The sequence below is a fragment of the Sparus aurata genome, chromosome 21 (genome assembly GCF_900880675.1).
Source record: "Sparus aurata chromosome 21, fSpaAur1.1, whole genome shotgun sequence".
NCBI classification, from domain to species: Eukaryota; Metazoa; Chordata; class Actinopteri; order Spariformes; family Sparidae; genus Sparus; species Sparus aurata.
The window spans coordinates 31445052-31517140 of NC_044207.1; the positions used below are offsets into that span (position 1 = coordinate 31445052).

The 72089-nt window shown below is 41.3% G+C and overlaps 4 gene segments (V, D, J or C); all 4 read left to right on the forward strand.

Moving 5' to 3' along the window:
- Positions 1–37936: 37936 nt before the first annotated feature.
- Positions 37937–38725, forward strand: LOC115572171 (T-cell receptor alpha chain V region CTL-F3-like; the record flags this gene model as incomplete). The annotated part of the segment is given in 2 exon segments: positions 37937–38119; positions 38415–38725. Coding segments are annotated over 2 exon segments (354 nt in total), but the record flags the coding sequence as incomplete, so codon positions are not given.
- Positions 38726–44550: 5825 nt separating this feature from the next.
- Positions 44551–45326, forward strand: LOC115572829 (T cell receptor alpha variable 14/delta variable 4-like). The segment is given in 3 exon segments: positions 44551–44599; positions 44688–44984; positions 45274–45326. Coding segments are annotated over 3 exon segments (396 nt in total).
- Positions 45327–55267: 9941 nt separating this feature from the next.
- LOC115572169 (T cell receptor alpha variable 12-3-like) lies at positions 55268–55861 on the forward strand (the record flags this gene model as incomplete). The annotated part of the segment is given in 2 exon segments: positions 55268–55370; positions 55575–55861. Coding segments are annotated over 2 exon segments (384 nt in total), but the record flags the coding sequence as incomplete, so codon positions are not given.
- An 8901-nt stretch (positions 55862–64762) lies between these two features.
- The window catches only part of LOC115572830 (T cell receptor alpha variable 14/delta variable 4-like), an 11883-nt gene continuing 4556 nt past the window's right edge, over positions 64763–72089 (forward strand). The window contains 2 exon segments of the V gene segment in view: positions 64763–64811; positions 64900–65212. Coding sequence covers positions 64766–64811; positions 64900–65212 — 359 coding nt within the window.

The window sequence follows — 72089 nt, forward strand, 5'->3', positions numbered from 1 at the left end:
ATAAATCCAAAGACATGTTGCTTTACTTCTTTTTACTCTTCTGTCACTTTACAGGTGAGTTTTGGAACACAACAGGAATTTAAGTGTTGTTGAACCTGCTGCATTAACCACATATACACAACCTGGATTTCATTACTTTTCTCATGTCTTTGCTCTGACAGAGTCAATGCTCCTCATGTTTTCATCAGATTGACAAAATGGATGTTCATTGAATGATATTGTTTGTATGTGACTGTGAAGGAGCACAGAGTAACACTGTACACTTGATATTTTCCACTGTCTTCTCCTCTCAGCCTCATGAACGATGTTAGTCTAATGGCTTCATTTTCTACACTTTTTCCAGGACTAATAGCTGGAGACAGCATCTCTCCTGTAGAAGCTGAAGTCAGTGGAACAGAAGGACAATCTGTGAAACTCATATGTCAATATGAAACAACTTATTCGAACTCCTGACCTTTACTGGTACAGACATCATTCTGACCTTCAGGCTCCTCAGTTTATACTCTGGAAAGGAGCCAAAGGGAGTTCAGCTGAATATATTCCTGATAACCGATATCAGTCTCAAACAACACCAACATCAACTACACTGACCATTAGAGAGCTAACCCTGGCAGACGCAGCTCTCTACTACTGTGCTCTAGAAACACAGTGATACAAAGTGTAGAAGAGGCTGTACAAAAACCTGAACACAGATATCTGACTACTCTTCAAAGAGGAGGGAAGTGGTATTCAAACCACAGCTTCATATCAGATGGATTCTGCTAATTCCTGTTTTATCACAGTCACTGTGGTTACAGCTGTTAACACAGTGACTCCAAACCAACGATGAATTGTTTTACCTCTCTGGATGATGAGGACACACCTGCTGTCATTGAGTTATACTGCTAGTCATATATCACATTAAATAATACAAATTATAACTTTGGATTCATTTCAGTAGAGTTCATGTCATGTGACCCACTGATGCAAAATCAAACCAAATTATATGATTACTATGACAAATTAGCATTTTTTGTCATGTGACCTGGAAATAAATGATAAAACATGCTGAATCAAAGACAATATTAACATCATAAATAATACATTTTAAAAGAAAATATGACATGAACATTTTCATCCATAATAATAATAAGGTCAAGCCAGCAGGAAGGTATTGAAAATAACATGATCTTTGTTTCAGTCAGACAGTAATTTATTGATGGACCCTGAGTGAAACCTCTGTGTTTCAGAGGTCAGCTAACGTCCTCTGACTGCCAACACCGGGACAAACTGACGCCGCTGGATCCAGAGACAATGTCTGTCCAACATCCAACCTGAAACTAACTTCACTGTGGGTGGAATATATAAGATCCAGTTTATAAATTAAAGTATTTGTAACACATACATAGCACATGAAACAACTGACCAACAAAATCAGACTGATTGATGAACAATAATGATCAACCATGAGACTTTAGAAGAGACAGTCTGACAGATGGAAACAATCTTTCTGGTTGGAGCTCAAAATCAACTTTGTAGGTGATTTATGTTTGTACAGGACTCTCATGATTTGACTGGTCCTCACATGGGACACAATAATGTGAACAGTATTGTTTGAGACAAGTTTCCAATCAGTCATTAATATGGTTGTCATGTGGAAGTGAAGGGGAGCACATTGTCAGATTAAAGACTGAGCCGAGTCAGGACCTTCACATGTGCTGTCAGGTGTAAATCAGTGTTACCTCATCAGCTGCTTCTTACCAGATGGAAATGATGGAAGTTAGTGAATAACAGCAGCACAGCAGTGACAAACACACTATCTGTCAGAGCTGTGAGAGGAAGGAGGGAGGGATTAAGGGAGGAGAGAAACTGAGACTCAAGTTCAGAAAAGACAAACTCTCACAGTGGAGTTTCATACAAAAACAGATTGCCTTCATCTTTAAGATGCTGTCAGTGAACTTCAGTCTGTCTGTCACTTTGTTTTTGCTCACAATAACAGGTAGGTGACATAATTCACTTTACAAGAGCTTCAGTGATGAAATATTTACATCAGGAAGTTACAGAGTTATTTCTTCCTTTATGTGTCAGCTGTGAAGAACTCAGTCTGGACAAGAATGAAGAGTCCAGTTTAGAAGACAGCACTGTTACTCTGTCCTACACATACTCCAAACTAGCTGATGGCAATGATAATTTCTTCTGGTATCGACAATATCCAGGAAAACCACCAGAGTTTTTGTTCTACATCTCAGGGCTGAATGATACAAGACCGGCAGAGTCTCTAACATCAGACACAAAGTTCTCGACTAAACTGTCTGAAGAAAAACGTGGTGTGATTCTGCAGATCTCCTCTGCTGCAGTGACAGACTCTGCTGTGTACTACTGTGCTGTGAGGCCCACAGTGACAGGAAACACCAAAACTCTGTACAAAAACCTTTGGAGAAAAGACAACACAATACTCCACAACATCCACTAGAGGAAGTAACACACTGTTAAACTGGTTTAAATCCTGGTTTGATGTGTGTGAAACAACATCCACTGCATGAAAAGTGGGATTTTCGTCAGTATGCAGCACTGTAGATTGACGTGGAATTTCAGGTTTGCGGCAATTTGCAGGCAACACTGAAAACTGCCGTGAATTGTCGGAAATTGACGTGGGCCTTGCTTGGCAGTTGTCCCCCCATGACCCCCCTCCCCCTGATTCTAGAGGAGGCTTTAACATGTAAATGAAAATGCTGTGAGCTATACAAATGCAAATCAGGGTAGCAGGGGGAGTTCTACCCCAGGTGATCTTTTTCTGAAAGGTGTTAACTTCATTTTAAGAAAATCTCTTGTATAAATAGATGAGGCTCAGTATTGCCTAATTATAGACCCTTATATTTTAGCTTGAATGGATTTATTTAATGAAAGTATGCTAGATTAATTACTGTGTATGTCATTAGCAATGGCCAATGTTATGTAAAAAAGGTTATTTATTCTTTTCTCTCTCTCTCTCTCTCTCTCTCTCTCTCTCTCCTGGGAACAAGTTAAAGATAAAACACCAGTTGTTAAGAAGTTAAAATTTGCATGAAATATTTTGAGATAACCAAGATATTAAAATATATTTAAAAAAAAAAAAAGCATTTCTATAATTTCATGGGTTCTGAATGTTTTAAAAGCAGTTGAAAAGTAATTCTTATTGCGTGTGAGAGTTCATGACCTGTAAGAGTTTTACACTTCCGGATAGACCGGAGCGTGAGTGACGAGGAAGAAGGAGCGGAGAGTTAATGGCGTCGAGCCGCTGACAGTGGACTGTGTGTGTCGTCAGTGTCGTGTTTTATCACTAACAGACTGTGAACTGTTGTCTGACGACGTGCTGTGAGTGTGTGAGTTGGACTCTCCATCGCAGTCGAAGTGTTTGTGTTTTAATGGGCACGAAGCAAGTTCGGCTAAGCTAGCTAGCAGGAGCTAAGCTAGCTAGCGGCCCGGCCATTGTCGAGAGGAGGCCTGCGCGGACGGGAGGAGCTTTGCCGGGTCGCCACGAAGAATGTTGCCGACGGACGGAGCTTCGCTGCCGCAGAGGGACACGGAGGTTTATCGCTGCGGGCATTTTGTTTTCACAGACTAACCTCGCCTCATGACAAGGCCGCGACCTCCTGTTAGCTCGGAGCCACGTCTGCAAGTCCAGATTTACATGATGCCGATAATGACGCCATTGTGTGTAAGTAACTGTTACTGTTTTCTCCCTCGTTTAATTTTACTGTGACTTACGTTTATTTATTCATACCACTCTTTTTAATTGTTTTCCAGCTGCCTGTAAGACATTACGAGACAGTACGCAGGACAACAAACAACCAGATCTTGCATCGCAGGCGGACGCTGTGAGGAGTTCAGCTCGGAGTCGATCGAGGACAAGAGGGTAAGATTTATTAGATTGGATCCGTTTTTGTTCAATGTGACTATTATTCTATTAAATAATAGATGTGTTGTATCCATACGCAGTGCATCGCGCAGTACTGATCGTCTTTATTGTTTTTACAGCTGCTGGAAGCGAGACAGTGTGCTAGCTGAGGATGAGGTGGACCTTTGGAAGTGCGCCGCCATGGACCTGATGTCTGAGGAGGAAGACGGCACAAGATGGCGGGTGTCTGGATGAATTGTGCGACCTCCGTCCTTTCGCAGCCGGGAGCTCACCGAGCTCTGCGCCACACTGCAGTCACATGAGAGGCGATTCCGGAGCACAGAGCAGCACCACAGACGTCTGCAAAAACAGACACTTCGCGGTGCTGTAGGATTTTGGGCCTCTTGTGAGCTTCCCGTTTGTTGTGTGGGCAGATTATGCTCTGTACATGCTGTGTGTTTGTGCTAATAAAACTCTTTGAATAAACAACTCCTTCCTGGCAAATGTTCCTTTCCTCAGTACATTCATTCATGTCATTGATGATATCATAAATATAAATGAATGAATAAATCATATATATATATATATATATATATATATATATATATATATATATATATATATATATATATATATATATATATATATATATATTCCCACCGGGGTTTACATTTATAATGACCCAGGGTGACCAATCACGAGTGATTTTGCTTGTTTATTAGTAGTGGTTTCATCCAATACTGAGTGAGGATATTCAAGCCAGCCCACACATTCTCTGGCCAGGCGTGGTTTCGCTGCTATTCATATGCAAATTAGAGGCGTTCGCACCTCCGGGAGCTCCGCTGACGTCATGGTTCGTTTCCGACAATTTTCGGCACAGACAAACGCCACGTTCACAGCCTGTAAATTGTCGTTAACTGCCGAAAATTAGGGAGATTTTCGGGTGTTTACGGGGCCGAAAATCCCACTTTTCATGCAGTGATCACAATGAATCAAACGATGGTTTCAAAAACACAAAAAGGGGAATACGTAGCAAAAATCATCTAAGAACGAACATTTTAGATGTCAATATTATATCACCAAATCCTGGTTGGATGTTTGTTAAACATTTGTTTTCACCGAAAATATGAAATGTGATGTTTTACCAGAGTTTAGAAGGAGAACTAAAGTATATCTTCTTTGTAAAGCAGCTGGTCTCACTTCTTCAGGATGATGAGTCCAGGCTCAGACAAGGTCTATCTGAGTCCACAGAGGAGACACACAGCATGTGTTCTCTGGTCTTGTTGTGTTCAGACAGGCTGCAGAGTTTGAATGCATGGAGCCAAAAAGTCTTCAAAAGTCAATGTTAACATCATAAAAATAAGGAGGATTAGAAAATGAATGATGATTCATCAAGCAAGCCTTTGCTTCTGGCTTTTAGGAATATTTGCAGTTGTTGTTAGCAGCATGTAGAAGACGGAGGGCTTCACCACCGAGAGCCTTAAAAGTGTGATGAGCAAAAGCCAAAAGTCAGAACAAGAGGACGAGCTGAAAAGTGACAAGAAACCATAAGATGGCATGTGTTAAAAGTTATAACCAGAATTTATCAGACAGCAGAGTGGAATCCTGTAAATTAACACAACACAGGCACAAAGAGTCTTTTGATTAAACCATCAAAATGTTGATGAAAGATTTTAGTTACTTTGTATATTCCTGTGTTCTGTCCGCTACAATCATCATGAAGAACATTTGAGCTGCACAGATGAAATGTAAATGAGATGTAAATGCAGAGAGTTCCTCAACAGATGATACAGATGAAGCACCAATGATGTGAAGGCCCAGATCCATCAGAGTATCAATGTTCTTCCTCTCTCTCCTCCCCTCTCACTGCAGACATAAAACACTGGCTAAGAAACATCCTGATTCTGACTCTCTGGCTAGGTAACTCTTTAAACCTACTGATTGTTCTCCTTTAATCAATCATCTTTATTGATTCATCTCTTCCTCTGCATGTTCTCTTCTTCCTCAGAGTGTAAAGGAGCAGACAGAGTGATCCAACCAACACGAGATGTCATTGCTGCTGAAGGAGACACAGTTACACTGGACTGCACATTTGAGACCAGTGCCCCAAGTTATTATCTCTTCTGGTACAAACAGGATGGAAACAACAGCCCCAAATTCATACTGAGCTGCCCTCAGTTTGGTACGGGGAACACAGAGAAGGAATATGAGGACAGATTTTCATCCAAAGTGAATTCTACCTCAAACTAAGTTCCTCTGAAGATCCAGAAGCTTCAGCTGTCTGACTCTGCTGTGTACTACTGTGCTCTGCAGCCCACAGTGGCAGGAAACACCAAAGCTCTGTACAAAAACCTTTGGAGCAAAGACAACACAACACTCCACAACATCCACTAGAGGGAGTCACACACTGTTCACCTTCAGTAGGATGTTACTTTGACGTCTATTATTTTTGGACTCACAAAGTCACAAACACAAAAGAGTGGAACTGATGAGTTCTATGTGTGACATCATTGCACTACATGACCGTTTAGTTCTGAAAACCAATAGGAGGATAAAATGATCACTCATTACTTAACAGGTCCAACATTGTACTGTTTTTCATCAATTTCACACAGCTGTCAGAGGACCAACAACACTGAATACAAAATTTATTGCCCAAAACCCATCCGTGGTCCTGAATTTCAGCTATCTAAAAGTCGCTCTACTGAGAGCAGACGGTTTCTGTGCCTGCACCTTTAAATGCAAATGAGCTCCTTCTGTCAACACTAGTGTTGTGACGTTCACGAACGAACCGATTCTATTGAACGGCTCGTTAACATGAACGATGGGATCCGAGTCGCAGCTGGGAACCGTTCATTTTTATTTATTATTTATATCACTGTGCTCTCCTCCTTTGCTCCTGCCCCTGAGTGGGACAGAGAAGTTACATGGGGAGGAGCGCAGCCCAGCTGCACGGTGCTTATTAGATATGCAAATGTAGCGTGACGCCACCTGAGTTGTGCACGCTGCCTTTACGCAAAACCCCCCCTCAAAAAAACAGAAACAGTGACTGCCCTGCCTCGGACAGCAGAGCAGCTGCAGCGGTCTTAATTAGGAGGAGGACAGTTTTGTTCCAAATCTCACCCCATCATACCTCCCAGTGATCATTTCCAAGATAAAATTAGTTACCACCAGGCTGGCTTCTTAAAACTTAATACATTTAAAAATCTGTCAAATGAGCCAGTTTTTTGAACGGCTCTTTGAAAGGAACGGCTCACCAAGATCCGGCTCCCCTCAAAGAGCCATAAATCCCATCTCTAGTCAACACCTGCCTTGCCTGCTATAGCTCCTCTCAGTGAGAGGATGCCGCTTATGCTAGCAGTAGCATGCGCTAATGTTTACAGTGGATGTATTGCTATGGCTCGCCAAGGTGCTGTTGTCCAACCATATCAGTTTATATGATGTCGACTGCAGCATCAGTGTTATTTCAGAGTTGAGGGTAGATGAATTGTAACGGAAAGGAGAGAAAATACAGATCTGAGGGCTGTGTGATCTGAGGGATGAATGGTGTTAAAAGCACTAGAGAAATCAAAGAATGTGCTTCTGACAGTGCTGCCACCACCATCCAGGTGCGTATGGGCGTGTTGCAGCAGGTACTGAGGAGAGGAGATGGAGAGAAATGTTATCACTCATTTTTAATAATCCTCCCTGATAATCATTAATTATTAGTGTCTGCCAAATGTAACCCGAAACTCCCTATTAATGTTCCCTCCCTAGTAAATATATATGGTGCCCCGGGTGAGGCACACAATATATCTCTGAATGTTACCAGTAACACAATAAAATTTGTACAGTGATGACATAATTTTGTCTCCACTTCAGAAATATAGAATAAGTCCCTCTTTTCTATGCAATGCCAGAAAAGATGATCCATCCTTGAAACAACAAAAACGTCCCAGCTCCAGCTGTTACAAACTGCTGCCTTCAGTCTGTTAACCAGGAGGAAGAAGAAGAGGTGAAAATACAGATCTAAGAGGAGACGGAGAGATTCAGGGAGGAGCTGAGCTGTTACTGAACTATAGAAGAGAGAGGAACTTCCATATTCAGCAGAGTTCAATACACAAACCAGAAACATTACCTTTATTCAACATGCTGTCACTGGACTATTTTGGGCTGTCTCTGATGTTTCTCACTATTATAACAGGTATGTTACATCATGCTTTTATTCTGTCAAGTTGAATTCTAATGTTTTCTGAGGGCAGTTCATTTCTTTAGGTTTTTCACATAATATAAAACAGGTTTCTCTTCCTTTAGGTGTCAGCTGTGAAGAACTCAGTCCAGTCAAGAATGAAGAGACAAGTTTAGAAGACAGCACTGTTACTCTGTCCTACACATACTCCAAACAAGCTGATGGCAGTGATAATTTCTTCTGGTATCGACAATATCCAGGAAAACCACCAGAGTTCCTTATTTCTCACTTAGGAACAGGAGAAATATTTAAAAAATCAAGACACTAGAATGTCTGCTGAAGTGAGTGAGGATAAAACCAAAATGCATCTGCTGATCTCCTCTGCTGCAGTGACAGACTCTGCTGTGTACTACTGTGCTGTGAGGCCCACAGTGACAGGAAACACCAAAACTCTGTACAAAAACCTTTGGAGCAAAGACAACACAATACTCCACAACATCCACTAGAGGGAGTCACACACTGTTAAACTTGAGCAGGATGTGATGATACAGTCTGGGATGACAATGAGATGTAAAGCTTTAGAATTAAAACCATTGACAACATATTCACTCTGAACATTGAAGTACATTTCACCAGGGTAGCACGGGCAGCACTGAAAACACTTTTGATGTTGAAATCAGATCTCAAACACTTTGACAAGATTAATCTATAAAGCATCATAGATAAATCTAATTTGTTGTTCGTCCAGATTCCTCCAGATTTCAATATTGACTCAACAAGTTGTTGTTTGATGTTTGTCAATCTACATTTGTTTTCACACACAAAATCTTTAATATGATGAAAAATGAAATATATCTTGTGTGTAAGGTTCTAATCACATATATGAGATATTATTAAGTAGTTGGAAGAAGGGGCACCACCTCCATTGATTAATTAATGCCTTGATGGACAATGATGCGGACTTCCCAGAAAGCATCGAGAATGGCGAAAAGACTCTGTGATCCACTGTCGTCAGGACACAGTCAGATGATGACGTAGTCGGTTCAGTGAAGCAGCTGGTCTCACTTCTTCAGGATGATGAGTCCAGGCTCCAACAAGGTTTATCTGAGTCCACAGAGGAGACACACAGCATGTGTTCTCTGGTCTTGTTGTGTTGGACACCATCAGGCCTCAAAGACTACCGACCAGTGGCCCTCACATCTTACGTCACGAAGGTGCTGGAGAGACTGGTCTTGGCCCACCAGAGACCGCAGGTGAGAGCCCTGCTAGACCCTCTGCAATTTTCTTACTAGCCCCACTTGGGAGTTGATGACGCTGTCATCTACCTGCTGCAACACGCCCATACGCACCTGGATGGTGGTGGCAGCACTGTTAGAATCACATTCTTTGATTTCTCTAGTGCTTTTAACACCATTCAGCCACTGCTACTGGGGGAGAAGCTGCGGGTGATGGGTGTAGACCACACAATGATCTTCTGGATTACTGACTACCTGACAGGCAGGCCACAGTTTGTCCGTATGTGCAGTGTTCTGTGTGTGTTCTGTGTGTGTGTGTGAAATGTGAGTGATAAAAAGAATTTCCCAATTTGGGATTAAAATAGTATATAAAATAAATAAATACAATTAAAAATCAGAAACATGGTGATAGATTTTAGGAAGCACAGGAGGACGGCTTCCCAACCTCTGTGCATTCTGGGAAGGGATGTGGAGGCGGTGGAGGATTATAAGTGCCTGGGTGTTACCATCAACCACAGACTGGACTGGAGATCTAACACTGAAGCTGTTTACAAGAAGGGGATGAGCAGACTTTACTTCCTGAGGAAGCTGAGATCCTTCAACGTGTGCAGCAAGATGTTGGAGATCTTTTATCAGTCTGTGGCGGCCAGTGTACTTTTTTTTGCAGTGGTTTGTTGGGGAAGCAGCATCGGAGCCAGTAACACCAACAAACTCAATAAACTCATTAGGGAGGCTCTGCTCTGTGATTGGCTCTGTGCGGCGTGAAAATATTCCAGCACCTTGCGAGCTCCGCTGCACACTGTGTTTCTGCGCCCTTCACTAGTTTTGGGTCTGGTGAAAATTGGCATACGTGTGCGTTCGCCAGTGTCGGCTACGACTCTCATCCTAGGGAATGATCTGGCCGGAAAAAGAGTTTTTCCCACACCTGAGGTTGTAGAAACTCCTGCGCTTGAGTTAAGTCCGACTGTGTCCGCTGCTGTCAGTCCTGTGTTCCCTGCCTGTGTTGTGACGCGCGCTCAGTCACGCAAATTTTGAGATGTGTTGAATCTGGTAGATTCATTTTTGTCCGAACCAGAGAAGCCAGTGAAGGCAGAGTGCCATGACGTTAAGTCCGAATTCACGGTGAGAGATAGTTTGCTGCCTGTCACAGCAGAGATGAATGTTGTGGTCGACAGAAAAGCATTCGTTAAGGCCCAACAGAGTGATCCGACTCTGGCTGTGTGCTGTGCCGCAGCACTTAACACAGACTCTGACTCTGATATGTACAGTATTGTGGATGACATCCTGATGTGCAAGTGGCATCCCTCTGCCGCTGGTGATTTAGGGTGGAATTCCCTCCAGCAGGTAGTGGTACCCCAGAGTTTTTCGCTCCCAAGTTGTCTGGCAATTTAGGAGTCAGGAAAACGTACCACTGCATCCTGCAATATTTCTTTTGGCCAGGGTTGAAAGCCGATGTGCGCCGTGGAAAACCGAGCCAGGTTATTCCTCCTGCTCCATTGCAACCCGTCCCGGTGCTTGGAGAACCTTTTGAGCACATTATATTAGACTTCCGCTTCCAAAAACGAAGTCCGGCCATCAGTATCTGCTGGCGTTAGTGTGCACAGCTACTTGTTATCCTGAGGCCATCCCACTGCGCATGTTGAAAGCAAAGGCAGTGGTTAAAGTCCTAGTCAATTTTTTTTCTACTTACCAAAATACATCCAGACAGATCAGGGATCAAATTTCATGCCCAAACTTTTTGCACAGGTACTAGCGTCACTGTCCATCACGAACAGAAATGCAAGCGCCTACCATCCTCAGTCCCAGGGCGTGCTGGAGCACTTCCATCAGATGCTAAAGTCCATGCTAAAAAAATACTGCCTGGAAAGTGGAAAAGACTAGGACGAGGGTCTGCCTTTCCTGATGTTAGCAGTGAGAGAAAGTGTGCAGGAATCCACTGGTTTCAGCCCGGCTGAGCTGGTGTTTGGACACACCGTGCACGGTCCTCTTCGGTTGCTCCGGGAGCAGTTTCTGTCTGAAACCGCGCGTCCAGTAGTGAATGTCTTAGACTATGTGAGCACTTTCAGAGAGAGGCTACATGATGCCCGTGTGAAGGCTTGCAGCACGATGGCTGCCTCTCAGAAAAAAATGAAAATGAAATTTGATAAAAGATCTGTTATGAGAGAGTTTCAGGTGGGTTATCAAGTGCTTGTGCTCCTCCCACTGCCCAGCTCCTCTGTTCAGGCGAAGTTTTGTGGTCCGTATGTGATCGAGAAGCAGCTGAGTGAGATGGATTATGTTGTTGGTACCCCCAAACGCAGACGAAAAAACAGAGTCTGCCATGTAAACATTTTGAAGCCCTATTTCACCCGCAGTGATGACAATACTCCTCAGTCCGTCAGCCCTGCTACTGTAGTGGCCGTCACAGCTGTCACTCCTGCGCTGTACTCCCCGGAGAATGATGGCTTGAGTGTGGATAATTCTCCCTGCCCACGACTAAAAAATTCCCAAATCCTTGCAGATTTGCCAGGCCATCTGCAGCATCTGGATGTGAGTGCACAAGCAGACATCACTCATCTGATCAAAACCCATCCCACTCTGTTCAGTGACACCCCAACCCGCACCACTGTCCTCTCTCATGATATTGATGTGGGTGATCACCTGCCCATTAAGCAACATGCTTATCGTGTCAACCCGACCAAACGCATTCTATGTAAAAGAGAGGTTGATTACATGCTTGAAAATGAATTGGCTGTTCCCAGCTCCAGTGCCTGGAGTTCTCCTTGCATGCTAGTGCCCAAGCAAGACCAGATCCCACGTTTCTGCACTGACTTCAGAAAAGTGAATAATGTCACAAAGCCTAATTCCTACATGTTACCACGAATGGAGGATTGTGTGGACCGGGTAGGATCAGCTAAATATGTCATAAAACTTGATTTGTTAAAAGGTTATTGGCAGGTCCCATTAACTCCTCGTGCCTCCGAAATCTCTGCTTTTGTCACCCCTGTTTTCTGCAGTACACCGTCATGCCTTTTGGCCTCCAAAATGCACCTGCCATTTTCCAGCGGTTGATGCATCTTGATGATGTTGCTGCCTATAAAAATACTTGGTCCCAGCACCTGAAAACTCTGAAAAAAATATTTGAAAGGTTAAGAGAAGCAAACCTCACCCTGAATTTGGCTAAGTGTGAGTTTGGTAGAGCCACTGTCACATACCTCGGGAAACAAGTAGGTCAGGGTCAGGTGCGTCCAGTTCACGCGAAAATCCAAGCCATAGTTGACTATCCTGTGCCCCGTACCCGACGTGAGCTCCGCCACTTTCTGGGGATGGTGGTGTATTACCATGGTTTTTTTATTACCATGGCGCAATTTTGCTGACGTGGTTGCTCCTCTCACTAGCCTCACGAGTGAGAAGACCCCTTTCTCCTGGTCTCCTGAGTGCCAGAAAGCTTTTGAGTCCTGCAAAGCCCTGCTCTGCAGTACACCGGTCCTGGTGACTCCTGACTTCGCTCGACCATTCAAAATGGAGGTCGATGCCAGTGCTTAGCAGGGCAGATGCGGTGCTACTGCAAGAGGACAATCATGGTATTGACCACCCCGTTAGCTATTTCTAAAAAAAGTTCATTGCTGCACAGAGACCGAGCGTAACAGGACGCACTACTGCTGTAACAAAATAATTTCCCAGACTGGGATCAATAAAGTAATTCTATTCTATTCTATTTTATTCTATTCTATTCAGTGACCGGCTGCAGAGTTGAGATGCATGGAGCCAAAAAGTCTTCAAAAGTCAAAGTTAAATAGATATAAAATAAGGAGGATTACAAAATGAATAATGATTCATCAAGCAAGCATTTGCTTCCGGCTTTTAGAAATCTTTGCAGTCATTTTTCTTAGTTGAGAGTTCATTCTGGAGCTTTGCCTTGTTCTCAGTAAAAAGTGAAAAACAGAAGCCCACATCCCTAAATGCTTGTCAGCAGTATGTCCAGGAGGGTTTCAACACGGAGAGCCCAAAAAGGTTCATGAGCAAAGGCCAAGAGTAAGGACAAGAGGATGAGTTTAAAAGAGAAAAGTAACCGTAAGACAGCGTGTCTTGTAAAGTTTTACATTCTAGGGCTGTATCAAGTCATAAGTAAATCATACTGGCTAACATCAAATACACTCATGTGGTGCTGACATTTCATTATATCACTGTGTTAAAAGTTATGACCAGAACTCATCAGACAGCAGAGTGGAATCCTGTAAATCCTCTTGAGTGAGAGGGGAAGTAACCCAACACATCCATGTATATTTTATGTATGTAGAGTCAACAATGAGGAAATTACTGCAATTTAGAAAGTGGGGACCATCTGCTGTTTAAGTTGATGTTATACAGAGCTGTGACATCATAACCATGTCAGCAGTGTTGGGCAAGTTACTGAAAATTAGTAATTAGTTACAGTTACTAGTTACTTCTTTTAAAAGTGAGTGAATTACTTTACCAAATACTGTATATCAAATGTAATTAGTTACCAGGGAAAGTAACTTTTAAGTTACTTTTTTGTCTGCTTTTTAAAAGTAAACATGAACAGTACCGAACAGTCAAACACAATAAACATCATTTTTAGACCCATTTATTGTAACCAACAGGGCAACAGGCCTTCAAATCAAGCAGTAGTACAAAGTCTCTTGTATCAGTCATTTAACATTGCTATTCTTTGATGTGGATAGGTTCTTTACACCTGCACATAAATGACAACAATCAGCACTACATTTTTGTCTTTTTTAATGACAAGTGAAAAATAATGTCCATACTTCCAGGAGAGAAAGCTCATTCTATCTGCACTGTCGGCCATGCTGTGGCTTAATGCTATTTGATTGATTTGATTGGTGTATCATTGCGTCACCATAAGGTCCTGCGACATTAGATCAGAAGTAGCTAAAGTAGGCCTGTCTGTTGTTGTAAGAGTGGCGTAGCCCCTTTCATGAATAGGGTGGTGCATAAGGTGTGGGCGAGCGAGAGAGAGGGAGCTTGCATGCGTGCAGTAGGTGAATGAATGGGAGAGGAAGGAAAGCAAAGCAGGTAACAATAGTAGATCGAGCAGTTAATGTACAGTATAGTCTGCAGCTTGGCTGTGAATAAAGGCAACGGCTCCTCCAGATACAGCAAAGCTCCCTGGTATTATTTCCCGACCAGCTTAATACATGAAGGGGTTCAATCATCTCTCCTGTGCTTCCCGACCACGGTCCGGGAGCTGAACAGGAATGGTGTAACACTGTCTTCTTGTCTGCAAGCGTTAATTTTTTACAAAAGAGAATAACGTGAGTAACAAACTCATTTAAATTTCAGTAATTGTAATTGCGTGACTTGATTAAAAAAATATTTTGTTACATGCTTGTTACCGTTAAAAGTAGTGGAATTACAATAACGCGTTACTTTGGAGTGCGTTACTCCCAACACTGCATGTCAGTATATACAGGATAAACAAAGTGTTGGATTATCCCATGCAAATGTGCCAATAGTTCGAATTCTGTACAGTATGCAATTCATCAGACAGTTGTTTCTCTCAAGATTGATTTAAGTGAATTTTCTGCAGATTCCTCCTTCAGTGTGACCTTCTTGGATGATGATGACTCAGCATCACTGTCATTTCTACAGCTTCCATCAGCCTGAATGTAAACAGACCACAGCAAGAGGAGGAGCTACACAACTGAATATGAAAGGCTTCATTTTAGAAGTGAAGAGCTGCTGTGTTCTCTCTGTTCTTCATTCACTACAACTGAAGATAATGCAGCTCTTTTTAATCTGGATGATGATCTTCCTGTTTCATGCTGGTAAGTCAACTTTAATCAAGTTTTTCTTTGACTATTCTCACTGTAAAGAAATACAAATGTCACAGTGAAATATATGTTTGTTCTTTCAGGATCCTCTGAGGATTTAGTGAAACCATTTAAAGATGTAATGCTGGCTGTGGAAGGAGACACTGTGACTCTCTCCTGCAACTATTCAGGCTCTGCCTACAGTCTCTACTGGTATCAACAGAAGTCCAGTTCATCTCCACAGTTTCTCATCGGAGACTTTTCAGACAAGACAGAGCAGTTGTCCTTTGCACATGATGAAAAAACAAAGGAGTTTCATCTGCAGATCTCCTCTGCTGCAGTGACAGACTCTGCTGTGTACTACTGTGCTCTGCAGCCCACAGTGACAGGAAACACCAAAACTCTGTACAAAAACCTTTGGAGCAAAGACAACACAATACTCCACAACATCCACTAGAGGGAGTCACACACTGTTAAACTGCAGCAGGATGTGATGACACAGTCTGGGATCATGATGAGATGTAAAGCTTTAGAATTTGAACCATTGACAACTTATTCACTCTGAACATTAAATCACGTTTCACCAGTGTTACCAGCAATGAAAACACTGATGATGTTGAAATCAGATCTCAAAGGTTTTGACAAGAATCATCTACAAAACATCATGATTAATCTAATTTGTTGTTAGTCCTGATTTCTCTAGATTTTAATATTAAGTCAAATTCTTGTTTGATGTTTGTTAAACAACATTTGTTTTCACAGAAAAACATCTTTAATATGATAAAAACTAAAAACATATACTGCCTGGCCAAAAAAATGAAGTCACCACCTGGATTTAACTAAGCAAACAGGTAAGAGCCTCCTATTGGGTAATTACTGCATGGGTGATTATCTTTCAGCTGGCAACAAGTTATTTAACCCTAACTGATGCAATGAGTAGCTTCACATCTTTTAAACAACCATATGGAAAGACACATCCTGTGATTGTGGAAAAGATGTCAGTCTGTTTGTGAAGGGTCAAATCATTGGCATGCATCAAGCAGAGAAAACATCTAAGGAGATTGCAGAAACTACTAATATTGGGTTAAGAACTGTCCAACGCATTATTTTAAAACTGGAAGGATAGAGGGGAACCATCGTCTTCCAGGAATTAATGTAGTTGGAAATAAATCCCGATTGATCGTGATCAGTAATCACTTAAACATTTGGTGAAATCAAATGGTAGAAAAACAACAGTAGAACTCAAGGCAGTGTTTAATAGTGAAAGTAAGAGCATTTCCACACGCACAATGTGAAGGGAACTCAAGGGACTGAACAGCTGTGCAGCGGTAAGAAAACCACTAATCAGTGAGGCTAATCGGAAAAAAGGCTTCAATTTGCTCAGGAGCATAAAGATTGGGCTCTGGATCGATGGAAGAAGGTCATGTTGTCTGATGAGTCCAGATTGACCCTGTTCCAGAGTGATGGTGCATCAGGATAAGAAGAGAGGCAGATGAAGTGATCCCCCATCATGCCTTGTGCCTCCTGTACCAGCCTGTGGGGCGGTGCTGTGATCTGGGGTGGCTGCAGTTGGTCACGTCCAGGTTCAGCAACATGATGTGCCCAAAGAATCAGTCAGCTGACCACCTGAATATGATGAATGACCAGGTGTTTTAATCAATGGATTATTTTCTTCCTTGATGGCACGGGCATATTCAAGATGACAACACCAGGATTCATCGGGCTCAGAGAGCATGAGACATCATTTTCACACATGGATTGGCCACCACAGAATCCAGACCTGAACCCCAGTGAGAATCTTTGGAATGTGCTGGAGAAGGCTTTGATCAGTGGTCCAACTCTCCCATCATCAATACAGGATCTTGGTGAAAAATTAATGCTTATTGAATCAATGCCACAGTGAATAAGTGCGGTGATCAAAGCTAAAGGCGGTCCAATGAAATATTAGTGTGTGACGATTTATTTTGAAGGCAACTTTTGGCCAGGCAGTGTATCTTCTGTTTAACGTTCTCATCACATATATAAGATATTATCAAGCAGCTGTTAGAACGGGCACCACCTCCATTGATTAATTAATGTGGTGATGGACGGGCTGATGATGATGCAAATGTCCCGGAGAGCGTCGAGCATGGTGAGCAGACTCTGTGATCCCCAGCCACAAGGACACAGCCAGATAATGACCTCTGTACAGCAGGTTCAGTGAAGCAGCTGGTCTAACTTCTTCAGGATGATGAGTCCAGGCTCAGACAAGGTCTATCTGAGTCCACAGAGGAGACACACAGCATGTGTTCTCTGGTCTTGTTGTGTTCAGTGACAGGCTGCAGAGTTGGAATGCATGGAGCCAAAAAGTCTTCAAAACTCAAAGTTAACTATATAGAAAGAAAGAGAGGATATATAATCCTGTAAATTAACACAACACAGGCACAAAGAGATTATTGATTAAACCATGAAAATGTTGATGAAAGAACTTAGTTTCTTCGTATATTCCCCATGTTCGGTTCTCTACAATCATCATGAAGAACATTTGAGCTGAACAGATGAAATGTAAATGAGATGTAAATGTAGAGAGTTCCTCAACAGATGATACAGATGAAGGACCAATGATGTGAAGGCCCAGATCCATCAGAGTATCAATGTTCTTCCTCTCTCTCCTCCCCTCTCACTGCAGACATGAAACACTGGCTGAGAAACATCCTGATTCTGACTCTCTGGCTAGGTAACTCTTTAAACCTACTGATTGTTCTCCTTTAATCAATCATCTTTATTGATTCATCTCTTCCTCTGCATGTTCTCTTCTTCCTCAGAGTGTAAAGGAGCAGACAGAGTGATCCAGCCAACAGGAGATGTCATTGCTGCTGAAGAAGACACAGTTACACTGGACTGCACATTTGAGACCAGTGGAACAGGTCCAACTTTGTTCTGGTACAAACAGGATGGAAACAACAGCCCGAAATTCATAGTGAGCTGCTCTACATATAGTACAGTGAACACAGAGAAGGAATATGAGGAGAGATTTTCATCCAAAGTGAATTCTACCTCAAAATCAGTCCCTCTGAAGATCCAGAAACTTCAGCTGTCTGACTCTGCTGTGTACTACTGTGCTCTGCAGCCCACAGTGACAGGAAACACCAAAACTCTGTACAAAAACCTTTGGAGCAAAGACAACACAATACTCCACAACATCCACTAGAGGGAGTCACACACTGTTAAACTTCAGCTGGATGTGACGATGACGTCTACCATCTTTGGACTCACAAAGTCACAAACACAAAAGAGTGGAACTGATGAGTTCTATGTGTGAGATCATTGCACTACACGACAGTTTGGTCCAGAAGACAAATAGGAGGATAAAATGATCATTGATTACTTTAACTGACACGTGATGTGTTTCTCTGTATGTTGGCTGTGTTCATCAGTAACACATCATTGTTGATCTAATATTTAATAACCTTACTTCTAAAGGGAACAAAAACATTCATCAGTGGAAAGAATAACTTTTGTCAAACTCAGAGACATTATGTGTTATTGAAGTATGAGTAGAAACTAGAGCTGGCCTAAAGTCAGTATTCATACACTCAGTCTGTTTAAACTGAAGAAGAGCTGCTTGATATTCAGCTCTCCCTGCTGACACTTAAAGAAATCATGTTTGTAGAGACTGAACAGAAAATAGTCTGGAGAGAGAAATTCATGTTTCACAGCTCGGATTCTTTCATAAAGAAGCCTCCATTTTTAAAAGAAGTCGGATTAATTAGACCCAGCATGTGTTTCACATGTTTGACTCATCAACAACACACAAACACTTGTTTGTATCCAACATGAGTGAAACATGTTGAACTATCCCTTTAACACAACACAGGCACAAAGAGACTTTTGATTAAACCATCAAAATGTCGATGAAAGAATTTAGTTTCTTCGTATATTCCTGTGTTCAGTCCACTACAATCATCATGAAGAACATTTGAGCTGAACAGATGAAATGTACTCAAATGAAACTCAAAGTTAACTATAGGATAGAACTACTACAGGATGGAAACAACAACCCTAAATTCATACTGAGCCGCATTCAACGGGATGACGGGAACTCACCGGATGAGTTTAAGGAAAGATTTTCATCCACACTGGATTCCACCTCAAAATCAGGTCCATTGAAGATCCAGAAGCTTCAGCTGTCTGACTCTGCTGTGTACTACTGTGCTCTGCAGCCCACAGTGACAGGAAACACCAAAACTCTGTACAAAAACCTTTGGCGCAAAGACAACACAATACTCCATAACATCCACTAGAGGGAGTCACACACTGTTAAACTTCAGCTGGATGCACTGTTCAATATATCGCCTGAAAATGGAAAGAGTATGGCACAACTGCAAACCTACCAAGACATGGCCGTCTACCTAAACTGACAGGATGGCAAGGAGAGCATTGATCAGAGAAGCAGCCAAGAGGCCCATGATAACTCTGGAGGAGCTGCAGAGATCCACAGCTCAGGCGGGAGAATCTGTCAACAGGACAACTATTAATCATGCACTTCACAAATCGGGCCTTTATGGAAGAGTGGCAAGAAGAGAGCCGTTGTTGAAACAAAGCTATGCACTTTGCCACAAGCCATGTGGGGGGCACAACAAACATGTGGAGGAAGGTGCTCTGGTCAGATGAGACCAAAATTGATGTTTTTGACCTAAATGCAAAACACTGTGTGGCAGAAAACTCACACTGCACGTCACCCTGAACACACCATCCCCACCATGAAACATGGTGGTGGCAGCATCATGCTGTGGGGATGCTTTTCTTCAGCAGGGACAGGGATACTGGTCTGAGGTGATGGGAAGATGGATGGAGCCAAATACAGGACAATCTTGGGAGAAAACCTGTTAGATTCCACAAAAGACTTGAGACTGCGGTGGATTTTCACCTTCCAGCAGGACAACAAGCCTATACATCCAGAGCTACAATGGAATGGTTTAGATCAAAGCATATTCATGTGTTAGAATGGTGCAGTCAAAGTCCAGACCTAAATCCACTTGAGAGTCTCTGGCAAGACTTGAAAATTGCTGTTCACAGACACTCTCCATCCAATCAGACTACACTTGAGTTATCTTGCAAGGAAGAACGGGCAAATGTGTCAGTCTCTATATGTGCATCGCTGGTAGAGACTTACCCCAAAAGACTTGCAGCTGTCATTGCAGCGAAAGGTGGTTCTACAAATAACTGACTCAGGGGGGGTGAATACTTTTGAACACCACATCTGTTTCCTTTTATTTGTAAAAAAAATTTTTAAAAATAAAACCAAAGTCTGTTTAGGCAGAGGGATGTGGCTTGGGCTAAATTTCGTCAGACAAGAGAAAATGCTGATTGGGAAACATACAGGCAGAGTCAATGCTCCTCATGTTTTCAACAGATTGACAAAATGGATGTTCATTGAAGGATACTGTTTGTATGTGACTGTGAAGGAACACAGAGTAACACTGTACACTTGATATTTTCCACTGTCTTCTCCTCTCAGCCTCATGAACAATGTTAGTCTAATGGCTTCATTTTCTATACTTTTTCCAGGACTAATAGCTGGAGACAGCATCTCTCCTGTAGAAGATGGAGTCAGTGGAACAGAAGGACAATCTGTCACACTCACATGTCAATATCAGACAACTGATGACAGAGTTGCCCTTTACTGGTACAGACATCATTCTGACCTTCAGGCTCCTCAGTTTATACTCTGGAAAGGAGGGGGATCATATAGGGATCAAGAGTATAATCCTACCAATCGATATCAGTCTCAAACAACACCAACATCAACTACACTGACCATCAGAGAGCTAACCCTGGCAGACACAGCTCTCTACTACTGTGCTCTAGAAACACAGTGATACAAAGTGTAGAAGAGGCTGTACAAAAACCTGAACACAGATATCTGACTACTCTTCAAAGAGGAGGGAAGTGGTATTCAAACCACAGCTTCATATCAGATGGATTCTGCTAATTCCTGCTTTATCACAGTCACTGTGGTTACAGCTGCTAATGAAACACTGTGGGAGGATTCACATGAGCAGCAAATCCACATCAATGACAAACCAACTGGATGAAGTTTCAAACACAAGAACATTTGAAAACTAAAGACTAAGTTACAGTCTTCTTCATGTCTTCTGTGTTTTGGTCTGGACCCTGATATCTTCTGATAACTTCAGAAATTAACATCATGTTATTGTGTGCTGTCACACACACAAAATAACAGCTTGTTTGTCAGATCACATAGATGTAAATCTTGGGGGACCATGAAGGACCACATCCCTCCTCCTGGTAAAAATGACCCCCCTCAGTATATCACTGTAAACACAACTAGCAGTGTTGTCAGGAGCCGTGTAGTGTTCCTCATCAGGCAGGGTGATAGAGTGTTAGTTAGAGGAGTTCATGTAGTTGAGCTCTCAAAGTTGATGTTAGATTTTCCCTTGCAGGTTTCAATTTTAAGAGAAGTTAAAATGACTGGTTCATCACACCTGGATGTACTTTACCACAGGCATGACACCTCCGCTGCTACAACTCCATCATAGAGGACACACAGAAGGAAAGGACAAGAACACAACAGAATGTTTCCACCTCCAGCTGATACAGTGGCGGAGCCTGAACGTAGCTAATGGGAGGGCTTGGAAAAATCAGGATGGGCCTGATTATTTTTCAAAGCTGATATGAGATGCATGTTAACGATTTATGATAGGCTATAATAAAATCTGCAGGGCAACTGTAAATTAGCCTAGGTATGAATAATATACCTATGAGTGGATGTACAGGAGGGACCACTACTCCACAACTGGACCTCTGTTCTGTTAAATGTCACTGTTAAGACCCAAAGGGGAAAAAGAGGGAGAGAATGAGAGATATCGAGTTTAAGTAGGATATTTGATGAAGCTTTATTTTTTTGCTGTTAACATGTTTTTCTCTGTTTACTGAGGTTAATAGCACAAAACTTCACACTACTGTGCATGGGAGACAGAGAGCATGTGCTGCTCCAGTTTCAACACCTTGGACAGTTCCGTGCGCACAATCAGCGCACAGGTATTTAAATATCTGACAAACTGAATAAGTACACAACCACAATCACAACATGCCCTGGTGGGCCAGAATACATTTATAAAAAAAAACAACAACACTGTCTCACCTGCGGTTTTTACACAAGGCAGAGTCTTCTGGGCTTTGAGTTAAACGCATTGATTATGTCATCATAATCCGAACGGTCAATCATTTCCTTTTCAAATGACAAAAGTGTCAAGTTCTTGATGTGTCCAGCCAGCATGGATGATCTCAGGCGCGTCTGGATCCTGTTTGTTGCGGAGAAAAGTCCATCGACACTGCATGAGGTCAAAAGAAGCGTTATGATGGCCCTCAACAGACTGTTCACATTGTGGAAAATGCCCAAAGGGCAGCTGTCCAGTATTTCCATCAGTGTGGGGAAGTTGTCCCGATCCATTTTACTTCTGGTGTGCTGAGGGAACACAGTATGTTCGGCATCACCTATTTCAATCTCATACAAGTCGCATGGAGCCTTTAGAATGTCTTTGTCACCAAAAGTGGCAGATCCAGTTGCAGAAGAGGCCGATGCTCTCATGACTCTGTATGTGTCCTCTTTAAATGGGCAGTTTAACTCTCCGTGGTATCTGTCTGTCCAGAAGACAGTTCCACAGAGCTTCTAAATCAGTGTTGCTTATGATAGCCGATGTTTTCCCCAATGTTGTGGTGACAACAGAAGTGTGAAACTTTGAAGGCAGCTTGCACTCACAAGAGACAGCCACATCCCAGTTGGCTATCTTGTGCTTTTCCATTAATTCTTCAGTCTGTCTCAGGACTTTTTCAAAGTCGCAATCTGAATCATCCTGGAAAGTTGTATATGTAGCTTTTAGCGTTTTAAGAAGGGATCTGCAGTCTGTTACACATAGTGATGAGCTCTGCAGCCCCTTTGTAGCAAAATCACTGTTGTCAAAAAGTTTGCAAAATACGAGGAGCATGAAAACACTTTTTCGTTTGCAGTGGTAACAGTTATTCTGCTTCTATTTTAGTTTACCCACTCTGCACATTCAGCGAGAGCCTCCAGTAATACATCCAACAATTTTAGTATCTTGTGCACTGATCCAGATTTTGAGCTCCACCTGGTGTCACTCCAGTTCTATGCTCGGACAGTTGGGGTGCATTTCTTTCTGGATCTCAATAAACCGAGCGTGCCGCTGACCCCCCTTGAAGAAACGGTGTATTTCATTCACAGTCAAAAAAAGTGCTGACATGCCCGGATTCTTTGGCTGCACTGCACAACACTAAGTTAAGCCGGTGAGAGTTACAATGTACATAAATGGCTTTCGGGAAATTTCCTCTCAGGACAGCCTGAACCCCCCCGTCTGCCCCGACATAACTGATGCTCCATCAAAACAGAACCCAACACAGAGAGTAGGATCCAGTTGAAGGGGACGAAGGACCTCCAGGATCTTCCGTGATAGTCCCTGTGCAGACAAATCTGCAGCCTTGACAAAGCCCACTGCCCGTTGCCCGCTCTTTGATGAATCATCCATGAATGAACCGGACACAAACAGCAAGTAACTGTCTTTTTCGCCAGATCTTTATACTCATCTGCAAGTATTGCAAAATATTGTCCATGCAGTTCAGCCTTTTTCTTATGAAGCAGGACTGATGCTGCAGCCTCAAGCAGCTCATCCTGAACGTGGTGGCTCATCAATGTGGCATTTCGTGGCAGTTCCTTCAGTCGGGTTTCAATTTCTAATGCATATTTTGACACAAATTTAAAAAGTTCCAAAAAATTACCGTTATTGAGCGCATCCTCGGTTTCTCTAATGGCCCCTCAGTGGGATTTCAAGCTTGGCACACAACATAGCAATGTCCAGGACAACCTTAACATGTTCCCGGTCTCTGTCCACAAATACAGGCGCATCACCATGCAGCTGATTCAACACTGTCCCGCGGCTTTGCTTTTATAAAAGTAGTCTCTGTGTGCATCTCCAGAAAATGTCAGCAAACTTTACAAAACACCGCATCATGCTCTTTGCTGTACTCTATCCATGTATACTTCCCATACCAGTTGGCGTTGAATGGTCGTGATTTTCCACCTATTACAGTAGCTGGGAATCTTATCAGCTTGGGTTGAGTGGCTGGTTCCTCCAGCAATGATAAATCCAAAGGTGCCTGGTTTTGCTCAGTAGATACCACCAGTGGCGGTCTGTGGGTCGGAGCTGGTTCATTAGCACAAAAGCTAGCATGACTTGTCTCCTCAGATAGTGATGAGGACGTGTTTCCCTCATTCCCTGAGCACGTCTCTTTGTGCACAGCCTGGTCTGAATTTTCTTCAGTCTGACATGGTTTTTTGAAAAAGTTGCTCAAAGATAACTGTTTAGACCATTTAGCCAGTGTCCAACAGCTGTATCAAGCTGCTCCAGTAAGCCTTCTGATCGCTGGAGAACTTAAGTTTCGCACCAGACATCGGTCAATCACTTTAAAGATAAAGTTTGTTTTTATTTTTTTGTGTATATTAAATGTTAAATGTTCAAGAAAATAAACACCACAATGAAACTTTTAAAGAAAATTATATTAAAAAGAAGTATATTAGCCTATTTCAATTTTTTTTTCATGAATCTCACGGGGTGGGCTTGTGCACATTCAGGCCCACCCATAGCTCCGCCCCTAAGCTGATACAAACTGCTGCCTTCAGTCTGTTAACCAGGAGGAAGAAGAGGTGAAAATACAGATCTAAGAGGAGACGGAGAGATTCAGGGAGGAGCTGAGCTGTTACTGAACTATAGAAGAGAGAGGAACTTCCATATTCAGCAGAGTTCAATACACAAACCAGAAACATCACCTTTATTCAAGATGCTGTCACTGGACTATTATGGGCTGTCTCTGATTTTTCTCACTATTATAACAGGTATGTTACATTATGTAGCATGTAAAATGTTTGAAAAATTCTTGACAATTTTGTTTCACAATATAAATCAGATTTCTCTTCCTTTAGGTGTCAACTTTGAAGAACTCAGTCCAGCCAAGAATGAAGAGTCCAGTTTAGAAGACAGCACTGTTACTCTGTCCTACACATACTCCAAACAAGCTGATGGCAATGATATCTTCTTCTGGTATCGACAATATCCAGGAAAACCACCAGAGTTCCTCATCTTTCACTTGGGAACACAAAATGACACAAACAATAGACTTTCTGTCAGAGTGGATAAAACCAAAATGCATCTGCAGATCTCCTCTGCTGCAGTGACAGACTCTGCTGTGTACTACTGTGCTGTGAGGCCCACAGTGACAGGAAACACCAAAACTCTGTACAAAAACCTTTGGAGCAAAGACAACACAATACTCCACAACATCCACTAGAGGGAGTCACACACTGCTGAACTGGTTTAAATCCTGGTTTGATGAGTGTTAAACAACATCAGAATGAATCAAACAATGAATTAACGACATCACAATCGATTCAAAAAGACAAGAGGTGAATACATTATTCAGATCAATAGAAGCAAAAATCATCTGAGAGTGAACATTTTAGATGTCGATATTATGTCACCAAATCCTGGTTGGATGTTTGTTAAACAACATTTGTATTCACAGAAAATATGAAATGTGTTGTTTTAACAGAGTGTAGGAGGAAAACTGAATTAAAACTTCTTTGGAACATCCTCACCATTTATGAGACATTATTAAGCAGTCATTAGTAGGGGGAACACCTTCATTGATTAAGTCATGTGGTGATGGACGGGCTGATGATGAGGTGAACTTGTAGGTTCAGTGAAGCAGCTGGTCTCACTTCTTCAGGATGATGAGTCCAGGCTCAGACAAGGTCTATCTGAGTCCACAGAGGAGACACACAGCATGTGTTCTCTGGTCTTGCTGTGTTCAGTGACAGGCTGCAGAGTTGAGATGAATGGAGCCAAAAAGTCTTCAAAAGTCAAAAAAAATTTAAAAGCCAGATTACAAAATGAATGAGGGTTCATCATGCAAGCCTTTGCCTCTGTCTTATAGGAATATTTGCAGTCTTTGTTAGCAGCATGTAGAAGACGGAGGGCTTCACCACCGAGTGCCTTAAAAGTGTGATGAGCAAAAGACACTTCCTTATATTACTGTGTTATAAGTTATTACCAGAATTCATCAGACAGCAGAGTTGAATCCTGTAAATTAACACAACACAGGCACAAAGAGCCTTTTGATCAAACCATCAAAATGTTGATGAAAACATTTAGTTTCTTCGTATATTCCTGTGTTCGGTCCACTACAATCATCATGAAGAACATTTGAGCTGAACAGATGAAATGTAAATGAGATGTAAATGTTGAGAGTTCCTCAACAGATGATAAAGATGAAGGACCAATGATGTGAAGGCCCAGATCCATCAGAGTATCAATGTTCTTCCTCTCTCTCCTCCCCTCTCACTGCAGACATGAAACACTGGCTGCGAAACATCCTGATTCTGACTCTCTGGCTAGGTAACTCTTTAAACCTACTGATTGTTCTCCTTTAATCAATCATCTTTATTGATTCATCTCTTCCTTTGCATGTTCTCTTCTTCCTCAGAGTGTAAAGGAGCAGACAGAGTGATCCAGCCAACAGGAGATGCCATTGCTGCTGAAGGAGACACAGTTACACTTGGCTGCACATTTGAGACCAGTGACCCAACTTGTTATCTTTTCTGGTACAAACAGGATGGAAACAACAGCCCCAAATTCATACTGAGCCGCTCTAAGTATAGTACGGGGAACATGGAGGAGGAAAATGAGGAGAGATTTTCATCCAAAGTGAATTCTACCTCAAACTCAGTTCCTCTGAAGATCCAGAAGCTTCAGCTGTCTGACTCTGCTGTGTACTACTGTGCTCTGCAGCCCACAGTGACAGGAAACACCAAAACTCTGTACAAAAACCTTTGGAGCAAAGACAACACAATACTCCACAACATCCACTAGAGGGAGTCACACACCATGAACCCATTACAGTCTGAGCCAGTGTCACTGGACTGATGACAAATACAACAAAACATCAACCAATAAAGATTCCACACAGAGCTGCTGTGACAACAGACAGAAATGGATTGGTTGAGTTGAAGTGAATAAATAATGTGAAGAGCTGATTGGCCCCGCCCATTTAGCCTCAACTCAACCAATGACATCATTCCTTCCTCATTGTGCTGCAGTGGAAGAACACTGCTCATCTGCTGTCTGTCTGGCTTTAATAAATCCAAAGACATGTTGCTTTACTTCTTTTTACTCTTCTGTCACTTTACAGGTGAGTTTTGGAACACAACAGGAATTTAAGTGTTGTTGAACCTGCTGCATTAACCACATAAACACAACCTGGATTTCATCACTTTTCTCATGTCTTTGCTCTGACAGAGTCAATGCTCCTCATGTTTTCATCAGATTGACAAAATGGATGTTCATTGAATGATATTGTTTGTATGTGACTGTGAAGGAGCACAGAGTAACACTGTACACTTGATATTTTCCACTGTCTTCTCCTCTCAGCCTCATGAACAATGTTAGTCTAATGGCTTCATTTTCTACACTTTTTCCAGGACTAATAGCTGGAGACAGCATCTCTCCTGTAGAAGTTGAAGTCAGTGGAACAGAAGGACGATCTGTCACACTCATATGTCGATATGAGACAACTTATTCGAGTCCTGAACTTCACTGGTACAGACATCATTCTGACCTTCAGGCTCCTCAGTTTATACTCTGGAAAGGAGCAAAGGGGACGACAACTGAATATATTCCTGATAATCGATATCAGTCTCAAACAACACCAACATCAACTACACTGACCATCACCGAGCTAACCCTGGCAGACACAGCTCTCTACTACTGTGCTCTAGAAACACAGTGATACAAAGTGTAGAAGAGGCTGTACAAAAACCTGAACACAGATATCTGACTACTCTTCAAAGAGGAGGGAAGTGGTATTCAAACCACAGCTTCATATCAGATGGATTCTGCTAATTCCTGCTTTATCACAGTCACTGTGGTTACAGCTGTTAACACAGCGACTCCAAAACAACGATGAATTGTTTTACCTCTCTGGATGATGAGGACACACCTGCTGTCATTGAGTTATACTGCTAGTCATATATCACATTAACCACTTAATGAACGCCCCCATTTTAAGGTTCTTTTTCCAAAACGACACACTGAAATTAGAAGCATGACAGCTCCCAGATAGTTTGAGACTCAGGGATGTGCTTGGTACCATTGGAAAGGTAACACCCTCAAGTTTTTTTCTAAAAGTGTAAATGTGATTCTATGACATACTGACACAGAGTTATAGAGGTTGGAACACAGGTTTTGTTTTCCATCCAATTCAAATGTCAATAAACTGACTAAGATATAAGGGCTCAGGTATGTCTATGGACACAGCAGACACAATTAGGCCATAGCTACAGGTCTCAGCTTGCTACACTCAAAATTTGAAGTCAGAAGACTAAAAAACTGATTTGTCACAGTTTCTTTTTCTAAAGGCATGTCTGTGCATTTTGCTTGGGTCTTTTTTTTTCCAAGAGCGCCTACTGAGATTCAAAGGCTTATAACTTGAGAACCCCTTTACCTAGAAACATAATCTTGGTCTCAAATGAAAGCCAAGACCCTGGGGTTTCTTGCGTGTTCTTGCTCTTCTGGTAGAGGGCTCTTTCTAATGTTGTCATGGTGATTTTAGAGGGCTATTACATGGTCTGGAAATAACTTTTTTCCTTTGTGTTTGGGCTTAAATAATCATGACAGTCTCAGCTTTCCAACATTGAGTGTATATACTGTTAAGATCTGATGCTTAAAAGTATCAGCAAAAAAACTTTCGTTTTCATGAAGGGTGTTCGTTAGTGAAGGGTGTTCCTTAAGGGGTTAAATAACATCATACATTTTCATTGCTTTCAGTAGAGTTCATGTCATGTGACCCATCGATGCAAAAGCAAATCCAAATTATATTACTATGACAAATCAACATTTTGTCATTTGACCTGGAAATAAATGATAAAACATGCTGAGTTTTCTAAAGACATTAAAAATAATCAATTTTAATAGAAAATATGACATGAACATTTTTATCCATAATCTTCACTAATAAGGTCAAGCCAGCAGGACGGTACTGAAAATAACATGAACCGTTTCAGTCAGACAGTAATTTATTGATGGACCCTGAGTGAAACCTCTGTGTTTCAGAGGTCAGCTAACGTCCTCTGACTGCCAACACCGGGACAAACTGACGCCGCTGGATCCAGAGACAATGTCTGTCCAACATCCAACCTAAAACTAACTTCACTGGAATATATTAGATCCAGTCTATAAATTAAAGTATTTGTAACACATACAGTGGGGCAAAAAAATATTTAGTCAGCCACAAATTGTGCAAGTTCTCCCACTTAAGATGAGAGAGGCCTGTAATTTTCATCATAGGTATACCTCAACTATGAGAGACAGAATGAGAAAAAAAAAAAAAAAAAAAAAAATCCTGAAAATCACATTGTCTGATTTTTAAAGAATTTATTTGCAAATTATGGTAGAAAATAAGTATTTGGTCAATAACAAAAGTTCATCTCAATACTTTGTCATATACCCTTTGTTGGCAATGATGTCAAACGTTTTCTGTAAGTCTTCACAAGGTTTTCACACACTGTTGCTGGTATTTTGGCCCATTCCTCCATGCAGATCTCCTCTAGAGCAGTGATGTTTTGGGGCTGTCGCTGGGCAACACGGACTTTCAACTACCTCCAAAGATTTTCTATGGGGTTGAGATCTGGAGACCGGCTAGGCCACTCCAGGACCTTGAAATGCTTCTTACGAAGCCACTCCTTCGTTGCCCGGGCGGTGTGTTTGGGATCATTGTCATGCTGAAAGACCCAGCCACATTTCATCTTCAATGCCCTTGCTGATGGAAGGAGGTTTTCACTCAAAATCTCACGATACATGGCCCCATTCATTCTTTCCTTTACACGGATCAGTCGTCCTGGTCCCTTGGCAGAAAAACAGCCCCAAAGCATGATGTTTCCACCCTCATGCTTCACAGTAGGTATGGTGTTCTTTGGATGCAACTCAGCATTCTTTCTCCTCCAAACACGACAAGTTGAGTTTTTACCAAAAAGTTCTATTTTGGTTTCATCTGACCATATGACATTCTCCCAATCCTCTTCTGGATCATCCAAATGCTCTCTAGCAAACTTCAGACGGGCCTGGACATGTACTGGCTTAAGCAGGGGGACACGTCTGGCACTGCAGGATTTGAGTCCCTGGCGGCATTGTGTGTTACTGATGGTAGCCTTTGTTACTTTGGTCCCAGCTCTCTACAGGTCATTCACTAGGTCCCCCCGTGTGGTTCTGGGATTTTTGCTCACCGTTCTTGTGATCATTTTGACCCCACGGGGTGAGATCTTGTGTGGAGCTCCAGATCGAGGGAGATTATCAGTGGTCTTGTATGTCTTCCATTTTCTAATAATTGCTCCGACAGTTGATTTCTTCACACCAAGCTGCTTACCTATTGCAGATTCAGTCTTCCCAGCCTGGTGCAGGTCTACATTGTTGTTTCTGGTGTCCTTTGACAGCTCTCTGGTCTTGGCCATAGTGGAGTTTGGAGTGTGACTGTTTGAGGTTGTGGACAGGTGTCTTTTATACTGATAACGAGTTCAAACAGGTGCCATTAATACAGGTAACGAGTGGAGGACAGAGAAGCCTCTTAAAGAAGTTACAGGTCTGTGAGAGCCAGAAATCTTGCTTGTTTGTAGGTGACCAAATACTTACTTTACCGAGGAATTTACCAATTAATTCATTAAAAATCCTACTATGTGATTTCCTGGATTCTTTCCCCCCATTCTGTCTCTCATTGTTGAGGTATACCTATGATGAAAATTACAGGCCTCTCTCATCTTTTTAAGTGGGAGAACTTGCACAATTGGTGGCTGACTAAATACTTTTTTGCCCCACTGTACATGGCACATGAAATAATTGACCAACAAAATCAGACTGATTGATGAACAATAATGATCAACCATGAGACTTTAGAAGAGACAGTCTGGCAGATGGAAACAATCTTTCTGGTTGGAGCTGAAAATCAAGTTTGTAGGTGATTTATGTTTGTACAGGACTCTCATGATTTGACTGGTCCTCACATGGGACACAATAATGTGAACAGTATTGTTTGAGACAAGTTTCCAATCAGTCATTAATATGGTTGTCATGTGGAAGTGAAGGGGAGCACATTGTCAGATTAAAGATTGAGCCGAGTCAGGACCTTCACATGTGCTGTCAGGTGTAGATCAGTGTCACCTCATCAGCTGCTTCTTACCAGATGGAAATGATGGAAGTTAGTGAATAACAGCAGCACAGCAGTGACAAACACACTATCTGTCAGAGCTGTGAGAGGAAGGAGGGAGGGATTAAGGGAGGAGAGAAACTGAGACTCAAGTTCAGAAAAAACTAAATCTGCATTCATAGTATAACTGTAGCCATGACTACTGATTAACCAGAGACTGGACCTTCAGACACAGGTGTCTTGATATTACATTCACTGCACTCAGGTGATCTCCATTTCACTAACTGTGAGACTACTAGCACCAATTGGCTAGACTTCTGTCCAATTAGGTCAGACAATTTAACAGGGTTAATACTAGGTTAATGCAATCACTTATTTGACATTAAGTTTTTGTCAAAAAAGCTAAATTATGTTCACCTAAAAGGGAAAAACATCCAAGGGGGTGAATACTTTTTGTAGGCACTGTATTAAATTGAGCACGCCCCTAATGTGTGTGGTAACCTTAGCTGATGAGTTCAACACATTTTATACTCACTTTGATCGTCTCAACAAAAACGGACATGTAATCAGCTTCCAGAGGATCGAACACTGTCAGGGTTCACAGAGTCCTGCTCGACTGAGTAAAACTGGACCCTCCCCAGTTTACATTCAGCACCAACACATCCACAGAGGAGCTCACATACTAGTAAAATAAAGTGTTGAACACATTCATGCATCAATAATTTTAATCCAGTAATCTGTGTCTGAAATGAGACATTCTGCCTAACGAGTACTCTCCATGTGAGTACTTTAAGTATAGTTTCATACTAATTGTTTTGTATTATTAGGGAAAATTGGAATGTATAACTTCAACCTGTAGCAGAGTATTTATAATCTGACTCTTCACCAAGTAAAAGTACTGATATCACGTAGTACTTCTTCCACATCTGTTAATTTACAGTGAATGTTTTTGATTTGCTCAAACAACCAGTTGAGTTTGAGGAGGCCTGTAAGTCAGTTAGAGGACAGAAATAGCTGCCGATCAGTTATCATTAGGGATGCACGATAATATCGGCAAGCTATTGTTATGGGCTGATATTGACTTTAAAATAAATTCTCCGATTCAATAAACCGATAAGTAAATAGAATGCACGTTCCTTGATTAAATCAGATGCCTGACAGCACAAGGATTGTGTGACGCAGTGCGACGTGACATGTCATTGTCATTTCTCCAGCTTCCATCAGCCTGAATGTAAACAGACCACAGCAAGAGGAGGAGTTACACAACTGAATATGAAAGGCTTCTTTTTAGAAGTGAAGAGCTGCTGTTTTCTCTCTGTTCTTCATTCACTACAACTGAAGATAATGGAGCTCTTTTTAATCTGGATGATGATCTTCATGTTTCATGCTGGTAAGTCAACATTAAGAAGACATGTGAGACAAGATTCACAACTACTTCCAGTTTTGTAATATCATACATTTCTTTGATTAAACTGACTGTAAATAAATACAAATATCACAGTGAAATATATGTTTGTTCTTTCAGGATCCTCTGAGGATTTAGTGAAACCATTTAAAGATGTGATGCTGGCTGTGGAAGGAGCACTGTGACTCTCTCCTGCAACTATTCAGGCTCTGTTAACAGCCTCTACTGGTATCAACAGAAGTCCAGATCATCTCCAAAGCTTCTAATGACAGAATATTCAGAGAAAACAGAGAAGTTGTCTGTTTCACATGATAGAGACAGAAAGGAGTTTCATCTGCAGATCTCCTCTGCTGCAGTGACAGACTCTGCTGTGTACTACTGTGCTGTGAAGCCCACAGCAGTCAATAAAAATCACAACTATTCTACATGTCTGTGTGTCTGACTCTCTGGCTAGGTAACTCTTTAAACCTACTGATTGTTCTCCTTTAATCAATCTTTATTGATTCATCTCTTCCTCTGAATGTTCTCTTCTTCCTCAGAGTGTAAAGGAGCAGACAGAGTGATCCAGCCAACAGGAGATGTCATTGCTGCTGAAGGAGACACAGGTACACTTGACTGCACATTTGAGACCAGCGACACATTTCCCTATTTGTTCTGGTACAGACAAGAAGTAAACGACTTCCCAAAGTACATTCTGAAATGTTCCTCACTAACAGTAGAGCATGCTGCTGACTTTGAGAAAGACAGATTTAGTGCTACAATCATCAACAAGTCTGTTCCTCTGAAGATCCAGAAGCTTCAGCTGTCTGACTCTGCTGTGTACTACTGTGCTCTGCAGCCCACAGTGACAGGAAACACTAAAACTCTGTACAAAAACCTTTGGAGCAAAGACAACACAATACTCCACAACATCCACTAGAGGGAGTCACACACTGTTAAACTGCAGCAGGATGTTACTATGATGTCTACCATCTTCGGACTCACAATCTCACAAAAACAAAAGAGATAACTGATGAGTTCTATTTGTGAGATCATTGCACTACATGACAGTTTGGTCCAGAAGACAAATAAGAGGATAAAATGATCACTGATTACTTTAACTGACACATGATGTGTTTCTCTGTATGTTGACTGTGTTCATCAGTAACACATCATTGTTGATCTGATATTTAATAACTTTACCTCCAACATGAACAAAGACATTCATTAGTGGACAGAAGACACTTAAATAAATCATGTTTGTAGAGACTGAACAGAAAAGAGTCTGGAAAGAGAAATTCATTTTGCACAGCTGGGATTTGTTATAAAGAAACCTCCATTTTCAAAAGAAGTGGGATGATTAATTCCAGCATGTGTTTCACATTTTTGATTCATCAACAACACAAAAACACTGGCTTGTCTCCAACACGAGTGAAACATGATTTATATGATAGTGACTGCTGCATCAGTGTCATTTCAGAGTTCAAGGCAGAGGAAGTGTTACACACTACATATGGTGCCCCGGGTGAGGCAGCATACAACATATATCTGAAAATTATCAACATCAAGATTAAGTTGTACAGTGATGAAATGATGTTGTCTCTACTTTAGGAGTGTAGAATGAGTCCCTCTTTTCAATGCAAACCCTGACAAGATGATCCACCCTTGAAACCATCACAGCTACATTTCTGTAATTCATTCCAGTAATCAAGGAATCAAACACAAAAAACTACAACAAAGAAAACTTCCCAGCTCCAGCTGTTGCAAAATGCAGCCTTCAGTCTGTTAACCAGGAGGAAGAAGAGGAGGTGAAAATACAGATCTAAGAGGAGACGGAGAGATTCAGGGAGGAGCTGAGCTGTTACTGAACTATAGAAGAGAGAGGAACTTCCATATTCAGCAGAGTTCAATACACAAACCAGAAACATTACCTTTATTCAACATGCTGTCACTGGACTATTATGGGCTGTCTCTGATGTTTCTCACTATTGTAACAGGTATGTTACATCATGCTTTCATTCTGTCATGTACAAATCTAATGTTTTCTGAAAGCAGTTCATGTGTTTTGATCTGTAACATAATATAAAACAGAATTTTTTCTCTTCCTTTAGGTGTCAGCTGTGAAGAACTCAGTCCGGACAAGAACGAAGAGTCCAGTTTAGAAGACAGCACTGTTACTCTGTCCTACACATACTCCAAACAAGCAACTGTCCAAGAAACTTTCTTCTGGTATCGACAATATCCAGGAAAACCACCAGAGTTCCTCATTTCTCACTCTGGAACAGGATCATCCATATCTGAACCAGTCTCTCGACTGTCCTTCAAAGTGAGTGATGACAAAACCAAAATGCGTCTGCAGATCTCCTCTGCTGCAGTGACAGACTCTGCTGTGTACTACTGTGCTGTGAGGCCCACAGTGACAGGAAACACCAAAACTCTGTACAAAAACCTTTGGAGCAAAGACAACACAATACTCCACAACATCCACTAGAGGGAGTCACACACCATGAACCCATTTCAGTCTGAGCCAGTGTCACTGGACTGATGACAAATACAACAAAACATCAACCAATAAATTCCACACAGAGCTGCTGTGACAACAGACAGAAATGGATTGGTTGAGTTGAAGTGAAAGAAATAATGTGAAGAGCTGACTGGCCCCGCCCATTTAGCCTCAACTCAACCATTGACATCATTCCTTCCTCATTGTGCTGCAGTGGAAGAACACTGCTCATCTGCCGTCTGTCTGGCTTTAATAAATCCAAAGACATGTTGCTTTACTTCTTTTTACTCTTCTGTCACTTTACAGGTGAGTTTTGGAACACAACAGGAATTTAAGTGTTGTTGAACCTGCTGCATTAACCACATATACACAACCTGGATTTCATCACTTTTCTCATGTCTTTGCTCTGACAGAGTCAATGCTCCTCATGTTTTCATCAGATTGACAAAATGGATGTTCATTGAATGATATTGTTTGTATGTGACTGTGAAGGAGCACAGAGTAACACTGTACACTTGATATTTTCCACTGTCTTCTCCTCTCAGCCTCATGAACAATGTTAGTCTAATGGCTTCATTTTCTACACTTTTTCCAGGACTAATAGCTGGAGACAGCATCTCTCCTGAAAGAGATGAAGTCAGTGGAACAGAAGGACAACCTGTCAACCTCACATGTCAATATCAGACAAGTGATGATGGTGTTCTCCTCTACTGGTATAGACATCATTCTGACCTTCAGGCTCCTCAGTTTATACTCTGGAAAGGAGAGGGATCATATAGGGGTCAGCAGTACATTCCTAACAATCGATATGAATCTGAAACAACACAAACATCAACCTCACTGACCATCAGAGAGCTAACCCTGGCAGACACAGCTCTCTACTACTGTGCTCTAGAAACACAGTGATACAAAGTGTAGAAGAGGCTGTACAAAAACCTGAACACAGATATCTGACTACTCTTCAAAGAGGAGGGAAGTGGTATTCAAACCACAGCTTCATATCAGATGGATTCTGCTAATTCCTGTTTTATCACAGTCACTGTGGTTACAGCTGTTAACACAGTGACTCCAAACCAACGATAAATTGTTTTACCTCTCTGGATGATGAGAACACACCTGCTGTCATTGACTTATACTGCTAGTCATATATTACATAAAATAATACTAACTATAAATTGATATTCATTTCAGTAGAGTTCATGTCATGTGACCCACTGATGCAAAATCAAACCAAATTATATTATTACTATGACAAATCAACATTTTTTGTCATGTGACCTGGAAAGAAATGATAAAACATGCTGAGTCTAAAGACATTATTAATATCATAAATAACACATTTTAATAAGAAATATGATATGAACATTTTCATCCATAATAATAATAAGATCAATCCAGTAGGAAGGTACTGAAAATACCATGAACTTTGTTTCAGTCAGAGAGTAATTTATTGACGGACCCTGAGTGAAACCTCTGTGTTTAAGAGGTCAGCTAACGTCCTCTGACTGCCAACACCGGGACAAACTGACGCCGTTGGATCCAGAGACAATGTCTGTCCAACATCCAACCTAAAATTAACTTCACTGTGGGTGGAATATATAAGATCCAGTCTATAAATTAAAAGTATTTGTAACACATACATGGCACATGAAATAATTGACCAACAAAATCAGACTGATTGATGGACAATAATGATCAACCATGAGACTTTAGAAGAGACAGTCTGACAGATGGAAACAATCTTTCTGGTTGGAGCTGAAAATCAACTTTGTGTGTGATTTATGTTTGTACAGGACTCTCATGATTTGACTGGTCCTCACATGGGACACAATAATGTGAACAGTATTGTTTGAGACAAGTTTCCAATCAGTCATTAATATGGTTGTCATGTGGAAGTGAAGGGGAGCACATTGTCAGATTAAAGACTGAGCCGAGTCAGGACCTTCACATGTGCTGTCAGGTGTAAATGAGTGTTACCTCATCAGCTGCTTCTTACCAGATGGAAATGATAGAAGTTAGTGAATAACAGCAGCACAGCAGTGACAAACACACTATCTGTCAGAGCTGTGAGAGGAAGGAGGGAGGGATTAAGGGAGGAGAGAAACTGAGACTCAAGTTCAGAAAAGACAAACTCTCACAGTGGAGTTTCATACAAAAACAGATTGTCTTGATCTTTAAGATGCTGTCAGTGAACTTCAGCCTGTCTGTCACTTTGTTTCTGATCACATTAACAGGTAGGTGACATAATTCACTTTACAAGAGCTTCAGTGATGAAATATTCACATCAGGAAGTTACAGAGTTATTTCTTCCTTTAGGTGTCAGCTGTGAAGAACTCAGTCCAGTCAAGAATGAAGAGTCCAGTTTAGAAGACAGCACTGTTACTCTGTCCTACACATACTCCAAACAAGCTGATGGCAATGATAATTTCTTCTGGTATCGACAATATCCAGGAAAACCACCAGAGTTTCTGTTCTACATCTCAGGGCTGAATGTTACAAGACCTGCAGAGTCTCTAAAACCAGACAATAAGTTCTCGACTAAACTGTCTGAAGAAAAACGTGGTGTGATTCTGCAGATCTCCTCTGCTGCAGTGACAGACTCTGCTGTGTACTACTGTGCTGTGAGGCCCACAGTGACAGGAAACACCAAAACTCTGTACAAAAACACAAGCTGACACACTGACAAGCTGCTGGAAGCCTTTTTTCTTCCACACTGTTGTACTGAACTTTTTACCTCCACTAGAGGGCGACATCATCAAGTAGGCGGTGCTCTACTTCTGCACTGTGTTCAACCATTCTGTCAATAATAACTGCTGCTGTGAAGAGAACAACTCTCACACTGAATGTTGAACATCAGCTAGTATCTCCTGTTCATTTAAACCTTGTTGTAGAGATGGAACATTGGCTGTGGATTATTCTTGCTGCTCTGTTCTTCGGTGAGACACAAAACACAACAAGTTGACATTTAAGACTATTTTATAACATTCAGCTGAACTGTGAGTGATTTTTATTCTCATGATACTTAAAACCAGATTAGATCATCTTTGTATGCATTTCACACATAACTCATATACATCAACGTGACAGCAGTCAGTAAAAATCACAACTATTCTACATGTCTGTGTGTCTTACTCTCTGGCTAGGTAACTCTTTAAACCTACTGATTGTTCTCCTTTAATCAATCATCTTTATTGATTCATCTCTTCCTCTGCATGTTCTCTTCTTCCTCAGAGTGTAAAGGAGCAGACAGAGTGATCCAGCCAACAGGAGATGTTATTGCTGCTGAAGGAGACACAGTTACACTGGACTGCAAATTTGAGACAACCACCGCATTTCCCTATTTGTTCTGGTACAAACAAGAAGTCAACGACTTCCCAGAGTACATGCTGAAATGTTTTTCACAAACAGTAGAACGTGCTGCTGACTTTGAGAAGGACAGATTTAATGCTACAATCATCAACAAGTCTGTCCCTCTGAAGATCCAGAAGCTTCAGCTGTCTGACTCTGCTGTGTACTACTGTGCTGTGCAGCCCACAGTGACAGGAAACACCAAAACTCTGTCCAAAAACCTTTGGAGCAAAGACAACACAATACTCAACAACATCCACTAGAGTGAGTCACACTGTTAAACTTCAGCAGGATGTGATGAGGTCTGGTTTGTAGAGTAGTCCTCTGTGTCTTGGTGGCCTCCCTCACTCGTCTCCTTCTTGCACAGTAACTTAGTTTGTGAGGACGGCCTGCATTTTCCATATTCCTTCCTTTTCTTAATGATGGATCTAAATGAACTCTGAGGGATGTTCAGTGACTTGGAAATGTTTTTGTTTCCATCCCCTCACTTTTACTTTTCAATTACCTTTTCACAGAGTTGCTTGGAGTGTTCTTTTGTCTTCATGGCGTAACTGTAGCCATGAATACTGATTAACCAGAGACTGGACCTTCAGACACAGGTGTCTTTATACTACATTCACTGCACTCAGGTGTTCTCCATTTCACCAACTATGAGACCACTAGCACCAATTGGCTAGACTTCTGTCCAACTAGGTCAGTCAATTTAACAAGGTTAATACTAGGTTAATGCAATCACTTATTTGACATTAAGTTTTTGTCAAAAAAGCTAAATTATGTTCACCTAAAAGGGAAAAACATCCAAGGGGGTGAATACTTTTTGTAGGCACTGTATTAAATTGAGCACACCCCTAATGTGTGTGGTAACCTTAGCTGATGAGTTCAACACATTTTATGCTCACTTTGATCGTCTCAGGAAAAACTGAGGTCTACTCAGTTTTCAGAGCGTCAAACACTGTCAGGATCAGCAGTGTCCTGCTCAGACTGAGTTAAACTGGACCCTCACCAGTTTACATTCAGCACCAACACATCCACAGAGGAGCTCACATACTAGTAAAATAAAGTGGTGAACACATTCATGCATCAGTAATTATAATCCAGTAATCTGTGTCTGAAATGAAACACTCTCCATAACGAGTGCTTTCTGTTTTGGTACTTTAAATATAGTTTCATACTAACTGTTTCGTATTAGCAGGGAAAATTGGAATGTATAACTTCTACTTGTAGCAGAGTATTCATAGTCTGAATCTTCACCAAGTGAAAGTACTGATATCACGTAGTACTTCTTCCACCTCTGTTATCTTACAGTGAATGTTTTTGATTTGCTCAAACAACCAGTTGAGTTTGAGGAGGCCTGTCAGTCAGTCAGAGGACAGAAATAGCTGCTGATCAGTTACCATTAGGGATGCACAATAATATCGGCAAGCTATCGTATCGGCCAATACTGACTTTAAAATCAACTCTAGGATTCAATTAGCCGATAAATAAATAGAATGCTGCTTCCTGATTAAATCAGATTAAATGCCTGATGGCACGAGGATTATGTGACACAGTGCGACGTGATACGTCACTTACATCAGCCTGCAGAAGAGCGAGGGAGAAGCTTAAAATGTCAGCAGCGTGGAAGTTCTTTAAGGTGTCGGAAACAGATAGCAAAGTTTGTATTTGCAATGATTGTTCAGCGTCTGTGATGCAAGAAGGAGCCAAGATGCATTCTTTTAACACCACAAACTTAATTGTCCATTTGAAGAACCATCAACCGGAATGTTGCCTCAAGTTTGTAACAACAAACAAGGACACGGGGAAAAACAGGTAACTGGCTGGAGAGAAACTCACCACCTGTCTCCTCTACAGTCTTTGGTAAAAGCCAAGAATTACAACCACAAGGGCAAAAGGCATCACTCAGAAACTGATGGAGTGTATCGCTCTGGACAACCAGTCCTTTTCGTTTGTTGAAGATGTCGGATTCCTCAGATTTTTGAACTACGTTGAGCTAAACGTAGGGATTTTTGTGATGTAGCCTTATCTTAGTTGCAGCGGTCATTTACAACAACACTGGAAGGCATATATGTGTCATCAGTCTCTCTGCCACTTTCATTGGACTTTATAAAGGAGGCTTTGTTCTCACTTAGGACCGAATCTGTAGCTTACATGTTGTGCACTTTTGTTTTTATTTGCACTTTACCTCTCTGTTACAGGGTTGTGTGTTGTTCATACATAATATACGTTTAAGTATTTTTCTCATTTTTAAAAAGGAATGAACGTTTCAAAATTTTAAGCTTTGTATTTTAAGTCTACATTTACCAGTGGGCCAACCTGATAAGAGTATGAATAATAATATGTAAATTTCACTACAGAAGAGACTTGATGATCCCTGCAATAAGGTGTGGAGGAAGAAAGAGTATACATTTATAAATATCAGTATCGATATCGGTTATTAGCCAAATGAGTTGGAAAATACCGGCACATAACGGCAAATCAGCAAAAACTCCAGTATTGTACATCTCTAGTTACAATACCTAGTTTGACTCCTTCAGAGGTGTTTAAGTTGAAATTTATGGAAAAAAACACCTCCACTCTGATAACAAATTTTAAAATCTGTGTTTAAAACTATACTGTGACATACATTTTAGGTCATACCGCTCCACCCGACTACAGATTGATTTGAGTGAATTCAGTCTGTTAACCAGGAGGAAGAAGAAGAGGTGAAAATACAGATCTAAGAGGAGACGGAGAGATTCAGGGAGGAGCTGAGCTGTTACTGAACTATAGAAGAGAGAGGAACTTCCATATTCAGCAGAGTTCAATACACAAACCAGAAACATTACCTTTATTCAACATGCTGTCACTGGACTATTATGGGCTGTCTCTGATGTTTCTCTCTATAATAACAGGTATGTTACATTATGCTTTTATTATGTCAAGTTAAATTCTGATGTTTTCTGAAGGCAGTTCATTTCTTTTGAGTTTCTTTTAACATGATATAAAACATATTTCTCTTCCTTTAGGTGTCAGCTGTGAAGAACTCAGTCCAGTCAAGAATGAAGAGTCCAGTTTAGAAGACAGCACTGTTACTCTGTCCTACACATACTCCAAACAAGCTGATGGCAGTGATAATTTCTTCTGGTATCGACAATATCCAGGAAAACCACCAGAGTTCCTCATCTTTCACTTGGGAACACAAAATGACACAAACAATAGACTGTCTGTCAAAGTGAGTGAGGATAAAACCAGAATGCATCTGCAGATCTCCTCTGCTGCAGTGACAGACTCTGCTGTGTACTACTGTGCTGTGAGGCCCACAGTGACAGGAAACACCAAAACTCTGTACAAAAACCTTTGGAGCAAAGACAACACAATACTCCACAACATCCACTAGAGGGAGTCACACACTGTTAAACTGCAGCAGGATGTGATGATACAGTCTGGGATCATAATGAGATGTAAAGCTTTAGAATTAAAACCGTTGACAACATATTCACTCTGAGCATTGAATTACATTTCACCAGGGTAGCACGGGCAGAACTGAAAACACTTTTGATGTTGAAATCAGATCTCAAACACTTTGACAAGAATAATCTATGAAGCATCATAGATTAATCTAATTTGTTGTTCGTCCAGATTCCTCTAGATTTCAATATTGAGTCAACAAGTTGTTGTTTGATGTTTGTTAATCTACATTCGTTTTCACACACAAAATCTTTAATATGATGAAAACTGAAAGATATCTTGTGTGTAACGTTCTAATCACATATACGAGACATTATTAAGTAGTCGGAAGAAGGGGCACCACCTCCACTGATTAATTAATGCCTTGATGGACAATGATGCGGACTTCCCGGAAAGAGTCGAGCATGGCGAGCAGACTCTGTGATCCTCGGTCGTCAGGACACAGTCAGATGATGACGTAGTCGGTTCAGTGATGCAGCTGGTCTCACTTCTTCAGGATGATGAGTCCAGGCTCCGACAAGGTTTATCTGAGTCCACAGAGGAGACACACAGCATGTGTTCTCTGGTCTTGTTGTGTTGGACACCATCAGGCCTCAATGACTATCGACCAGTGGCCCTCACATCTTACGTCATGAAGGTGCTGGAGAGACTGGTCTTGGCCCACCTAAAGCTGAGACTCCACAGGGGACTGCACTGTCTCCTTTCCTGTTCACCTTATACACCACTGACTTTCAGTACAACACCGGGTCATGTTACCTGCAGGAGTTTTCTGACGACTCGGCTGTTGTTGGGTGTATAAGTGAGGGACAGGAGGAGGAGTACAGGGCACTGGTGGACAACTTTGTGGAGAGGACTGGACAGAATCACCTGCAGCTGAACTTTGTTGGGTGGCAATAGCTCAGTCCATAGGGACTTGGCTTGGGGACTTGAACTGGCGACCTTAAAGTCCCCAAGCCAAGTCCCTACGGACTGAGCCATTGCCACCCAACTGGTGACCTTCAAGTCCGACTCGGGCTCATCCTGGCCGAGATGCCCTTGAGCAAGGCCGTTGGGCGCCATGGCATGTGTTGCAACCCATTCGCTCATCTCCTCTACACTGTGTGTGTGTGTGTGTGAAATGTGAGTGATAAAAATAATTTCCCAATTTGGGATTAAAATAGTCAATAAAATAAATAAATACAATTATGGTGACTGATTTTAGGAAGAAGAGGAGGATGGCTTCCCAACCTCTGTGCATTCTGGGAAGGGATGTGGAGGCGGTGGAGGATTATAAGTACCTTGGTGTTACCATCAACCACAGACTGGACTGGAGATCTAACACTGAAGCTGTTTACAAGAAGGGGATGAGCAGACTTTACTTCCTGAGGAAGCTGAGATCCTTCAACGTGTGCAGCAAGAATCTTTCCTGCCACAAGCCATCACCTTATACAATAACTGTCTCACCTCTGCCTGACAGAGAGATCTCTGATCTCTTTGCTGTTTTTACTCAGTTTATAACACGCTTACATCTGCACATTCTAGGTTCTATTAAGGCTATTTATCTATTTATATTACCTGTGGTTCTGTCATTGCACATTCATAGAAATTGTTTATTTCTTGTACAGTTGTATAGATAATTATTGTTTATAGTATAGTTTGCACTGTGTATATACATTGCATATATCTTGCTTTCTATTTATGTTATGCACAGAGTGTTTTTCTTTTTCTTTATTTTATTCTTGTAGACCCTGTAGACTGTAACAAAATAATTTCCCAGTCTGGGATCAATAAAGTAATTCTATCCTATTCTATTCTATTCTATTCAGTGACAGACTGCAGAGTTGAGATGCATGGAGCCAAAAAAGTCTTCAAAAGTCAAAGTTAAATAGATAAAAATAAGGAGGATTACAACATGAATGATGATTCATCAAGCAAGCATTTGCTTCTGGCTTTTAGGAATCTATGCAGTAATTTTTCTCAGTTCAGAGTTCATTCTGGAGCTCTGCCTTGTTCTTAGTGAAAAGTGAAAAACAGAAGCCCATATCCCTAAATGCTTGTCAGCTGTATGTCCAAGTAGGAGGGTTTCAACACGGAGAGCCCAAAAACTGTGATGAGCAACAGCCAAGTGTCAGGACAAGAGGACGAGCCGAAAAGAGAAAAGTGACTGTAAGACGGCGTGTGTTCTAAAGTTTTATATTCTAGGGCTTTATCAAGTCATAAGTAAATCATACTGGTTAACATCAAATACACTCATGTGATGCTGACAATTCATTATATCACTTAGTTAAAAGTTATTACCAGAACTCATCAGACAGCAGAGTGGAATCCTGCAAATTAACACAACACAGGCACAAAGAGACTTTTGATTAAACCATCAAAATGTTGATGAAAGAATTTAGTTACTTTGTATATTCCTGTGTTTGGTCCGCTACAATCATCATGAAGAACATTTCAGCTGAACAGATGAAATGTAAATGAGATGTAAATGTAGAGAGTTCCTCAACAAATGATACAGATGAAGGACCAATGATGTGAAGGCCCAGATCCATCAGAGTATCATTGTTCTTCCTCTCTCTCCTCCCCTCTCACTGCAGACATGAAACACTGGCTGAGAAACATCCTGATTCTGACTCTCTGGCTAGGTAACTCTTTAAACCTACTGATTGTTCTCCTTTAATCAATCATCTTTATTGATTCATCTCTTCCTCTGCATGTTCTCTTCTTCCTCAGAGTGTAAAGGAGCAGACAGAGTGATCCAGCCAACAGGAGATGTCATTGCTGCTGAAGGAGACACAGTTACACTGGACTGCACATTTGAGACCAGTGGAACAAATCCAACTTTGTTCTGGTACAAACAGGATGGAAACAACAGCCCTAAATTCATACTGAGCCGTGTTCAACGAGATGACGGGAACACACCAGATGAGGTTCAGGAAAGATTTTCATCCACAATGGATTCTACCTCAAACTCAGTTCCTCTGAAAATCCAGAAGCTTCAGCTGTCTGACTCTGCTGTGTACTACTGTGCTGTGAGGCCCACAGTGACAGGAAACACCAAAACTCTGTACAAAAACCTTTGGAGCAAAGACAACACAATACTCCACAACATCCACTAGAGGGAGTCACACACCATGAACCCATTACAGCATAGGTCGGCAATAGGCGGCCCGCGGGCCAGAAGTGGCCCGCAAGCAAAAACATCTGGCCCGTGAGATTGTTTGAACTAGAGAATGAAAATAAAAATATAAAGTATACTTTTTAAAAATCGGACTGCCAGTCTCAAAAATGCCCTTTATTTGGAAACTTCATTTTCCAGAACAGAAAAATGTCCTCTATCTAAATGCTTATTTGTTTTATCTGGATACGTGAATGAATAAGCACATCAGCGAGGTGCAGCGTGAATGCTCAACATGCAAAAACAAATGAAGTCAGTGGACAGCGCCTGGTGCTGAAATTCCAAACTAGTCCCTAAAACACAAGTTGTCAGTCAAACAACGGACATAGGCTTCATATTGTAGTGAAAATTAAAACACGACTTCTTTCAAACAGGCCAGACATCAAACATAGGCATTTACGTACATAGAACTGTGAAAAGTAAAACACAAGTTTCAAACATAGCGTGCGTGTTATTTAGGCCTTTATATAACTGTGATGGCACCAAAAATGTAAACTGATAACAATGCACTGCACTGTCAAATCGGAGCAAATCAGAGCAAAAAAGTACGCAGCAAAAAAGCTGAATCCACTCGACCATGGGCTGTGGAGTGCTCGGCCCCTGAAACGACAGAGGAGACGTGCTACATTTACTGCCTGAAATCTGCCTAGCCTACAACAAGACATTCATTTAAAATACAGTCCAGATTTTAGACACAATAACTGGTTTAGATTACTCACCTAGTGTGAAAAGTGGCATCTCCCACTGGTCACTATTTGCTGGATATCTGGTGAAATAGACGTCACTTTAATCCTCAGGCAGTTCTCGAGATTTTGGTGAGTCAGTCTATTCCTCTCGTGCGTTTTTATTGCATTCATAGCTGAGAAGGACGACTCACATACGTAGGTGGAAGGGAACATTGTCAGAATGTAAAGTGCGACTTTCTTGAGGTTGCTGTATTCCTCGGAGCATAGTAGGCCTACCCAAAAGGCACTCCCGGGCTCCGCACTTCTGAGCGCATCTCGCACAATTGAGGTGGCTTGGAAGTCAATAATTTCCATTTCCAGCGCAGCCTGATCTAAAGAGGGGATCATTTCTTTCGCCAGGGAGGAGAAGTTGTCGGCTGGTTTTACTGCTGGGTCACGTATAAAGTCAATGATGTCTTTTGGGATGGAGTAGTCATCAAACCGAGAAGTGAAGTTGGCTCGTAGCCTCTTGATGAAGTCAACCATCAGCTCCGTCACTTCTCCCGCTGTCTTCTTCAGTGTGCTGAAATGTAGGAGCCTGCCAGTAGATATGTCTGCCTCAAGCATCTCAAGCTTCCTTGTGAATGACTCCAGTTTTTCAACCATGTCCACGATGGTTTTGTCTCTCCCCTGTAGCTGAAGGTTAAGCAGGTTTAGGTGGCCAAATATGTCAGATAAAAACGCTACATTGGACATGAACTTTTCATCTTCCAGCAGGATAAGGTGGTCAGCTGCTGCCTTGCTCTTGCTCATTCCAAGGAACGCTTTGATCTCATTCAGTAGCGCACAGAAGCGATCCAGCGCTTTCCCTTTGCTTAACCAGCGCACATCATTGTGAAGCAGCAAGTCATCGTGGGCGGCATCTGCTGACTCAGCCACAAGTTGTCTGAAAAGCCTATGCTGGGTGCTTGATGTACCTCTGACAAAATATATGACTTTCATCACTTTGTCCATAACATTCTTTAGCTCGCCATTCAGTCTGGCACAGAGGACACTTTGGTGGATGAGGCAGTGCAGCCCGTGCATTTGGGGGGCGAGTTCTTTCAGCCTGCTCACCAGACCTCTGTGCTTTCCCACCATAGCAGGAGCCCCGTCTGTCACGATTAGGTTAACCCTCTCAAATGATAATGAATGCAACTGAAACAACTCTTCCAGTTTTGCAAATATAGCATCTCCAGTGGTGTGCCCTTCTAATGGAATTAGAGACAGCAACTCTTCCTTGAAATCCTTCCCATCAAAGTATCTCACATAAATGCACAACTGGGCTACATCTGTATTGTCAGTGCTCTCATCAACGGCTAAGGAAAAGTAGTTTGCGTGACTGACACCGTCGATAATTACACCCTGCACCGCATCAGACAGCGCTTCTATGCGGCGGGCAGCGGACCTCGCAGAGAGCGGCATCTGTTTCACTGACCCGATCACATCATCCATCGACTTGTTGGTATCAAGTTCCTCCAAAACTGTCACCATCATCTCCTTGAAGACCTCTGCGTCAGTGAATGGCTTGTTGTGCTTTGCGAGCACCCAGGACGCTTTCAGAGATGCACTAGTTACCTTCTGTTGGGATGTAAGGCCTCGCACCAGGATCCTGTTGCTGTGTGCATAAGCACCTTTAAGGGCTTCGATTTTGCGCTTTCGTGCCTCTGTCTTCTGAGGGAACGCAACCTTGAAATTAGCGTGCTTCGCTTCGTGGTGCCGTCTAATATTGTACTCTTTGCATGCAGAGACACCTTCGTTACAGATCAGGCATGTGGGCTTTGCATTCATAAAACTAGGGAGGATGAAGGCATAGTTCTCTGTCCATTCATCATGAAAGATCCTGTTTTCACTGTTAACTTTTCTCTTGAGATTTTTTGATAGTGCCATTTTTGCCAGCTAACAGCAACAAGAGGAAATGTTTTTGTTTTTTTAACAGGCATATAATTAATAGCGCCCCCAATGGTCAGTCCACAAATTTCACCTACATCAGACCGCTTGAATGTCTCAGTGCGTCTGCTCTGTCATTTCAAGAGCGCCTATCATTTTCATTATCACCCCTCATCCCCTGTTAATTCATTATTAAATTAGCCATTGTTTTGGTTGTGGCCCGCCATGTAATGGCTTGGAAAATATCTGGCCCTAGGCCAAACTTAATTGCCAACCCCTGCATTACAGTCTGAGCCAGTGTCACTGGACTGATGACAAAACAACAAAACATCAACCAATAAAGATTCCACACAGAGCTGCTGTGACAACAGACAGAAATGGATTGGTTGAGTTGAAGTGAAAAAATAATGTGAAAAGCTGATTGGCCCCGCCCAATTAGCCTCAACTCAACCAATGACATCATTCCTTCCTCATTGTGCTGCAGTGGAAGAACACTGCTCATCTGCTGTCTGTCTGGCTTTAATAAATCCAAAGACATGTTGCTTTACTTCTTTTTACTCTTCTGTCACTTTACAGGTGAGTTTTGGAACACAACAGGAATTTAAGTGTTGTTGAACCTGCTGCATTAACCACATATTCACAACCTGGATTTCATCACTTTTCTCATGTCTTTGCTCTGACAGAGTCAATGCTCCTCATGTTTTCATCAGATTGACAAAATGGATGTTCATTGAATGATATTGTTTGTATGTGACTGTGAAGGAGCACAGAGTAACACTGTACACTTGATATTTTCCACTGTCTTCTCCTCTCAGCCTCATGAACAATGTTAGTCTAATGGCTTCATTTTCTACACTTTTTCCAGGACTAATAGCTGGAGACAGCATCTCTCCTGAAAAAGATGAAGTCAGTGGAAGAGAAGAACAATCTGTCACACTCACATGTCAATATCAGACAACTGATGACGATGTTTACCTTTACTGGTACAGACATGATTCTGACCTTCAGGCTCCTCAGTTTATACTCTGGAAAGGAGCAAAAGGGTACACAGATTATGAATATATTCCGAACGGTCGATATGAATCTGAAACAACACAAACATCAACTACACTGACCATCAGAGAGCTAACCCTGGCAGACACAGCTCTCTACTACTGTGCTCTAGAAACACAGTGATACAAAGTGTAGAAGAGGCTGTACAAAAACCTGAACACAGATATCTGACTACTCTTCAAAGAGGAGGGAAGTGGTATTCAAACCACAGCTTCATATCAGATGGATTCTGCTAATTCCTGTTTTATCACAGTCACTGTGGTTACAGCTGCTAATGAAACACTGTGGGAGGATTCACATGAGCAGCAAATCCACATCAATGACAAACCAACTGGATGAAGCTTCAAACTCAACACATCATGAAAACAAAGACAATGACACCGACTCACTCAATAAATCCTCTTTGTAGCCTGTGGTTCATCAGGACACAATCAGCTGCTTTCATTGTTCAAAGTGTTGAGATACACTCTGAACAAACTAACTAATAAAACTCTGAATTGTTTGTTAATTAACATTTTCATCAAAATCAACAAAAAATATTCAGCATATTTGCATTTGACCTCTCATGGCTGCAGAGCACCAAAAGATATGAAACTGTCAAATCATATTGAAGGAAAAACCTTCTGAAAAGAACATAAAAAGTCACATGTTGTTCAAATATTCATCCTTAGTCTGCTTGTAATCTGTCTGATGATAAATATTAAAGAGTCGTAGCAGCTTCACAACAGAGGGGGGGCTTCCATGGTGGCAAGGGGGGCACCTGCCCCCCCCCCCCCCCAGTAATCTGATTACAGGGGGGTGGGTCATCAAATGGTCATTGACTCAGGGTAATCATCATTGCATTAAAGCTCTTTACCGATGCTGCATGTTAAAACGGAAGCAAAGCCGAAACTTTGTGTGACTAGACTCTGTTAAGACCTCATGAAGACTTTTATTTTGGAAAAAGACAAAGGAAGTGGCTCCATGGCTGCTAATGAACTTGTGTAACTTCACTAGTCACAGACTTTTTCTCAACGTGATGCTCCCAGGTGCACCGAGAACACTCAGTACGTCTGGATGCACACTGAAGTCGAGCCATGGTCAGAGCTCGATCAGGCTATTTCATAGGACTGATGCCATCGTGCCATTATACAAGCACCAGGTGAGAATCCATTTATTCATTGAGATGCATCTGATTCCACTACAGCAGGGGGCGATATGCACCATTTCAGCTAATTGCTACTGGACCTTCATCCAGTTGACCAATTACGTCACATACTGAACAAGTTAAAGGGACAGTGTGTAATATATCAAGTATTTAGTGCCATCTAGCTGTGAGGTTCTACATTGCAACACTCCTTTGCTCACCCCTCCCGTTCTGAAGACGTTGGAGACGTTCCGGAAGCTACGGTGGCCCTGACGGACAAGAAACTCATTATCAAAACATGGACTCTTTCCCAACAGCGTCGAGTATTTCTGCTGATTCAAGTAATGAGGTAAAGACGTAGTTAGTTATTAGGGCTACAAAATTAGAGGTTTCGCTGAGCTCCCTCTCAGTTCCGCAGTCAAGCTAGCTCTGAGCAAAAACATGTTTAGCCTTACTACATAGTACCACGTAGTGCTTTGTATCCCTCTCGGCAGTCCATAGTTTTTTTAACCCGGAAAGACATGGCGGCCTCCATAGAGCTTGCCCTTGCTATGTATATTCAGATAGGTAATTCTTTGCTCAGGAGGATGAGTCAGATTGTTGGCAGAGGTAACTGTACACCAATGAGGACTTACGTATGAACGAAGACGTTGATTTGAGTTGATAAATTACTTAAATCGTTGCACACTGTCATTTTAAGGAGCAGCAAACAGGATGCAGAGCGGATGGTGAAAACATGGATGACTTTTCCATCGCTGTACATGTTGTACGTACTCTACACTTTACTGTTAGTACAAATGAAATGGACGCTATCCCTCATGCTTATGGTGATAACTGAATGCAGATAATATATTCCAATGACTTCCAGGTCAGTCCCCTGTGCGGAGACTGTGGTGCTGGTGCAGAAGGCCACAGCAATTTCAATTCCTAAGACTTGTACATGAAAGACTAAATTAACATCTAACTGCATTACCTGGGTGTGTGAGTCAGACTTTTAGAAATTACATTTTGTAAGATTTAAGTCGGACTAACAATTTTAGTTGGACTAATAAAATAGTCCGACTTCTTCTAACATCACTAAACGTACTGGCTGTTACACTGCAGCAGGATGCTGTTATCAAATCTACAATGTCCATTAGGGGTGGGCAGATCGATCCAAATATCGATAGTATCGATACCAAGGTGAGTATTGGTATCGGATCGATACCAGCGTGATGAGATCGATATTTTTGTTGTAGTTTCTCTTCTATAAATTCAGCAAATCACTTGTATTTCTTCCCAGAGTTTGTGTGAGCACAGCGCTCCTCTTCACCTCTCTCACTCCGCTCACTCAGGTTCACTGTAACTGTAACTCAAAAATATATACTTATATTAAGATATATAACCTACCTCAAGAATATAATAACCCTTTTGTGTATCTGTTGAAGGAACATTAGTATTCCTATTTAGGCTACATGCAGGTTAGAGATTTAATATGTTAAATAAAGTACAAAATCATTAATTGATCAGGAATTTTCAAGTAAAAAGTATCGGTATCGGTACCGGCAATACTAGCCCTGTATCGGATCGATACCAAAATTTGCAGTATTGCCCACCCCTAATGTCCATACTTACAACCAAACTAATTAAGATGCCAGAGTGAATGTGCTGTATCATACATGTCTCTATCTCTGATAATGAGGTGTCATTTCAGTGAATGAGATCATCCACCAGAGGAGTCCTTCCTCTATGTTCCTGATTGATCCTTGAAACTGATTCACACACCCTGAGTTTGGGCCAGAAGACAAACAAGATACATAACTAGAAAATGTCTCAAGAAATCTGAACATTCTGTGTCACTAACAGAGAAATGGACAGAGGGCTCAAAAACTCCACTTAAAGACTACTGTACTTGAACATTATGAGTGAGAGGAGAAGTAGCCCAACATATCATTGTGCATATAAAAGAGTTTCAATTCATCAGACAGTTGTTTCTCTCCAGATTGACCTGAGTGAATTTTCTGCAGATTCCTCCTTCAGTGTGACCTTCTTGGATGATGATGACTCAGCATCACTGTCATTTCTACAGCTTCCATCAGCCTGAATGTAAACAGACCACAGCAAGAGGAGGAGCTACCCAACTGAATATTAAAGGCTTCATTTAAGAAGTGAAGAGTTGCTGTGTTCTCTCTGTTCTTCATTCACTACAACTGAAGATAATGCAGCTCTTTTTAATCTGGATGATGATCTTCATGTTTCATGCTGGTAAGTCAATTATAATCAAGTTTTACTTTGATTAAACTCACTTTAAATAAATACAGATGTCACAGTGAAATATATGTTTGTTCTTTCAGGATCCTCTGAGGATTTAGTGAAACCATTTAAAGATGTGATGCTGGCTGTGGAAGGAGACACTGTGACTCTCTCCTGCAACTATTCAGGCTCTGTTATCAGCCTCTACTGGTATCAACAGAAGTCCAGTTCATCTCCACAGTTTCTCATCGCAGAAGGTTTCGATAATACAGAGAAGTTGTCTTTCACACACGTTACACACAGAAAGGAGTTTCATCTGCAGATCTCCTCTGCTGCAGTGACAGACTCTGCTGTGTACTACTGTGCTGTGAAGCCCACAGTGACAGGAAACACCAAAACTCTGTACAAAAACCTTTGGAGCAAAGACAACACAATACTCCACAACATCCACTAGAGGGAGTCACACACTGTTAAAATGCAGCAGGATGTGATGATAGAGTCTGGAGTGCTTTCACTGATAATGAAATGATTTAAAAATCAAACTACTCACAGTGAACATACACCTGAATTTTGCCCATGTAACCATGGCAACACTCTTGCCATCATTTCACTAGGCTCGTCAGATTTTAAGAGAAAACCGAAAATAGAAAGAAAATATTTTAAAAACAAATCTGTTTGAGTGTGAAGTCTGTAAAGGAGTCAGAATGCCTTCAACATAGATGCTAACTGTGTTTCAATAACACATAGAATTAATATCTCAGAGCTGTGACTGGTTAATGATCAGTCAGAAATGACTACAAGCGATTCTTCACGTTTTTTCTATCATCAAATTAAAACAGACGGAATCAAGTTCTGCTGGACAGTTACTGCGTCGACGACGTCTTTACATGAGACACTGTCAGAACACAAATCCTTTGAGAACTGAGCTAAAAGCTGAGAATCATCCTCCAGCACTTGTTGCACAGGGTGCACAGTCATCTAGAGCTGACTGCTGCATCTGTGAGAATAACATTTTTTGATTTTTCAAGTGCCTTTAATACTTTACAGCCAAACATTTCAGCTAAAAAGCTTTTTGGTTTTAATCTCCATAAATCTACTGTTGCATGGATCACAGACTACCTCACAAGCAGACCTCAATATGTGAGGGTTCATGACACCAAGTCTGAGATTATCACCACTAATATAGGGGCACCACAGGGTACAGTTTTATCTCCCTTTTTATTTACACTTTATACTTCTGACTGTAGACATAGTAGTGCCTCTTGTCACTTACAGAAATTTTCAGATGACTCTGCATTAGTAGGCTACATAACCTACAACGACCATGCAGTGTATCAGAATAAGGAGGATAGCTTTGTCACTTAGTGTGATGATGCCCATCTCATTCTAAACATAGACAAAACTAAGGAGTTAATATTTGACTTTAAAAGGAAAAAAATTGAGGTAGCCCCTGTTCTTATTAGAGGTCAGCCAGTAGAGGTAGTTCCTTCATATAGATACCTTGGTGTTCACGTAGATAATAAACTAGACTGGAAGGAGAACAGTAGAGTTACCTTCAAGAAGGCCCAGTCTAGCTTGTTTTTTTCTTAGGAAACTGAGGACATTTGACATGGGTAGGCCTATTTTAAACATATTTTATCATGGGATACTGGACAGTGTCCTTTTTTTAAGCTGTTGTGTTTTGGGGCAATTGCATAACAGTTGAGGACAGGAACAGGTTTAACAAGATAATAAGGAAAGCAGGCTCCATCATTGGTTCATGCCCAAATTATGTGGAGGAAATATTAGAGAAGAGGGTAATGAGGAAGGTGAGGAGTGTGTTGTCAAGGGATGACCACCCCTTGCACAACATCTTCAAGAAGAGATTTAGGAGGTCCTTTGTTCCAACAGCAATCAGACTCTTTAATAAGAGCTGTTAATATGTTGTAACCTACTGCTGTGATTGTTGTGTCATTCCAGCACCTATGTATGGTGCACACCTATTATTTGTTGTTGTAGTGTGTACTGTGCTTTGTCTTCAGTATCAACTGTCTTGTTGATGTATGTTGTTGTGTGTGTGGGGGCTTGGTGGCAAATGCTTTCCCCTTGGGGATTATTAAATCGCAATCAATCAATCAATCAATCAATCAGCATCGTCTTTTATATCATATGAAGATTAAAATGTCCATTAAAATCAAGATATCAACGTTCTCACATAGAATCTGAGAAATTAGTGGCATTCACCAGGAATTGAAATATTATGTAAAAACTAATAAATGACATTCAATATTTTAGCAAATAAATGTCATGACCACAAAATAATGATTAACCAAGAAAAGAAAGAGAGAGATCTTTGAACTTTTGTCAGTTCCTCTCATGCTTTACTAAGTCTTTAAATATTACACAGCTGCAGGACTGCTAATAAAACAGGTTTTGATTAATTCCACCTTTTGTCATGTAACAGACAGCGATACACAATACAGCTTTGTCTGCCACACTGCTGTGAAACACGAGGCCTGAAGCAAAGCATGGAAGTTCATTCTCCACCTACAGTATGTCCGGAGCTTTACACCAAATATCATGGCTCAGGGTCATCCAAAGTATTTTAAACATCACATCCAACAACTGCAGGGAACAGTGTATCCTGAAACAACAAGACCAGAGACTGAATGAACATCATCTGTCTGAGAACACCAGACTGAAATCTGTCACAGCGCTGAGTGAAAGGACTCAAAGTCATCGACCACAAGTCATCCAACACTTTAACAGAGACAAAGCATTAAGACAGGACAGCTTCTGATCATTGCTAGAATAAAATGTTAATATTGGTATTTCTTCACAGTGTTTAAAGGATCTATGAAACAGCCTCCATGTTTCCAGAGTAAAGACTAAATGTTGAGGTGATCAAAGCTTCCTTCTCCTGTCACCTGCCTCAGTCTCACAGAGCTGTGAAGGACTGAAACTGAACATTCAGTCAACATTTCTCTGAACAGCTGGATTCACAAATCACCTCACCGGCTCCATTGAACTTTGGAAGGCAGAGAATCTCTAAAAAGGTTTTTCTTTGGCTCCACCCACTGACCTTTAACTGAACCAATGAGATGATTTCTGTCTCTGGAGCAGAAGTGTTTAAGGAACTAAAAGCACAATCAGCTTGATGTTGAGGAGAAGAGCTGACATCTGCTGTCTGTTTGACTTGAACAACTCTAAAGACATGTCGCTCTACCTCTTTATACTTTTCTCTCACTTTATAGGTAAGTGTTGGAACAGAGATCAAAGTCTCATTAACCTGCTGTCTGAACTACATATTTGGTCTCCTTTAATAACTACAGCTGTATCTGTGGACGGTAACAATATCCACAATAGAAAAGAACATTTGGTTTATTAAAGAAGGTCTGTTGAGTCTCTTGATGTCAGAATGTTACAGACGACTAACATGAATAACACTCATTTTGCAGCGCTGGGTTCCATGAACAGCATAAAGCCAGAAAGAAGTGAAGAACGTGTTGAAGAGGGAAGAAACATCAGCCTGACCTGTAAATATGAGGGTGCTATCTACAATATCCAGTGGTACAGACAATACCAGAGATCCAGACCAGAGTTCCTGCTCTACATCACAGAGGGAGGAATCATTCATCCAACTGACTCTGAGTTCTCAGCTGACATCAACAAAGCAGACAAACGTGTGGATCTGACCATCATCTCTGCTGCAGTGACAGACTCTGCTGTGTACTACTGTGCTTTGCAGCCCACAGTGACAGGAAACACCAAAACTCTGTACAAAAACCTTTGGAGCAAAGACAACACAATACTCCACAACATCCACTAGAGGGAGTCACACACCATGAACCCATTACAGTCTGAGCCAGTGTCACTGGACTGATGACAAATACAACAAAACATCAACCAGTAAAGATTCCACACAGAGCTGCTGTGACAACAGACAGAAATGGATTGGTTGAGTTGAAGTGAAAAAATAAGGTGAAGGGCTGATTGGCCCCGCCCATTTAGCCTCAACTCAACCAATGACATCATTCCTTCCTCATTGTGCTGCAGTGGAAGAACACTGCTCATCTGCTGTCTGTCTGGCTTTAATAATCCAAAGACATGTTGCTTTACTTCTTTTTACTCTTCTGTCACTTTACAGGTGAGTTTTGGAACACAACAGGAATTTAAGTGTTGTTGAACCTGCTGCATTAACCACATATACACAACCTGGATTTCATCACTTTTCTCATGTCTTTGCTCTGACAGAGTCAATGCTCCTCATGTTTTCATCACATTGACAAAATGGATGTTCATTGAATGATATTGTTTGTATGTGACTGTGAAGGAGCACAGAGTAACACTGTACACTTGATATTTTCCACTGTCTTCTCCTCTCAGCCTCATGAACAATGTTAGTCTAATGGCTTCATTTTCTACACTTTTTCCAGGACTAATAGCTGGAGACAGCATCTCTCCTGTAAAAGCTGAAGTCAGTGGAACAGAAGGACAATCTCTCAAACTCACATGTCAATATCAGACAAGTGTTGACAGTGTTGCCCTTTACTGGTACAGACATCATTCTGACCTTCAGGCTCCTCAGTTTATACTCTGGAAAGGAGCAAAGGGGTACAGAGCTCAATATATTCCTGATAAGCGATATCAGTCTCAAACAACACCAACATCAACTACCCTGACCATCAGACAGCTAACCCTGGCAGACACAGCTCTCTACTACTGTGCTCTAGAAACACAGTGATACAAAGTGTAGAAGAGGCTGTACAAAAACCTGAACACAGATATCTGACTACTCTTCAAAGAGGAGGGAAGTGGTATTCAAACCACAGCTTCATATCAGATGGATTCTGCTAATTCCTGTTTTATCACAGTCACTGTGGTTACAGCTGTTAACACAGTGACTCCAAACCAACGATGAATTGTTTTACCTCTCTGGATGATGAGGACACACCTGCTGTCATTGAGTTATACTGCTAGTCATATATCACATTAAATAATACAAATTATAACTTTGGATTCATTTCAGTAGAGTTCATGTCATGTTACCCACTGATGCAAAATCAAACCAAATTATATGATTACGATGACAAATTAGCATTTTTTGTCATGTGACCTGGAAATAAATGATAAACATGCTGAGTCAAAGACAATATTAATATCAGAAATAATACATTTTAAAAGAAAATATGACATGAACATTTTCATCCATAATAATAATAAGGTCAAGCCAGCAGGACGGTACTGAAAATAACATGATCTTTGTTTCAGTCAGACAGTAATTTATTGACGGACCCTGAGTGAAACCTCTGTGTTTCATAGGTCAGCTAACGTCCTCTGACTGCCAACACCGGGACAAACTGACGCCGCTGGATCCAGAGACAATGTCTGTCCAACATCCAACCTGAAACTAATTTCACTGTGGGTGGAATATGTAAGATCCAGTTTATAAATTAAAGTATTTGTAACACATACATGGCACATGAAACAACTGACCAACAAAATCAGACTGATTGATGGACAATAATGATCAACCATGAGACTTTAGAAGAGACAGTCTGACAGATGGAAACAACCTTTCTGGTTGGAGCTGAAAATCAACTTTGTAGGTAATTTATGTTTGTACAGGACTCTCATGATTTGACTGGTCCTCACATGGGACACAATAATGTGAACAGTATTGTTTGAGACAAGTTTCCAATCAGTCATTAATATTGTTGTCATGTGGAAGTGAAGGGGAGCACATTTTCAGATTAAAGATTGAGCCGAGTCAGGACCTTTACATGTGCTGTCAGGTGTAAATCAGTGTTACCTCATCAGCTGCTTCTTACCAGATGGAAGTTAGTGAATAACAACAGCACAGCAGTGACAAACACACTATCTGTCAGAGCTGTGAGAGGAAGGAGGGAGGGATTAAGGGAGGAGAGAAACTGAGACTCAAGTTCAGAAAAGACAAACTCTCAAAGTGGAGTTTCATACAAAAACAGATTGTCTTGATCTTTAAGATGCTGTCAGTGAACTTGAGTCTGTCTGTCACTTTGTTTCTGCTCACAATAACAGGTAGGTGACATTATTCACTTTACAAGAGCTTCAGTGATGAAATATTTACATCAGGAAGTTACAGAGTTATTTCTTCCTTTAGGTGTCAGCTGTGAAGAACTCAGTCCAGTCAAGAATGAAGAGTCCAGTTTAGAAGACAGCACTGTTACTCTGTCCTACACATACTCCAAACAAGCTGATGGCAATGATTATTTCTTCTGGTATCGACAATATCCAGGAAAACCAACAGAGTTTCTGTTCTACATCTCAGGGCTGAATGATACAAGACCTGCAGAGTCTCTAACATCAGACACAAAGTTCTCAACTAAACTGTCTGAAGAAAAACGTGGTGTGATTCTGCAGATCTCCTCTGCTGCAGTGACGGACTCTGCTGTGTACTACTGTGCTGTGAGGCCCACAGTGACAGGAAACACCAAAACTCTGTACAAAAACCTTTGGAGCAAAGACAACACAATACTCCACAACATCCACTAGAGGGAGTAACACACTGTTAAACTGGTTTAAATCCTGGTTTGATGTGTGTGAAACAACATCACAATGAATCAAACGATGGTTTCAAAAACACAAAAAGGGGAATACGTAGCAAAAATCATCTAAGAGCGAACATTTTAGATGTCAATATTATATCACCAAATCCTGGTCGGATGTTTGTTAAACATTTGTTTTCACCGAAAATATGAAATGTGATGTTTTACCAGAGTTTAGAAGGAGAACTAAAATATATCTTCTTTGTAAAATTTTTACCATTTATGAGATATTATTAAGCAGTCATTAGTAGGGGTAACATCTCCATTGATTAAGTCCTGTGGTGATGGACGGGCTGATGATGAGGTGAACTTGTATGTTCAGTGAAGCAGCTGGTCTCACTTCTTCAGGATGATGAGTCCAGGCTCAGACAAGGTCTATCTGAGTCCACAGAGGAGACACACAGCATGTGTTCTCTGGTCTTGTTGTGTTCAGACAGGCTGCAGAGTTTGAATGCATGGAGCCAAAAAGTCTTCAAAAGTCAATGTTAACATGATAAAAATAAGGAGGATTAGAAAATGAATAATGATTCATCAAGCAAGCCTTTGCTTCTGGCTTTTAGGAATATTTGCAGTCATTGTTAGCAGCATGTAGAAGACGGAGGGCTTCACCACCGAGAGCCTTAAAAGTGTGATGAGCAAAAGCCAAGAGTCAGGAGAAGAAGACGAGCTGAAAAGTGACAAGAGACCATAAGACGGCATGTGTTAAAAGTTATAACCAGAATTTATCAGACAGCAGAGTGGAATCCTGTAAATTAACACAACACAGGCACAAAGAGTCTTTTGATTAAACCATCAAAATGTTGATGAAAGAATTTAGTTACTTTGTATATTCCTGTGTTCTGTCCGCTACAATCATCATGAAGAATATTTGAGCTGAACAGAGGAAATGTAAATGAGATGTAAATGCAGAGAGTTCCTCAACAGATGATAAAGATGAAGGACCAATGATGTGAAGGCCCAGATCCATCAGAGTATCACTGTTCTTCCTCTCTCTCCTCCCCTCTCACTGCAGACATGAAACACTGGCTGAGAAACATCCTGATTCTGACTCTCTGGCTAGGTAACTCTTTAAACCTACTGATTTTTCTCCTTTAATCAATCATCTTTATTGATTCATCTCTTCCTCTGCATTTTCTCTTCTTCCTCAGAGTGTAAAGGAGCAGACAGAGTGATCCAGCCAACACGAGATGTCATTGCTGCTGAAGGAGACACAGTTACACTGGACTGCACATTTGAGACCAGTGCCCCAAGTTATTATCTCTTCTGGTACAAACAGGATGGAAACAACAGCCCCAAATTCATACTGAGCTGCCCTCAGTTTGGTACGGGGAACACAGAGAAGGAATATGAGGACAGATTTTCATCCAGAGTGAATTCTACCTCAAACTCAGTTCCTCTGAAGATCCAGAAGCTTCAGCTGTCTGACTCTGCTGTGTACTACTGTGCTCTGCAGCCCACAGTGACAGGAAACACCAAAGCTCTGTACAAAAACCTTTGGAGCAAAGACAACACAATACTCCACAACATCCACTAGAGGGAGTCACACACTGTTCACCTTCAGTAGGATGTTACTTTGACGTCTATTATTTTTGGACTCACAAAGTCACAAACACAAAAGAGTGGAACTGATGAGTTCTATGTGTGACATCATTGCACTACATGACCATTTAGTTCTGAAAACCAATAGGAGAATAAAATGATCACTCATTACTTAACAGGTCCAATATTATACTGTTTTTCATCAATTTCACACAGCTGTCAGAGGACCAACAACACTGAATACAAAATTTATTGCCCCAAACCCATCTGTGGTCCTGAATTTCAGCTATCTAAAAGTCGCTCTACTGAGAGCAGACGGTTTCTGTGCCTGCACCTTTAAATGCAAATGAGCTCCTTCTGTCAACACTAGTGTTGTGACGTTCACGAACGAACCGATTCTATTGAACGGCTCGTTAACATGAACGATGGGGTCCGAGTAGCACCTGGGAACCGTTCATTTATATTTATTATTTATATCACTGTACTCTCCTCCTTTGCTCCTGCCCATGAGTGGGACAGAGAAGTTACATGGGGAGGAGCGCAGCCCAGCTGCACGGTGCTTATTAGATATGCAAATGTAGCGTGACGCCACCTGAGTTGTGCACACTGCCTTTGCGCAACCCCCCCCCCCCAAAAAAAAAACAGAAACAGTGACTGCCCTGCCTCGGACAGCAGAGCAGCTGCAGCGGTCTTAATTAGGAGGAGGACAGTTTTGTTCCAAATCTCACCCCATCATACCTCCCAGTGATTATTTCCAAGATATAATTAGTTACCACCAGGCTGGCTTCTTAAAACTTAATACATTTAAAAATCTGTCAAATGAGCCAGTTTTTTGAACGGCTCTTTGAAAGGAACGGCTCACCAAGATCCGGCTCCCCTCAAAGAGCCATAAATCCCATCTCTAGTCAACACCTGCCTTGCCTGCTACAGCTCCTCTCAGTGAGAGGATGCTGCTTATGCTAGCGGTAGCATGCGCTTATGTTTACGGTGGATGTATAGCTATGGCTCGCCAAGGTGCTGTTGTCCAACCATATCAGTTTATATGATGTCGACTGCAGCATCAGTGTTATTTCAGAGTTGAGGGTAGATGAATTGTAACAGAAAGGAGAGAAAATACAGATCCGAGGGGAGATGGAGAGAAATGTTACTCATCTTTAATGATCATCCCTGATAATCATTAATTATTAGTGACTGCCAAATGTAACCTGAAACTCCCTATTAATGCTCCCTCCCTAGTAAATATGTATGGTGCCCCGGGTGAGGCACAAAATATATCTCTGAAGGTTACCAGTAACACAATAAAATGTGTACAGTGATGACATAATTTTGTCTCCACTTCAGAAATATAGAATAAGTCCCTCTTTTCTATCCAATGCCAGAAAAGATGATCCATACTTGAAACAACAAAAATGTCCCAGCTCCAGCTGTTACAAACTGCTGCCTTCAGTCTGTTAACCACGAGGAAGAAGAAGAGGTGAAAATACAGATCTAAGAGGAGACGGAGAGATTCAGCGAGGAGCTGAGCTGTTACTGAACTATAGAAGAGAGAGGAACTTCCATATTCAGCAGAGTTCAATACATAAACCAGAAACATTACCTTTATTCAACATGCTGTCACTGGACTATTATGGGCTGTCTCTGATGTTTCTCACTATTATAACAGGTATGTTACATTATGCTTTTATTCTGTCAAGTTGAATTCTAATGTTTTCTGAGGGCACTTCATTTCTTTAGGTTTTTTCACATGATATAAAACAGGTTTCTCTTCCTTTAGGTGTCAGCTGTGAAGAACTCAGTACAGTCAAGAATGAAGAGTCCAGTTTAGAAGACAGCACTGTTACTCTGTCCTACACATACTCCAAACAAGCTGATGGCAGTGATAATTTCTTCTGGTATCGACAATATCCAGGAAAACCACCAGAGTTCATTATTTCTCACTTAGGAACAGGAGAAATATTAAAAAATCAAGACACTAGACTGTCTGCTGAAGTGAGTGATGAAACCAGAATGCATCTGCAGATCTCCTCTGCTGCAGTGACAGACTCTGCTGTGTACTACTGTGCTGTGAGGCCCACAGTGACAGGAAACACCAAAACTCTGTACAAAAACCTTTGGAGCAAAGACAACACAATACTCCACAACATCCACTAGAGGCAGTCACACACTGTTAAACTTGAGCAGGATGTGATGATACAGTTTGGGATGATTATGAGATGTAAAGCATCAGAATTTATACCGTTGACAACATATTCACTCTGAACATTGAAGTACATTTCACCAGGGTAGCACGGGCAGCACTGAAAACACTTTTGATGTTGAAATCAGATCTCAAACACTTTGACAAGATTAATCTATAAAGCTTCATAGATTTATCTAGTTTGTTGTTTGTCCAGATTCCTCCAGATTTCAATATGGAGTCAACAAGTTGTTGTCTGATGTTTGTTAAACAACAAATGTTTTCACAGAAAAAAAACTTCAATATGATGAAAACTGGAAGATATGTTGTGTGTAACATTCTAATCACATATATGAGGTATTATTAAGTAGTTGGAAGAAGGGCCATCACCTCCATTGATTAATTAATGCCTTGATGGACCATGATGAGGACTTCCCAGAAAGCGTTGAGCATGGCGAGCAGACCCTGTGATCCTCGGTCGTCAGGACACAGTCAGATGATGACGTAGTCGGTTCAGTGAAGCAGCTGGTCTCACTTCTTCAGGATGATGAGTCCAGGCTCCAACAAGGTTTATTTGAGTCCACAGAGGAGACACACAGCATCTGTTCTCTGGTCTTGTTGTGTTGGACACCATCAGGCCTCAATGACTACCGACCAGTGGCCCTCACATCTTACGTCATATAGGTGCAGGAGAGACTGGTTTTGGCCAACGTGAGGCTGAGACTCCACAGGGGACTGTACTGTCTCCTTTCCTGTTCACCTTATACACCACTGACTTTCAGTACAACACTGGGTTATGTTACCTGCAGAAGTTTTCTGACGACTCGGCTGTTGTTGGGTGTATAAGTGAGGAACAGGAGGAGGAGTACAGGGCATTGGTGGACAACTTTGTGGAGTGGACTGGACAGAATCACCTGCAGCTGAACATCAGCAAGACCAGAGAGATGGTGATAGATTTTAGGAAGAAGAGGAGGACGGCTTCCTAACCTCTGTGCATTCTGGGAAGGGATGTGGAGGTGGTGGAGGATTACAAGTACCTTGGTGTTACCATCAACCACAGACTGGACAGGAGATCTTACACAGAAGCTGTTTACAAGAAGGGGATGAGCAGACTTTACTTCCTGAGGTAGCTGAGATCCTTCAACGTGTGCAGCAAGAATCTTTCCTGCCACAAGCCATCACCTTATACAATAACTCTCTCACCTCTGCCTGACAGAGAGATCTCTGATCTCTTTGCTGTTTTTACTCAGTTTATAACAAGCTTACATCTGCACATTCTAGGTTCTATTAAGGCTATTTATCTATTTATATTACGTGTGGTTCTGTCATTGCACATTCATAGAAATTGTTTATTTCTTGTACAGTTGTACAGATGATTATTGTTTATAGTATAGTTTGCACTGTGTATATTCATTGCATATATCTTGCTTTCTACTTATGTTATGCACAGAGTGTTTTTCTTTTTCTTTATTTTATTCTTGTGGACCCACTGCTGCTGTAACAAAATAACTTCCCAGTCTGGGAGCAATAAAGTATTTCTATTCTATTCTATTCTATTCTATTCTATTCAGTGACCGGCTGCAGAGTTGAGATGCTTGGAGCCAAAAAGTCTTCAAAAGTCAAAGTTAAATAGAAACAAAAATAAGGAGGATTACAAAATGAATAATGACTCATCAAGCAAGCATTTGCTTCTGAATTTTAGGAATCTTTGCAGTCATTTTTCTCAGTTCAGAGTTCATTCTGGAGCTTTGTCTTGTTCTCAGTTAAAAGTGAAAAAAAAAACAGAAGCCCACATCCCTAAATGCTTGTCAGCAGTATGTCCAAGTTGGAGGGCTTCAACACGAGGAGCCCAAAAAGTGTGATGAGCAACAGCCAACGGTCAGGACAAGAGGACGAGCCGAAAAGAGAAAAGTAACCGTAAGATGCCGTGTGTTCTAAAGTTTTATATTCTAGGGCTGTATCAAGTCATAAGAAAATCATACTGGTTAACATCAAATACACTCATGTGGTGCTGACAATTCATTATATCACTGTGTCAAAAGTTATTACCAGAACTCATCAGACAGCAGAGTGGAAACCTGTAAATTAACACAACACAGGCACAAAGAGACTTTTGATTAAACCATCAAAATGTTGATGAAAGAATTTAGTTTCTTTGTATATTCCTGTGCTCTGTCTGCTCCAATCATCATGAAGAACATTTGAGCTGAACTGATGAAATGTAAATGAGATGTAAATGTAGAGAGTTCCTCAACAGATGATAAAGATGAAGGACCAATGATGTGAAGGCCCAGATCCATCAGAGTATCAATGTTCTTCCTCTCTCTCCTCCCCTCTCACTGCAGACATGAAACACTGGCTGAGAAACATCCTGATTCTGACTCTCTGGCTAGGTAACTCTCTAAACCTACAGATTGTTCTCCTTTAATCAATCATCTTTATTGATTCATCTCTTCCTCTGCATGTTCTCTTCTTCCTCAGAGTGTAAAGGAGCAGACAGAGTGATCCAGCCAACAGGAGATGTCATTGCTGCTGAAGGAGACACAGTTACACTTGGCTGCACATTTGAGACCAGTGACTCAGGTCCAACATTATTCTGGTACAAACAGGATGGAAACAACAGCCCTAAATTCATACTCAGCCGCTTCCAACGGGATGAGGGGAACACACCAGATGAGGTTCAGGAAAGATTTTCATCCACACTGGATTCCACCTCAAAATCAGTTCCTCTGAAGATCCAGAAGCTTCAGCTGTCTGACTCTGCTGTGTACTACTGTGCTGTGAAGCCCACAGTGACAGGAAACACCAAAACTCTGTACAAAAACCTTTGGAGCAAAGACAACACAATACTCCACAACATCCACTAGAGGGAGTCACACACCATGAACCCATTACAGTCTGAGCCAGTGTCACTGGACTGATGACAAATACAACAAAACATCAACCAATAAAGATTCCACACAGAGCTGCTGTGACAACAGACAGAAATGGATTGGTTGAGTTGAAGTGAATAAATAATGTGAAGAGCTGATTGGCCCCGCCCATTTAGCCTCAACTCAACCAATGACATCATTCCTTCCTCATTGTGCTGCAGTGGAAGAACACTGCTCATCTGCTGTCTGTCTGGCTTTAATAAATCCAAAGACATGTTGCTTTACTTCTTTTTACTCTTCTGTCACTTTACAGGTGAGTTTTGGAACACAACAGGAATTTAAGTGTTGTTGAACCTGCTGCATTAACCACATATACACAACCTGGATTTCATCACTTTTCTCATGTCTTTGCTCTGACAGAGTCAATGCTCCTCATGTTTTCATCAGATTGACAAAATGGATTTTCATTGAATGATATTGTTTGTATGTGACTGTAAAGGAGCACAGAGTAACACTGTACACTTGATATTTTCCACTGTCTTCTCCTCTCAGCCTCATGAACAATGTTAGTCTAATGGCTTCATTTTCTACACTTTTTCCAGGACTAATAGCTGGAGACAGCATCTCTCCTGAAAAAGATGAAGTTAGTGGAACAGAAGGACAATCTGTCACACTCATATGTCAATATGAAACAACTTATTCACATCCTGCACTGTACTGGTACAGACATCATTCTGACCTTCAGGCTCCTCAGTTTATACTCAGGAAAGGAGCGAAGTCGAACACAGCTCAATATATTCCTGATAACCGATATCAGTCTGAAACAACACCAACATCAACCTCACTGACCATCAGAGAGCTAACCCTGGCAGACACAGCTCTCTACTACTGTGCTCTAGAAACACAGTGATACAAAGTGTAGAAGAGGCTGTACAAAAACCTGAACACAGATATCTGACTACTCTTCAAAGAGGGGGGAAGTGGTATTCAAACCACAGCTTCATATCAGATGGATTCTGCTAATTCCTGTTTTATCACAGTCACTGTGGTTACAGCTGTTGAAATAAGTAAAATTTGAAAAATAACCTTTTAAATGGTGACTACAGGTGAGAATTTTGGGAAAAAAAAATCATTTTCAAAATTTCAGAATCAGAATCGAAGATACAAGACAAAATAGTGTAGATGCTGACATTGCTGCTTGACAATATGTTAATGGGATAGTTGGTGTTTTTTGAAGTGGGGTCATATGAAGTACATATCTATAGTCGATCTGTTTCCTACCGTAATCACCGATCAGCGGCACAGAGCCGCTCCAGCCCAGACACTCAGCTTTGTGCTGCAGTGAACACAGTCCAGTGCAAAGCGAATTTTAACCACTTAAAACAAGGCCCACCTTAAAAAATCTATATTATTGCAAGTGTACGTTGTATAGAGAAAATTCACAGCGCTTTACATCTCCATCAGACCGCCCTTTCTTTTGGCACAACATTTTCTCAACCATAGAACCTCTGTATCCCTACGCATTACTGCAACTGGGCCGAGGTTCTACGGTCTGTGTCTGTGTCTGAAATTAATGTAAACAGAGTTGCGTGCATAAACCTCTCGTCCAGCAACTGGGCCTCACACTGTATTTCGCCGCTCGCAGATCAGCTGTTTCTGATGGAGTTCAGTGAAATTATTGAACGTTCTATCGAACGTATTTTCTGTTGATATTGATCGCGTGTCTATCACAATAGATATCGTTATTGTTTTATCGCCCAGCCCTATTCTGAATTATGTTCTGGACTCAAAAAGCACTAATTCAACATTAAATACATTTGATTAAAAAAGCCACTTAACTATCTTTTCTTTGACTTTAGTCCAATAAACACTGTAAACATTAATGCAAATTTCCCAAGTCTGTACAGATTCTGTAAGATCCGTTTCTGAACACAATATTAGGCTCAGAGTTTATCCATATTCCAAACATGTCCATTTAAGGGAATAAGCTTCTGACACTGATATGAATAATCCTAAAACGAGATCCTAGATTTAATATCTGCAGGTGTGAGGCATTGTGCAGGAGTGACAGGACCTGGATTTGTCCCAACATATCCCGAGAGCAAAAGCAATAATGAAACGACGAGTTTGTGCTTGATGTTACAGACTTTTACATCAGTCGGAAGACTGGTGGTGAATACATTTCCAGTAAATGATGTTGTGGGAATATTAAAATGTTCCCCTAACACAAGGAGAGAACAGCAACTACAAGCAGCCATTTTGATCACATACATCACAACCCTCAGAAAGAGGAGGAGCCAGAGCCGGCCCTGGGCATAGGCAGTATAGGCAAATGCTAGGGGCGGCGTCATCCGCAGGGGGCGCTGAAAACAGGGGGATTAAATTTTTTTTTAAAAAAGAATATATGTTTTTTTACCAGTGCCACCAATACCATTATTTCGAAATATTATATAAGCCCACAGCAACATAACGCCATAGCAAAAGACTATTAAATATGGAGAGGCCTTTCTTCTGGGTTCCTGGCTCAGTGCACTGTACCTGTCCTCTGTGAGGGGGGCGGGTCGAGAGGCGAGCTGCCTGAATCTGACCAGACCGAGACCCCAAGACCAAGAGACAGATTTACTGATACTGTAGCGGAACCACAAGGCCCAAAAGACTGAAACCATCCGGCGCCCAGTGAAGGAAAAGAAGGAAAGAAGGGGAAGACGTGAAGAAGATACAGATACAGTAACGTCAATGTGATGAAGCGAAAGGAAATTCATAGTTTAATGATCGTAGTTAACGTTACCGTTGTTGGAGCAGAGTGTTATGTTAGCTTGCTAGGTTACCTAGGACGATAGCAGCATTGTTTGATGATAAATAGCTGAGTCGGCATGTGTTAATGTTACTCCACTATAAATTCATCAGGGACGTTTGTAAAGTTAACGTTAAGCCTGTTCAGGCGTTATTACAGGTGTCTTTACTGCTTGTATGTCAGTTAAATGCTATTAGTTTTCCATCCCCTTTGTAACAGGGTCGTTGTAAGCCTTTGGTCTATTGTGTCACAGTTTATGTTTGTTAAAGTTTACATCAGTGTTAAAGTGTATTACTGTTAATACTCCACACCTCAGCTTTCCCATATCATTCATAGGCGAAATATATACACTGCACTTCTACTCTGGTTAGACTGAATTGCTTTGCAATGACAACAAAATTCAATGAATCTCATCAAATTTTCATTAGTACTCTATATTAGTCTATGTATAGCACACATCAAGCATCTGCTTGTTTTTGTTAGTTTTTTTGTCAAAATGTAACATGCAGTGATCACATATACTTCTATTCTCTCTTCAGATGCAGTTTTAACATGTTTCACCAGCAGTCCAGTGACACAGCATCAGGTGCTCCTTTCCTCTACCTCAGCACAACAGAGTGACACAGCATCAGGACTAAAGGCACCAACAGACCTGCTGACTGTCACTGGACATCTCTTCTGACTGACAAAGTGAGATGAGAGCTAGTTCACAGAGGACCAGTTCAAATAAAAAAGCAGTTACACATTTCCCAAAAATTAAAGATGGGAGAGTGTCAGCATGACTTTTGTAACAGAGTCTTAGTCAATGCTGAACAAATCAAAAGAGGCTGGCTGATGTACTCAAACAGAAATGATAGCTTGCACTGCTTCAGCTGCTAAATGTTTTCTCCAAAAGAATACAGACTTAATAAGGAAGGACTAAAGGACTGGAACAATGCAAGCCACTTGCTGAAGGTTCATGAGGATAGCCGGGAGCACAATACCCACATGGCAACATGGAAGGAGTTGGAGGTCGTTTTGCAAAGTGGCTGATAATAGATAAGAGAGAGATGGCACTCTGAGGTTGAGAGATAATATGTTTGTGCAATGTATTGTGAAATTGACTGCGATGCAAGGGGGCGCCGGCTAAGAACTTGCCTAGGGCACCAAATTACTCAGGGCCGGCACTGGGAGGAGCAACACAACTGAATATGAAAGGCTTCATTTTAGAAGTGAAGAGCTGCTGTGTTCTCTCTGTTCTTCATTCACTACAACTGAAGATAATGCAGCTCTTTTTAATCTGGATGATGATCTTCATGTTTCATGCTGGTAAGTTAACTTTAATCAAGTTTTTCTTTGACTGAACTGAGTGTAAAGAAATACAAATGTCACAGTGAAATATATGTTTGTTCTTTCAGGATCCTCTGAGGATTTAGTGGAACCATTTAAAGATGTGATGCTGGCTGCGGAAGGAGACACTGTGACTCTCTCCTGCAACTATTCAGGCTCTGTTACCAGCCTCTACTGGTATAAACAGAAGTCCAGTTCATCTCCACAGTTTCTCATGACAGAATATTCAGAGAAAACAGAGAAGTTGTCTGTTTCACATGATAGAGACAGAAAGGAGTTTCATCTGAACATCTCCTCTGCTGCAGTGACAGACTCTGCTGTGTACTACTGTGCTGTGAAGCCCACAGTGACAGGAAACACCAAAACTCTGTACAAAAACCTTTGGAGCAAAGACAACACAATATTCCACAACATCCACTAGAGGGAGTCACACACTGTTAAACTGCAGCTGGATGTTAATATGACATCTACCATCTTTGGACTCACAAAGTTACAAACACAAAACAGTGGAACTGATGAGTTCTCTGTGTGATATCATTGCACCACATGACAGTTTGGTCCAGAAGACAAACAGGAGAATGAAATAATTACTGATTACATTTACTGACACATGATGTGTCTGTCTGTATGTTGACTGTGTTCATCAGTAACACATCATTGTTGATCAAATATTTAATGATGTTATTTCCAACCAGATCAAAGACATTCACCAATGGACAGAAGAACTTCTGTAAAACAAAGAGACATTGTGTGATAAAGAGTATGAGCAGAAACTAGAGTCAGTATTCACACACTTACTCTGTTTAAACTGAAGAAGAGCTGCTTGATGTTCAGCTCTCCCTGTTGACACTTAAAGAAATCATGTTTGTAGAGACTGAACAGAAAAGAGTCTGGAGAGAGAAATTCATGTTTCACAGCTGGGATTTTTTTTTTAAAGAAGCCTCCATTTAGAAAAGATATGGGATTAATTAATTCCAGCATGTGTTTCACATGTTTGACTCATCAGCAACACAAAAATACACCAACATGAGTAAAACATGATTTATATGTGTGCTACTGCAGTATCAGCATCATTTCAGAGTTGAAGGTAGAGGAATTTTAACAGAAAGGAGAAAAAATACAGATCTAAGAAGAGACTAAGAGAAATTATGAGTCATTTTCATTATTATCATAATTTGTAATTATCCCTAATAATCACTGATTATTATTGACAGCCAAGTTTAACCCAAAACTCCCTGTTAATGTCAGACTGTAGTTTCTGGGCTCTCTTCATCAAATGTCTCAGCGTGTAGCTTGATGATAAAAGAATTCTGCAGAGGCAAGGCTTGATGGAATGATGGAGAAATCTTTATTGAAATAGGTCTCCAGCCTGCATCCGAACAGGCAGCCACCCTCTGGTGTTCTCAGATCCTGGCAAAGTTCTGCCCAGTGCTTTGCTCTCTGCTCTACCAGAAATCCTCTCAAACCTTCAATCTTAGGAAATCTATAAGAAACCACCCCGACCATCTCTCCCTGTGCGGGATTTTTTAGAGTCCCTTCTCCAGTTCACACCTACTTCTCCTAATTGGTCACTTTGATAAATTATCCAATAGACTAAAAGAGGAGTTGACCTGTCTCCCTGCTCATCTCCCATAACTCACATAACTTGACTGCGGTTGACCTTATGTCTTCTCCCCAAAATTAAAGGAACATAAACGTTTAGGCATCTTTCCCCATTTGACGTGAGGGTCAAAGTAACCTTTAACACACCCACAGCTGAAAAACACCTCAGAGAACCCTGGACCTGCAACCTCCACAATTTCTACATTCCTTCACTCACACAAGAAGAAACAGTTAGTCACCATTAAATCTAAACTAAGTACAATCAAAAATCAGAATGTGTTGACATCCAGATGCCTCACGATGAATCACCATATATGGTTCCCCATGTGAGGCAACATACAACATATATCTCTGCATGTTACCAGTAACAAGATTAAGTTGTACAGTGATGAAAAAGTTTTGACTCTACATTAGGAGTACAGAACAAGTACATCTTCTCTTTACAAACCCTGAAAAGATGATCCATCATTGAAATCATCAGACCTACATTTCTGTAATTAATTCCAGTAATCAGCTGTTACAAACTGTTGCCTTCAGTCTGTTAACCAGGAGGAAGAAGAAGAGGTGAAAATACAGATCTAAGAAGAGACGGAGAGATTCAGGGAGGAGCTGAGCTGTTACTGAACTATAGAAGAGAGAGGAACTTCCATATTCAGCAGAGTTCAATACACAAACCAGAAACATTACCTTTATTCAACATGCTGTCACTGGACTATTATGGGCTGTCTCTGATGTTTCTCACTATTATAATAGGTATGTTACATCATGCTTTTATTCTGTCAAGTTAAATTCTGATGTTTTCTGAAGGCAGTTCATTTCTTTTGAGTTTTTTTCCTCCCAAGTATAAAAAAGGCTTCTCTTCCTTTAGGTGTCAGCTGTGAAGAACTCAGTCCAGTCAAGAATGAAGAGTCCAGTTTAGAAGACAGCACTGTTACTCTGTCCTACACATACTCCAAACAAGGTGGTGCTGACTATGTCTTCTGGTATCGGCAATATCCAGGAAAACCACCAGAGTTCCTTTTTTCTCACTCTGGAACAGGATCATCAATATCTGATTCAGTCTCTAGACTGTC